We start from the raw sequence: 53465 nt of genomic DNA, 5'->3' as shown, positions 1-53465 counted from the left end.
TCTAATAATAATAATATAAATTAAAAAGACAAAGACATACTTACACATCACGATATTCTTAATAATTATGGACCACATTAGGAATGATCATGTAACTAAGGATCACATGCTAAAAATGAAATTGATCAAGTCATGTAGGTTATGGGAACATCACAAGTTTCATGTTTTAGGGCATTGAGATATGATGAGGGTATATAGGAACATAGGTGAACAAGAATTTATAGTGATTTATATTTCCTAGTTTTTCAAATGTATTTACTCTAGCAAAATGCGAAATCAATTTCATTCTTATTTGATTCACCTTGGTAAACAGGATTAGATAAATGAAGACATCTTTTGGTTAATTTTCCTTTTGTTAAAGGTATTTTTAAAATAAAATAAAAATTAGAGGGATTTGTGAAAGGACTTTGGCATGGCGCCATAGAATCATGTGTAAGATGCCAAACTTATGGGTTAGCCGAGAAGGATGGATAGCAGCGCAAGCCAACTGAATGAAAAGGTCCCAATCACGTGTGAAAGGGTCATGCAATAGAGGTTCTCTCAAAATCAGTTGCAATGAAGGAGGGAATTAGGCATTATTTGGTGCCATTCTCCAAGGAGGCTTGTCTTATACTCCTTATTGGCACAAAAAAACAACCTACGGAAAAAAGGAGAAACGGAAGAGGTAAAGAAAAAGGTTTTGCAGGCGAAAGTCAGTAAATAAGTCATTAGAAATAGTAAAGTAACGTGCTGAAGGTACCTAACAATTAAGGGGTGACCTTAATTAAGTTTTTCGATGCAAGAGAGGGAAAGGTCATGAAAAACACAAAAATGGTTGTGCAAGTCCATTAACTCCATTCCTATGTCTAATTAAATTGGCAACCCCTCTTTAGAGTGTAGTTGGCAACAATTATATTTACTAAATATCACATTTTTCTATTGTACTTTTTTCTTCCTGTTAATGCATGTTGTTGCATGATCTATTCTACCTCCTCCAGTCCTCCCTACATGATTGAAAAACTTCCATGTGTTATCTCTTAATATAGGTAAAATGGTTGAGGGACGTATCTACTATATTTAACCATATAAATGCAGCATTTATGAAAGATTGGGATGGTACATAATGACTTAAATCTACTATCTATTCTAATAAATTCCTGTGTTAGGTGAATTTAATTATTACATGTTACTATTCAGTCCATGAAGCGCATCCTATTATATATCTGTGACTATACTACCTAAGTGAACTAGGAGAAAAATCAAGTAAAGTTAGGACAAAAAATAAATGTTATGGCACAAGCACAATGTTACCCTTTTTCTGCTTTTCCAAGAGATAAAATAAAGGAGAAGATACGTTTTTCCACAAGAGATGGATATCGATTGATAGATAACATGGTATCTGGCTATGGATCGACCTAGGTGCATGCTTATGTAATTCAATTGCATAACAACTGTATAACCACGATATGTATCTATCAAATTCCTCAACAACTCTTAATGGTTAATTAATTTAAAATTCTTGTTCTCCTTTACTGTTTTGTGTATAAATTATGTATCTTAATACCTGTATATTGTGATAAGAGTGCATCATTTTCTAAATAAATAAAATTGAATTATTAATTATAAAATAAAGAAAACATATACTAACATTTTTGTTATTGAGTTTATCGCTATTGGTTTAGAGTTTGTCTAATATATAAAAATTAAACTATCAATATGAACATTAAGTTTGTGCCTTAATAATTTATGTATATAATTTATGTGGCTTTCTGGTGATGTTTACGTTTGGCTGTTAAAGGGGGTGTTTTTAATATCCCTTCTTCGTTTTGCAGTTATGCAGCTTGGGTTCTTTTCATGTTTACTTTAGTCAGGTGGTATTTGTGCAGGGATTAACGTTGGGTTTCTGATGTAAATCTTCATTAGTTTGCTAATTTGTTCACAGCATGAGTCAAATTACAAACTGCACATATATAATAATAATTCTTTTTGCTGCGAAAAAAAAACAAGTAATTTTGTTGGTAAAGAAAATTGATATATCAATACATCATACTACTAAAATATTTTTTTATTAAATTTATAATATCTATAGTATCAATACACACACAGAGGCCACGTTCCTTGAATAATACACCAAGTTTTCTTTCGCTTTCACGAATTGGTGAGTATTGGAAATTAATGCATACATATATATATATATATATATATATATATATGATAAGGAAGAAAATTGATAAACGGTATAACTTTTTATTAGAAAAGTGAACACATTGCATAAGTACAAAATATATAACATAGTGTACAAATATTCTGCATAGAGGGATTAATTGTGAATTATTTGCAGATTAAGAGGTTTTAAATATAGACAAAGTTTCCTAAATATGTTCAGCTAGAATCTGATTTATTTATTAGATTGATTTATGCCCCTTAAAAAAAATTAATCCTCAAACAACTCTCCATTGTTGGTGACAAGATCATAGGGATTTGTTTTCAACAGGTCTTTGTTTCCTTTTTATGCAAAATTAACATAATTGCCATCTATGGACATTTGATTACCGTTAATACCCTCCCCCAAACGAGGCTGAGGTTGAAGGCAAAATTTGGTCCAAAGATGTATGAGAGTATACTGCTTTGAACATAGGCTTAGTAAATAGATCAACAACTTGATCAAGAGCAATTCGTTCATGAACATAGTGATAATTCAATTCAATGTGCTTGTTGTGGGCATGGAAAACTGGATTGATGATCATGTGAAGAACATTGATATTGTCAGCATATAATAGTGGAGGGGAGGCAAGTGAAATGCACAACTTCCATGCTAGAGCGAGAAATTGTTGGTTGTTTCTTAGCACACCATGAGATAAGATTTCCACCTAGATAGATACAATAGCTGGTGGTAAAGCATCGAGTGGTAGGACAACTTACCCAATCTGCATCAGAAAAAGCAAAAAGATCAATTGTGGTATTTGAAGTTAAGTGGAATTCTACATCAATAGTTCGTTTGACATATCGTAATATATGATGGGTGATAATTGTTAAATATGAGTTATTATTTATAATAAAAATTTAATGGAAATAACCTTAAAAATATTTATTTAGCATTTATTTATGCTTAATTGTTAAGAATTAATATTTTTCCTATTCATGGCTTGCAGATATTAAAAGGAGGGATTAAAAGGCAAAAAGATACAAAAAATAACAAAAATATGAAAAAAAGTCCAGTCCAAGACACGCTCAGTGCGAAAACATGCACCATCACTAAGCGAGAAGAGGCGTGCTCGACGCGAAGGCACGCATTGGCGCTAAGCGAAAGGATGCGCGCTAACTGCGAATACAAGTAACTGTGCTAAGCGAGCAGTGTCGGCTTAGCGCGAGTACGCAAGTTCAAGTCCACTCCAGCAACTATAAAAAGAGAGTCAAGGCAAGGAGAAAAGACACACCGAGTCTCAGAGCATTCTAATACACACCTAAAGCTTGAGAACTCTCCCTTTGAGAATTCTTTCTTCTCCCCCATCAATTTCTGTTCCCTTTTTCTATTCTTTCTCTTCCGTCAGTTTCTAAATCCCTTCTCAAGTATAAGGTCCTTATGGTTATGAGAGGCTAAACCCTTAGTTAGGGCTCGATAGGCCTAAAAAGCCAAAAAATATATTGTATGCTTCATATCTATCAATGCAAACAGGTGTTTTCTTTCATATTATTCTCTCTTATTTTAATTTCATATATCATTCATTCTTGCATCATTTTTGGGGATTAGGTACTCGACAGATGATAATCCTTAATAGAAATACAAGGAAAGTCTTATATGCATCAGTTTTAGGGATTAGTCACTCGACAAAGATAATTTCTAATAGAACTAAAAGGAAGAGATATCTTAATAAAATCATTGCTAGACATAGAGTGATTGCATTATGTCCATGCCTCAAAGCAAACATCTAGAATTAAAACTTCAAGCATTTTATCTATTGAGTCTTTGCAAAGACATTTGGAAAATAGATATGTAAGATAGGTTTATCATCATGAGACATTAGGGGAAGTATTCTAATAGATATGGATAGAAAAAATTCACCTGATTGTTAGAGAAAATATAAAATAATACATCTTAGGCAAATAAGACATGTTAGGTCCTAACATTCCTATCCCATTGAATTTCCTTTTATTTCTTTTGTCTTCTATTTATATCTATTATTTTGGTTATTATTCTTTTAACTCATCTTTTACCTCATCTCATCTTTTCCTCTTATAAATTGGAAATTATCCAACGCAAGTACAAAACAAAGTCTCTGTGGAAATCAACACTCGAACTTTCAAGTCTTTACTATTTGAATATTTTGGTATACTTGCCAAACGATTAACAATGGGTCATTTCTAAATGCATAATGGTAGGAGAATGCATACATTGAAACACATAATTAACACTGTATGAAATATCAAGGCGAGTAAGGGTGGGGTATTGTAAAGATCCAACAAGCCCACGAAAGTAACTTGAATCATCAAGGGGAGTGTTATTAGATGTCATCTTGGTCTTAGCTTCAAGTAGTGTGCTCTTTGGCTTATAATCAATCATGTTAGCTCGTTCAAGGACGGTAAGAGCATAGTGTGACTAGAATAGATGAAAGCCATCAGTTGTCGAGAGGATCTCAATGCCAAGAAAGTGATGAAGAAGGCCCAAGTCCTTTATGAAAAATTTAGATTGTAAAAGTTGAATGAAGTCAGAACTAGAGTGGTAGTGAATCTCATGAGAAGTATATCATCTACATAAAGAAGAAGAATTAATGATTCAATATTTAAGTGTCAAATAAATAAAGAAAATTAATAATAACTTTTGATTAGAAACGTGAACACATTGAGACAAATACAAGAGAGACAGAAGAAATATATAGTAGTGTATAAATATTCTCTATAGAGGGATTAATTGTGAATTATTTACATATTAAAAGATTCTAAGTATAGACTAAATTTCCTAAATATGTTTAGCTAGAATCTAGTTTATTTGCTAGATTGATTTGTGTTACTTAAAGAAAATTAATCCTCCAATAATTTTTCATTGTTGATGGCAGGATCAAAGGGATTTATTTTGAACAGGTCTTTATTTCCTTTTTCTGCATGATTAAACATAATTGTCATCCATGGACATCTCACTACCGTTAATAAACGAACATATAATATAGTATGCTATAATATAGTCTTTAATCTGGTACTCAGAATTAAGAATAAAATGTTTACACGAATCCAAATTTAAGTCTATCTGTACGCACATAACTTCTATTAAAGCAGTAGATTCTAGACATTTCTCAATTAAACATTGGTAAAATCATCACCTATACGATTATGAATAATTAATTGTACACAAATCCGAAAATTAGTTTGCAGACTAACATTGTTTTAGTCTTTATGCGATTATGCATGGTAGCTAACTATTTATACGTTTTATAGTGGCAGAGGATATTCCAAAAAAACAAAACGAAAAAGTAAACATCTTTTTCGTAAGAATATATATACTTATATGGTACCCTATTGTGCTCTTAATAAAGAGTGAAAGCTTTGTGGCTGTAGAAAATATATCCTATATGGATTAACAAAGTGACAAATACGATCTGATACATGCTGGAGAATCTTGGATGAAGATATCAGTGAGGCACACCTTTAAAATGGTATCAAGTCAATCATCGTCATCTTCTTAATTGGAACTTTTTCTTGTGGAATTATAAAAGTATTTGCTTCTTTTACTTTTGGAAAAATCTATTAAATATGTGTTTCCTAAAGTTAATTATTAATTATATTAAAAATAAGAGTTCTTTTCTTTTTGGTCCTAGAAAAATCAGAGTTCAAATTAAAGTACCTCTGCTGATCTTGAACTTACAATTATTATGAGACTGAGATGTGAATGCTGCTTACAACAGAAAAAAAAATAAATTAAGATGGCCTTACGGTTATAAGGATCTATCAAGCAAAAGCACATGCATGTACATCTTTCTTTTGAAAAATTAAAAACTCTCTTTTTCCCAACAATTATAGAAAAATTCCCAAAAAAAATGCTTTTTGCATAAATTATACATTAGTTAATATATATATATATATATATATATATATATATAATATCAAGAGTATACCAGTGAAGATTGAGTCTAATAGAAAGAATGAGATTTTTTTAAAATGGATTATCGCTTTTTAGTTTTCAAATTTTTTCTCAACACAATTATTAAAGCTTTTTTTAATATATATAGTTTTTTTAAAAAAATAAAATGGAACAAAATTTTGTTTATTAAAAAGTTTTAAAAAACAGAGTTTTTTAAAAAAATGTACACGAGACATCAATATTTGTAGTTACATGTTTTACGAGATCAAGAAATGTTTTATATATTATTATGAGAGAATACCATCAAGCTTAAAAAGAAAATAGGAAAGTGATTTTACTTTATTTTTGTTTTCTTGTTTCTATGATTTTATTTTTTTTTAAATAATTTTTAATACACATGTTGAAATAAATTACCCATATAATTTTTTTCTGGTCTTTTGTTTTTATAAAGTTAAAAATAACTTTAAAAACTATAATCAAATAAACCTTTATTTCTTGCAAAATGATAATTATACTCCTTCCATTTAAAAAATGACATTTAAATTCGAAAAAATCCATATTAAGTAATGATTTAGGTTTTAATGAAACATTAAATATTTTATTTCAATTATACTCCAAATAAATGATATATGATTGTTTTTGAATACTGCATATCTATTTTTCAACAACCAATAAGAAGAATTTAGTAGAATTGTTTACTTGTTTTTTCTTGTGAAGAAAACTTAAACAACACTGATTTTTAAAGTATTTATTGCTTAATCATATTTCGAGTAAACTTGCCTTTTGTGAAAAATAGTTGTGGGGGTGGAAATTGGAAAATATTAAAAACATTGTTCAGCGAGCTTATTATAAAATGATTCCATTATATAAGATCGCATATATTATATGTATATATACAATTTCCCTTTCTAATGCCAATATGAAGTGAGGTTGTGTCTTGTCTTGTCTTGTGTACATATATTCTTATTTATATTTTTCCCCAAAAAAAATCCTGAAAATTGAAAAAGAAGAGACAATATTAAAGAGAAAGGAGAAGTGCATGCATGATTATTTTTTGGATTCACATTACAGTCTAATCAGGGTTGTTGTAATCAACAGACATGAATTGTGTGGGATAGTTAGACAAACACCAATAGATGAATTAATTATGTTACACAATTACCACAACAATCCCCATACACAATATATATAGCACGTGTTTAGCTGTGACAAACCTTATGATACAACAACATATTATTACTTTTCAAAATTTACAATAATAACATGGTATATTTTGCTCCAAATTAATTTTTAACGGTATATAGTCTAGGGCAAGATATAAAAGGACGACTTGAGCTATGTTAACATGTTATGAGACAAGTAGCTAGAGCTAGGGTATTTTCAACTTAATATTGGTGGCAGGTGAATGGTGATGGACTGTAGCAAGTGACTTACAAGTGGGACCCTCAGGTCGGTCGTGGAATTAGCATTTGGACCCCACCCATCATTGAAGCCTCTATCTATCGGTGTCGATTGGATCATTTGGTCATTGTATTGTAGGCAATATAATGGCTATTTTATTTTTTTTGTCTTCATGCTATCTTCTTAATTGGCTATCAGCTATGTACATCAACTTCACTCTTCACTCGCCTTAGTCAAAGACATGATAGGAATTGGAAATCCAAGTGTTAAAATATCAACCTTGTGCTCCTCCCCTCTCTTTAGTATCAAAATGTTGCATATTCTAACAAATTAAATTAGGTAGTGCTTCTCTAATATTTTGACTACATATAATTGCAAAATCATTACAATATGGAACAGAACTCGAAACATTTGGATTCTTAATCAATCTTTAATTGAAATATAACTATAATTTTTAGTAGATTCTCTCCTAATCACTTTATTATTATTATTATTTCTAAGAGAGTTGAATTCAAGATTTGTTTAAGAGATTCCAACTCCGGTATACCTAAATTAACCAACGTAATGTTAGTCGTTGAAGACATTTTGGCAAAAGTAAAAATAAAAATAAAATAAAACTTTAAACACATTTGTGAATAAGATTTTCTTGAATCCTGCTTTCCTTGATCAAACAGTTTTTCTTCCTTCAATTTTTACAACTCCTATAATTAATTAAGCAATTAATGGAATTTCTAATTATATACATTGAATTTCAGACCCACAATCTCTTGTGATTACAGTTAATCAGTATCACCATGTTGAATGTTGTAATAGAAGTTAAATGGTTCATCTCTAATATCTTAAAAATTAATTATTGACTAGCAATAAAGAACACTGATTTTTTATTATGTACAAATTAATATATACATACTTTTCCATTTTTCTTAGAATGTGCTAAATTTTGATCAATATGATTTTTTTTTTGGGTACAATTGATCATTAATATGATTAGAATTCCAATCTTAAATAAAAAAAATGAAAATATAATAAATTAAACTAGTATTTCCTTTTTAGCTCAAGCCACTTTAGTGCTAATAGTAAGGAGTGTTTAATTAGTATAAATGGAATATATATACTTTTTTTATAGTGATATATAAAGTGTAGCCTATTAGAGACGAAAATCACAGAAAACAATTTATTTTGTGTGTCGAAACCAAGTTGGTATGTATTAATTGAATCTCCCTCAACATCTTAATTTGTTTGTCACAATAAAAAAGTATAGATTAGGATAATTCTAATTTAGTTGTTCCATCTCAGAAAGAAGTATATATTTCAGATCAGCGCATGGTTTCCATTTACAACGAGTCTCATGTAAGAATTTTGACTAAAATATATTTTGAGCTTAAAAATTTAAGTGACATTAGTTTTAAGGTATATTACATTTTAAAGAATGGCATTACGAGTATTATAATCATTAATGTTATTTATGAATAGATTTAAAAATATATTTAGTTAGATTTAATATTTCTAGAAATACTTTTAAAATTCAAAATGATTAGGATTAAAAATAAGAGTTTATAATTAAATGAAAATCATAACAGAGTTAGAAAATGAATTTTTAGTATGTATTTGTTTTATACAATAAATTATGCATCTCAAGATACATTTGACGTAATTTCTCTCAAAAGTTTTATCGTTCAGCGTGATTGATTGTCAAATCAAACGCAACCTAATATTAACATAAGAATATATAAATTTCTCGTCCTTCACGTTGAGAACAAAAAAAACAAAATACTGTTTATACTTTGGATATAAACTTTTCAAAGCAAACGTGAAAAGATTATATTTCCAAGTTTAAATTCTTGAAAATAAACTTTTAAATCTTGAAATAAATATACTCTAAATGCGTGTTTGAATATTTATTGAGTCAAATATAATTCGCACAAAAGAAAAATAAAATACTATTTATAATTGTATGTATTTTTTATTACATAATTTTATGATTTAACATATATATAAAATATATATTTAAATACACACTAATTTAATAAAAAACTTCCTACCCCATTCGAACTCATAACCAACAAGTCACCAAGGCACAACTTTATCGCTGCACCGGGACTCGCCCTCATACACACTAATTTAATATGATTAAAAAAATATATACTAATTCAGTCACAATTTATGAGTATGTCCTCAATTTATTATTATTATTATTATTGGTAAGTATTTATTATATAATATAATCTTTAATATAGTATTAAAGATATTATTTGACTTAAATAAAATTATTTTATGCCAAAGAAACATGAACTTAAAAAATATTACTATCTCTTAACATTGAATTGAAGTGACTTCCCTTTATTTATTTATTTTCCATTAACAAGAATATAAAAATACAAACACAAGACACTATCTTGATGATAAGCCATGTCATGACTAACAATGATGTATTGTTACCATTGACATGGTTGAAACTTGAAAGTGGGATTATGGCATGGACCCCACATGATTAGCATGGTAATTTTCTTGTTACACATGGATTGGTAGCTCCATCCTCTCCCAACAAAAGCAAGAGACTAAAATCTTATCTTCACCTCACACTTATCATTTCATTGTACCCTTTTTCTTCCACAACACATACTACAATTAAAAATCACTATCAGTGAAAAAACCCACACAACGAAATTAAAAAAAGAAATAGCACAGTCCCCCTTGGCTCTCACACACGTGTCAACTTCTCCACAACTTGGAATCCCACGTGTCAACCTCTCAACGGCCAGAATTCCAGTTCACGTCATCATCATACACCCACCCCGTTCTTCCATACACCCGCCGCCACCTCACTCCACAGGGAAAATCCCTCCCACCCAAAAAGACCAAACTAACCCTGACCCTGCAACATGTCGCGTTACCATTGGATGTTGAGATAAACCCTCCCACATACGATCACTCCCCACTCCCGTACCGGTATAAAACATGGGCCTCACTCTTAATATGTGGGGAAACAAAAACAAAACATTTCGTCCGAAACTAATATAACGTGTTCCTCCTTGGAAGAAGCCATAGCCATAACATAGCCACCAGAAAACAAAACCCACCTTAGTTATTAAAAGAAAAGAAAACTACATAAAATTAAGCTTTGTTCGGTGGTGACCATGGGGAGCACCGACTCATCAAGCGGTTCACAACAACCGAACCTGCCACCTGGGTTTCGGTTCCACCCCACCGATGAAGAGCTTGTGGTTCACTACCTCAAGAAAAAAACAGCTTCTGCTCCTCTTCCGGTAGCCATAATCGCCGAGGTTGATCTCTACAAGTTCGATCCATGGGAGCTACCCGGTATGTTCTTCAATTAATTTCATCCAACGAATCAAAAGATTCAAACTTCACGTTCAAAACTCAAATGGGTCTGCTTTGTTTTTTTTATTTATTATTATTATGATTTTTCTTTATATTTTGTTTGTGGTTAACAGCTAAGGCCGCGTTTGGGGAGCAGGAGTGGTATTTCTTTACACCGAGGGACAGGAAGTATCCGAACGGCGCGAGGCCAAACAGGGCGGCCACATCAGGGTATTGGAAGGCTACTGGGACTGATAAGCCTGTGTTGACCTCTGGTGGGACCCAAAAGGTTGGGGTGAAGAAGGCTTTGGTTTTCTATGGAGGGAAGCCCCCAAGAGGGATCAAAACCAATTGGATCATGCATGAGTATAGGCTTGCTGATAACAAGCCTAACAATAGGCCTCCTCCTGGTTGTGACTTGGGCAACAAGAAAAACACTCTAAGGGTAATTCATTATAATTTGATTTTGTATACATGTCAAATGTTCATTAGATTTTTTATCATTTTCCCACATTATCTTATTTGTTAATGCGATAAAACGTTCTGGTATATAATGAATAGTTTCTTTTGAATTTTCGTGTAAAATTATTTTACAGTCATACAGTATCTTAATCAGAATTGAAGTCCAATTTTGATAGGAACTCTATCTAAGTTTTGTCCATGAATTAAATATTACGCTTTATATATCTATCCATCCCTTTGGGTAATTTCTGAATTTGGTGGTGCTTTTGAATTTTGTGTTGGTGTGTGTCTAGCTTGATGATTGGGTGCTGTGCCGAATCTACAAGAAGAGCAACACGCATAGGTCACCCATGGAGCATGAAAGGGAAGATTCAATGGATGACATGATTGGAGGGATTCCTCCATCCATCAACGTGGGCCACATGAGTGCGAGGTTTCATCATCTTTCAAAGATGACCACAGCCTACAACAGCGGTGCAATGTTGGAAAATGAACACAACTTGTTGGAAGGGATGATGATAGGTAATAACAACGGAGGGATGAACACAACTACTACTGCTACTACTACGCCTGGTGCCATGTCATCTCACTTAGGGGGATCCAAGGCAGAGCTTTCTTTTGTGCCAACCATGACTCACTCTTCAAACACTTCTAAGAGAACACTCTCATCACTGTATTGGAACGATGAGGATGTGACAGGAACATCATCTTCGAACAGAAGGTTCAATTTGGAAAGTGGGGACAATAATAATCATGGAAGTGTTGTGAGGGCTGATCAAGAGAATGGCACTGCTTCCTCTATTGCCACTCTGCTTAATCAACTCCCTCAAACCCCTTCATTGCACCAACAATCAATGTTGGGGTCAATAGGCGATGGACTTCTAAGAACAACATACCAAATACCAGGAATGAATTGGTATGCTTAGAACAATTTCAGGTTTTTATTTATTGATGAACAAGGAGATATTGAATTACTATAAGAAGGCTATACGATATGATTCTCAGCTGGTGGAAACTTACACTATTAGATTGTAAAGATTTTAATGGGATATTGAGATTTTGGTTGTTAGGAATTTGGAAGCAGTTGTTAGACTTTGATCAATTAGATGGGCCTCATCACCCAATGAAGTTCTTCAACCATTGGAGGTAGCTGCAAGCAATAACAACACCAAAGGTGAGGGTGAAGCCGTGGGATATTTTTAGTTAAACTTTAATATAGCTTTATACGTATATATAGATATTTGCTTGTTTTTATTGGTATGTAAATAATAAAAAAATGGTGGTGTGCTCTTAATGTATTCAAATATTTAAAAGAGAAAAGCTATTTCGACTCAGCTGTTATATGCATACCTTGATCAATTAGGATACAAATGAGCTTTGTGTGGATCATATACTGTAGAAGAACGATCTATTGATATTTTAATTAAAGCCAAATTGGTGACTATGGTTTGTCACTGTATTGTGTATATTGTTCTCTCAAGAGCTTGATATAAGGACTTAATTTTCATTGGTTTTATCTATGCGCCACGAAGGTTAAGTTAGCACAATAGTAACGAGATTTTCGTTTGTTCAAGTATAATATATGGTAACGAATTCTCGATCACGTCTCTGCATGTAACCTAGCCAGAAGGTTATTAGTCTCACTCACATCTTTATCCTCTTGCCTAGAATTATTCCAGACGAATCTAATTGAGTTGGAACATTTGGTATCAGTAAATAAACACATAAAGTATGCCATATTATTTTGTTTGTTATGAAATAATTTTCGCCACGTCCTATGGGATGTAGGAAGATCTACATGTGCAACTTAATTATTAGCTAGGGACTTTTCTGATTTTATACGCACCAATTCAGTTTATGAATTTTGCTCCTACTCATCTCGTTCTCAACATTTGAAAACGAAAATTTTCCCATAACAAATGATGATATTTGTCTTATTTTATATTAATTAAAATATAGCTAGTAGTAATTATAAATAAAAAAAATCAATTGTCAATAAGTTAATTATTATAATTCATTGTTTTCATGTTTTGACACATAAAGACAATAAATATGCTAATCATATCCCTTCACATAGTATTATTTAATATATAAGATGTTATTATTACTGGAGCAAATGCCATCTTGGGAGCTATGATCCTAACAAGTCCTAGTGGATGTTGATGCACTGCCTATAGAAGATCGAGTTAATTAATTAAGCTTATCACATTATCTTAAATCTCAATGTTATTAAAGAATTTGTGGCTTGTGATGCTCTGATTCCATGATTATCCGGGGCTAGTTTTTTCATGCTGTCAATTTTTTTCCCCTATTTTCTCCCTTCTAAAAATGTCATTGACTCGTACAGCCCATATCTTAGGATAAGTTACTCTTTTTCTTTTTTTCTTTCTACAAATCCAGTACAAATAAATTCACACAGATAATCCAAGTATCTCTCATCTGCAGAAACTCTGACACTTCACCCTACCTAATCATAGTCAATTCGACATGCGCACATCAAAGTTCTAGATGACGTGTCTGTGTATAGTCTGAAAATATCAAATTAATTTGCGATAATTAATTCAGGAGTCACAACCAGATGTAGTTTATAATACAAATTTTAAACTGTAATTATTAGTATATGATAATACACGTCAAGAGAAAGAGATGATAGAATATATGTGAGAAATTAAGTGATAAAAAATTATTTTTAACCAACTAATTTTTATATAACACATAATTAAATATTATTAATTGTTTTAAAAAAATTATAAATATATGTTATATCAAAATTGGGTAAGATTGAAATATTTGATATTTTAAGATTACTTATTATCTAATAGTTTTTTGCGACATACACGGGCTAATATCATCACTTTAACGAATGATTCAAGCTGCAAAACAAACAATTTCACATCATGCAAACCAATCACTACACACTTGTTTGGATACATCTCTTTCATGACAGACACCCAGATAACAACAATAACAAATTTTTCAAACATGCACTTCAATGCAGGAGTGTAAATAAGCTATGGTCAATAATAGGCCATGACTATTGAGGGGAAAGAATATTAAAAATTATATACACGAGTAGAGACAAAGGGGAATTATATATTAGTTGGTTGAGCTGATTCCTAAGTTATTATAAATTTTGTATACTTGTTTTTCATTTCTACGAATAAAAGAAAAAAGAAAAAGTATATACAAAAAGAATGAAGTGATGGAGAGAATAATATAGTAGCATATATTTAAGTAGTATATAAATAAGTTGAATATCGTTATTATTATTATTCTTTTATTTATTAGCTTTATATATATATAGTTAATTAGCAGCTAGGGCAGGTTTGTTTGAATCTGAAAAGGGCATGGAAGATATTTGAGCATGGTTGTCATTATCTTTGGTGGGAGTGATAAGACGTAGTTAACTATATTCCACCACCCAGAGGTCACGCAAATAGACAACAATAGCAGCTAGCCTTTCTTTCTGGCTTGACTCTAAGGGACCATTCTTGCTATCATCTAAAGGAATCATTATCCTAATACCACACAAATTTAATACCCCTTTTAATTGCATTCCCTTCTCAGGAAAGAATACAAATCAACTTTATAAAATTTAGCATAATTTGTCCTTCGTTTTGGAATAGATATCATAACGATATATTGCACTATTATTGCTGCTGTTGGTATGCCTCAGTTGTGCATGATGCTTTCACACTGCCTAAATGTATCCATATGCGAAAATTCATAAAAAGAAAAAGATAGACAGAGAAAATAAATCCCCTATGATTTTCAAGTTTGAATTTTGTTAATTCTTCTATTTTTTATCCTTTCTAAAATTATAATAAATTACTTTACAGCTTCAAAAGAATTCAAACTACGTATCTGATTTGTATTCAATAAAAATTGGACACGTGGAACTTTGTTTTCTCTCCTTCTCCTCCTAACACGCTTTTAGATCTCCCACCGCGGAAGCCAGAACCCTCTGCCGAGCCTTCCTTCAAGCCAACCAACTTCTCCGGCAAAATAACCGCCGCGGAAACCGCGGAGGAGCAAGCCTTCGATCCCGAACCTCACGGCGGCGAGTCGTCCGGTCTCAAACTCCTCGCTCTTCTCCTCCAATGTACGGAGTGTGTCGCCATGGATAACCTCGACTTCGCCAACGAGCTCCTCCCGGAGATCGTGGACGCGTACTTCGCGCAGGCGCTGCACTTCACCGCTGGTGAAGTTCTGGCACTCGCACATCATCGGTGAACCAGGCCCTAGACGACGAGGATCTTACACGCACTCGCACATCAACGTTTTGTGTTTGGTGGTTTGATGGTGGCGCTAGGGTGGTGTTTGGTGGTTTTGATGGTGGCCCTGTGGCTCTTATGGGTTTGGGAGAAAGGGGCTCTCTGCAAATTTTTTTCCTACAATTTGCCATAGTTTTTAACTCCCACTGTGGTTTATTATTCTATTTTTTCTGCAATTTTTTATGTTTTTTTTTTAATCTCTACATTTAAAAATGTCCGATGAGTTTGGATTTGTCTAAATTTAGATCTGGATAAAAATTATATATTTTAATTTTATGAAGATGAAAAATAAATAAATATTTTTAGAAAGATTAAAGACGAACTTTAGGTGTTTTGTAGAAAAAATATATATATTTTATCTCAAATTATAAAATCCTGCTCTTTAACTTGTCAATTTAATATTATTTTTTATCAACTTTTGCATATTAGAATTAAGTATATCTACATTTCACTCTTAGAGCACAGATGACTTTTAAGATCTATTTTCAGTTTTCAATGGGTCGCGTATCTCATAATTTATTTTGTTGCACTTGTCTAATATTTTTTAATTCCTATTATTTGAATTTTAAATTCTTACACACCATATTAAATTTATAAACATAAAACAATGTAGCTTGATTTAAATAATTTCTTTTTACAATTTGTTTCTCTTATATGAAAAGTCTTTATATCTTTAGTGAATTCCTATTTAATTTTTTTTCAGAGTTTACTCCTATTCAATAAAATATAATCTTCAGAATTTGATAGTGATCACTTACGTGATAAAATGATATCGGAGTCAATTTTTTATATAAAATCACTTAATAACCTTTAAAAGAATATGAAATTAACCTATCCAACCGTTAAATTACAAGTTTTTACAAAGTAGGTTTGGTTTATAAAATTTCATGAAAATATAAAAATAATTCATAATTCATAGCAATACTTTATTTTGATAGATAATAATTTAAAAAGATAAAGTATATTTTTTATTTCTCTATAATATGTAAAGTTTGATTTTAGTATCTCTAAAAATTTATATACTTTTGTCCTTCTAATTTTGAAACTTTTGGTCGTCCAAGTACTATCATAAGTCTAAACCGTACCACTCGTAGGGATCAAAACTGATACATTTTATAATTTAATTAGGAGAAAAAAAACAAACAATAAATTTTAGATGAACTAAAAATAAATATTATATATTATATAAGGACTAAAATTATATTTTAGTCTTATTTAACATATAAGTAAATATCTATTGCTAGAGAACAAAACAACAAGTTAATGTCAAAATTAATTAAGTGAAATTTGATATACGTGATTAGAAAATTAATAACAAATTATTCAAATATTAATTAGATTGGTTCATTTTGTATTTTACATATTAAGTAGTTTAACTTTAAAATTTTAACATAATTGATCTTATCCCTTTTTTATAATAAAGACATCTTATAGCATGTATTTTCTTAAAATATGTGAGCTCATCAATGTGATTATTTTACAATTACTTTTATTTTTATTTTTAAATTTTTACATAAATATTTTAAAAATACCCATACAATGGGGAAAAAAACTTACTAATTTTTAACTAAATGTGAGTAAATCCTCATTTTAATTTTCTGAATATAAAAGTGTCATCTGTTTTCTTTAAAATACTTTGACATTTATTTAGTTCCTTAATTAATCATATGAAGGGGCATCATCAAAATTGTCTTTTTTACATAAGTAGACCGAAAAACTAAAGTGGTGTGGTTTTTCATGATTAAGAAATTAATATCAAATTTATATGATTAATAAACTAAATTAATGTCTTTTTTATGACTTGGAAACTAAATGGGTGTTACTTTTTTAAAATGATTAAATTAATATAGCCTTATATATATATTGAAAAGGCTATTTTGATATTCTTTTTCTCCGGAGAATAAAAATAGATGTTCGCTTTAAAACCAATTTGTACGGTCTTTATAACCAAGTTGTATGGTCTAGCACTATATATTTCACCGTAAAACAAGAGAACATTTTGGAAAAAAGTTTGGGAGGTGGAGTGATTTTGATGATCAGGGGAAAGATCTATCTAGTTTTTGACTTCTCGTATTGTATTTTAAGTTAATAATTGAGGGTATCATCAATGTGTTCCTTTTCATGGATGGAACTTGCCGAAAATAAAAGAATATATGGAAGATGGTATTTGAATCTTGATTGTGACAATTTTAGTGGTAGATTAAAATTGAAGATCTATCTAGTTTTTTTATGGACTTTTTTTTTTAATCGTGGATCTTAGTTTGAGATCTTAAATAATAAGTCTTACATAAATTTATATTTCACTCTGAAAATTTCTGTTATATCTTTATTATAAATTTATACAAAATCAGGTCTTAAACTTAAAATCTTTAATTAACATATGACACTAAAGTTAGATTGATATGTTGTTATATCCAACTAACTACAAATACCATCCAAATGATATATAATAATATGTGGGAAAACAGTCAATTAGCATCTAGTCAAATTTGGCACAGCCCCACCACCACAGGGCACGTAGGTAGGTTAAATCCCTCCCTCTCTTTCTCTCCCCCACATATAAAAACACTACTTTGTGTTGGGCCTCTCGTGTCTTTGGCAACATGTTACACTGAATCAATTGGGAGAAAAGGAAAAGAAAAACGAAAGCCAGATAATTAGAACCCACTTTGGGGTATATATGATAGAGTGTGGCAATCATAAAAGTTGTACCATGCCTTCCAATTATTTGCGGAAAATCTTAGATGGAGATATTATAAAAGAACCAGATAAGCCAGGATGTCCTAATTTTATTTTATTTTTTTGCAATAATATGGCCTTTTTTATGCGTAGTCATAGACACAAGTTCAAGAAATAAAAAAGTAAAGAAAAGATTTATTTATATTAAAAGTATAAAACTAACATATCATTTATTTAAGTAGAATTGACCTCAAATTCTTTTAATAATATATCGGATTCAAGCATTCTGACTGAAAAAATATAACAAAAAAAAAACCACTAAAAAAATGGTTTGACATGAACTTTATTGATTGGGCTTTAAAAGTCTATGTTTAACTCAAACTCAAAATTTAGAGTCTAAATCATATATTTTAATATAAGATTTAGGTCAATTCGATTAACATGATTAATTTTACCATCTCTTATTCAAGTACATCAAAAAATTACTTAGAGCAAAATTAGAAATATTAATATTCTAGTTCATTAATTTGGATAAATTCATAACTGAAAAATTACCAACTCACCTGTTTAATAGTTAAACAAGCTAACTTAATAAACTAAACTCATTGAATCATTTCTAACCATACGTATGAAAAAAAAGTATTGTTAAAAAAGATATTATGTACATACGGAAAGTAATATACCCTTGATTAAATAATCAAGGAACACTCTTAATGCGGGAAAAAAAAAATTCAACATCATAATGAAGAGAAGAGCAAGTGGGTGGCATGGGTTGGAACTTGGAGTTGGATCCGAAAAAGAGAAGAGTACAGTGAGAAAAATGAGGTCTTGGTTTTCCCAAGCAAGACCCAATGTGCCCAACAAATAGCCAACTAAGCACTTGTGATGGGATTTAGCTGTATGGCGCATTTTGTGATCAAAAATTGGTGTGCTATAACCATAGGTAGGCAAAAGATACCATATGTGGAGGCTGATTCTCCTCCATTATAAAGCATCCCTCCCCTCTCCCCATGTGGCCTCCATCAATGTCAAGTGGCCTTTGGTGGCCCAGTGCCAGTTATGAACAAGCCTTCTTTTTTCTGAACCTTCTCACTGCCTCCAGCTCCAATGCGTGAGAAACAAGTACTAGACTAGTAGCCAATTAGACAATTAGTTTTTGTTTTTTTTTTCCTACTCCAAACGTTCCAATTTCAAATTTGTGTGTGTCAAGCACTAGCAAATTGACCAAATTCCAAGTTCACACACGCCAAATAAGTATTGGTCAAATCAAACATTTTGGTCACTCACTCCTTCCTACTCGCCCTCATTTATTTATTCACTCCTCCAATCCCAACGATTCCATTACCAAGTCTTCTTCAAACTGGTCAATCATTCCAAAATCCAAACCCAAACACAAAACACCAAATTTCTTGAACCTTCCCCTTCAATATAAAATCCCTAGTTTCAAAATCTCTCCCAAACTAAACCAAATCAAATTTCCAAAACCATACACACAATTTCCAAATCCTCCTTCAAAAGGGAGTTCAAAACCTCTTCCTAACCAAAACCACACTCAAAGTTTCCACTTTCCAAATCCTCCTTCATAAGGGTGGCTCAAAACATCTTCCAAACCTAACAAAATCCACAACTTAAAAAAAAACCACACACACACAATTTCTAAATTTCTCCTTGAGAAGGGAAAATGCAAAATACCCTGCAGCAACAAACCGAAGAAAGTTCACAACTTCCACCGAAGGTGTCCTTTTCCGGGCACAAGATGGGTGATTTGAGTGATGGGCAACACCATGGTGGGTATTTGGCCGTGGTTCCCCGGTCCAGACCAGCCTGCACGTGCTCGAACCGGCCCGGTTCGGTTCGGTGCGCGCGTCACGGGTACGTGGTGCCAGGGGAGAAGAAGAGGCGCGTGGCGAGCAAAGAGATCCTGAGAAGAGCACTCACACCACCACCAAAACGTTTGGGCCTTAGATGGTTGAATTTCAGACCAACCCCAAGTAGACTTTCTAACATGTCCATGGCCTAATTTTTTTTCCTTTGGATGTTTGTACAATCGAGTTTGACAATCCAATGAAATTAGACTATTCTATATTCTTTATCAAGCTTCAGTCTTTTTGCTATTGGGTGATCTAGTTTCAGATCCTTGTCTTTTGAATGCTGAAAAATTGGGTACATAACAAAAAAAAAAATTGATGTTTGAGTTAGTTAGATAAAAACTTAAACTAGTGATTTATGTGTGCATTATTATTCCTTTGCCTGTTGATAGTGATAACAATTATTTGCTGTCTGTCTCATAATTATAGGAATTGGAAATATTCTTGCAATAAAGTTTTGCACTTTTGCTTTGTTACCCATTTGGTGTGGCAAATTGAGATGCTATGCTATTAGGATGTATGGTGTATTCATCTCATGGTTGTTCTTATTTTATTGAAATTGGACCGCAGGGTATTTTTCTTTATTCACTTTGTCAGGATCTGTTGTGGTAGCAAATTCTTAATAATACTATAATGTTGTTACACATAGAACTATATCAGTAGTTTTTAGAGGATGTGATTTTTGGATTTGTTCTTTATTCTTAGCTTAATCTTGTGATTTATAAACAAGAGAAAGGTGAGAAAAGGGTAGGAGATGAGAATCTTTAGATTAATGGTATCATCCTGTAGCAATTTCACTTGAATCAGCATTTGAGGTTAATAAGCCTCATATGACAGAAAGACAACACATAACACAAGATCTTCTGAGGGACAATCGAACATGTTCAAAATATAAATACACCTAAAAAATGAAGAATCTAATGGTAGATATCTAAGATAGTGAGATTTGTATGTGCATCATACATTCTTGGAATCTTAGATGATCTGTAAGGTGTGTATAGGAAATGAAGGTGAATTTAGATATAGCATATGCTTTAGATTTTAGCTTTTGCTACAACATGCCATATGCTTAAATTTTAGCTCTTGCTAATCATTGCGCCCTACAACATCATACCATGTGTTAGAGTTGGTGACAAAAGAACCAAATGCTTTTAGATGTGTGCAAAAGGAAAAATACAGGTGAAAATTGATGAAAAAAGAATAGATTTTAAGAGTTGTTTAATATGAAGAAATATGGATAAAAATGAATATTATCTTTTAAATGAGTAAACAATAATATTCTTGTGATGTGAAGTTCTACATCGTGTACGAATAAGAAAGTTGGACATCATATAAGTGAAGGAAAAATTTATAAACTTGAGTTTTAAGGTTTTAAGGTAAGGTGTGATATCAAATTTATTTATATGATTGTCCATAATCTATTCTTGTAAATTTCCTTAATTGCACCATTTTCTCTCTTTCTCTCTCTCTGTTTTTTTTTTTTACTTTCTTTCGTGGCGGTGACAAGAGAAAGAAGATAGTTTGATGTTATTTTCTTTCTCATTTTTATGTTGAACCAAATGTCACGTTCGCAACATTAATCTTGTCGACAACGAGTTGAAAATGTGAAATCATGAATGCTGTGAAATGATATTTGTGATGACTAGTGAGTCGTAAATCTAAGGAATTCAATTCTTAACATATATACTGTATGTTTTTGACGCGGCTCTCTTAAAGTAAATTAGAAGAAAAAATAAAATATTTTAAGACTAGATTCTAATAATTTTAACTATTCTTATATAATCCAAAAAAATTGTTATATTTTATCTTGTTTACCAAACTTGTTGATTGACTCATCTGGTTGGCTCATCCAATTCCAATGGCTTCCTTTTGTTGGCAGCTACCGCGTCAAAAAATATCTCCATTATTCCAACTGAGCATTTAGTAGATTTCGAAAATATTATAGTTAGTAGTATATATGGACGAAATAGTCGTTAGAATAACCTTTTATGTTAATACCTCAAAATGCTTTAACTTTGAAAATTTCTTTTCCAATATATGTACACACCGTCCAATTTTTAAAATAAATACCCAATTCTACTCCTACAAGAAATAGTCATCTAATTTAATTTTTGAAAACAAAATAGTTGGAATGTAAGCCAGTTGCAATTGATCAACCAACACAATCATCCCAATTCAACTACATTTCAAGTTTGGCCAAGTCATTGGGTTGAATTGAGTTTATTTAAATTGATCCAATTCTAATTAAGTTTTGACATTGGGTTCATAAATTTCAACCCGATAAATTCATCCGAACCCGATATAATATTTTTGCTGAAAAAAAACCTATATAATGATATTAGTACATGTAATAATAAAATAACATTGATTCTAATTCTATGTCATCTTCAATCATTTGTTACAGATGAGAGATTCTAATATTTTTATGAATATCTTGAATCATTTTAATGAAAAGGAAGAACAAATTTAAGACATTTTAGTTCTTTACCTATTTTAGTTAATATTTTTAAGGGGTAATTTGGGTTGCTAATATGTTTTTAGAGATTAAAAATGTCAAGAATGAATTCAGTGAAGGAAGATCCATCAGATTTTAGATGAAAAAATTCAAACACTCAGAAAACTGACACCGAGGGCAACAAAACAAGGTTTACCAAAGAAAACATTGAATTTACTTCAATAACAAGTGTACATCACCCAACAATACATTATAAAACGGATATTTTTAGATAGGAAAACTCTGCAGAACTATCCTATTAGTTCACTTGGTTGTGGAGTCATCAACAGGATGCCAGTATCTGTTGAAAAACCACATAGAGTCAGCTGTAACAGCATATTCATCTTCATTTCGGTGCCAGCTATAGTGAGCATGTGTTCTGTTCTTTATTTCCAAAATGGCATGCCCAAAACTTGCTTCCCTGTATGCAGAATACTCGGGCTGTGGATTTGTCATGCTGCAGTGCAAAGAAAAAACACAAATCAGTGATCAAATTAAACTTGTTATAGAAGAGACATTAGACAAGCCATTAATATAAGGAAGAAAAAATTTATAGAGCTTACTTGCTTGCCAAGCCTTCAATGTTCCCTCCATCACCAATGTTTATGTATACAGGAGCTGACTGGTCCTTCAAAGGCCTGCATCGACCATTGGTAATGTTGTATCCAGTGTTGGAGATTCGTTCCTGATATGGGGTGCACATAATTATAAATTATCAAGTACGATAAGATTGTTTATATTTAAGATGATTTATAATTGATTGACAGTATAAAAAAATTTATAGCATTGTTGTGGTTTTATCATTCTCTCCAGCAATGTTAGATTCATGACACCTAATGAAATGGAGCACTTTTTAGCACTTACACTTCGTTCATAGGCATGGACGTGACCAGCAAACACAACATCAACCTTGTACTTCACAAACCAAGGCTCAAACATTACCCTCATGGTTTCCCCTTCCATGTAATGATAGTTGTAACTATTATACCATGGAGAATGCACAAGAACAATCAACCAAGGGGTCTTGGTTCTATCAACCTTTGGTAGCTCTGCCTCAAGCCATTCATATTGGGGAGTATATTTGCCTGAACAAGGAAAATGATGTTTAGTGCAAAAAAGGTGTATATATGAAAAATATAAGGAAGCGATTCAGCTTTGAATTATGAACAATAATCTTTTCAGCAAAACTTTAAGATTATAAGGTAATGTTAAGAGAAAAAATGGTGCATCTAATATTACCATAAGCTGAATATGAAGCCAAAACTATGATGTGTGCCGAAGCTATCTTGACAGAATACCAAAAGGGTTCAGTACTTCCGGATGCTTTGTAAGGCACATAGTAACGGTGGCGGAAAGGCTTGAAAGGTTCTGTTTCATCCTGAAAAGTATCATCAATTTTGGTCTTTAGAATTTACTTATGTACTAAAATTTGCATTTAGTAGAAGAATCATGAATCATAATTTCAAGTTTGAGGAATTACATTGAGAATAATATCAAACTCATACAAATAATTCGAACAAATAAGTGTATGTTTAGATTAAAGTTTGCAAAAGCAACCGTGCATGTTTGGTTTATTAGTGCAAATGTAAGTTGGCAGCAAAATGAAATTTGCAAAAGCATCCCCACCCTTGCTTTTGGGTTCAATTTTCGTTGGACCATTGGATTTTGTCTTAGAATTCATGCCCTTCAAGTTGGATGAAAAACCAAACATGCACCAAGTCTTGCAAACACACTTTTGAGGGTAACCAAACATGTTACCTAAATGAGTTTACTCTCTAGAAGTACATTCAACACCCAAAATTCCTTTTTCAACTGATAACCAAACATGCTCTAACTCTCTAAGGTCAGACTCGTGGTAGAGACTTAGCTAGTGGCATGAAGTCTTAGGTTCTAACCTTATTATAGTTCATTGTATATCAAAAAACTAATCTCAGCAAATCAAGTGGACAACTTACAATTTCAGGAGCATAGTCAAGTTCATGGTTCCCTGTAGTCCATATCCAAGGTTGATAAGCAGTACTTCTTTCTACGAATCTTCCCCACGTATCCCACCTAACGTTATCATGATTTGGGTGATTATCTGCATAAGAGAGGTCTCCAACATACAACACAGCTTGTCCTTTGTGAGGGTTTGATTCATAGTGAACAAGGGTCTTGTTTGAATCAAAAGTTTGACCCAGATCACCTGCAAAGAAAGCCCAATCATCTAAAAATTAAATTTGGCATTCTTAAACCTCAAGGTCAATAGTATTGGGTTTACAAAAAGTAAGTGTAAAGCAACCAAACATTGTAGTTTTGAGAGAATATAAACTTGCCAATGAGACCAAATGTATAAGGCGCATCAGGGTGAACTTCAGGAGGAGTCACAAACCAAAATTGCCTAGTAGTATGCCCAATTCCAACTTCATAATAATATTTTGTGTTAAACTGCCAGAATGAAAAACTTGAGTTAACAACCTTACTAATGTGTGATAAAATAAAGGGTTTTATGAATCGGTGCCCTAATAAAAGGAGTAAGTATTTATTGTAGAAATCATAAGAGCATAAAAAAAGATTATAAGTAACATAATTTTATGCATCCTAATAAAAACCTTTATAAAATTCCTTAATCAGTGTTCTCACCATTTGCCTAAAATAAAATAGACAAGAGTTAGGTGTTGCAGTAATTATATGCCCTCTTACCTCTAAATCTGTAAGGGTGCAGTGATGTATAAAACCAGAAGAATAATTGAAGTATCTATATGTGACATGATTTCCCTTGGCCACTCTCTTGTGCTGGCTGGCGTCACTCCAGTAATGCACTAGACTCTTTCCTGGTTCGTCCACAGTCACCCATGACACGATCATGGCCCTTCCCACTTGGTCACCTTGTGTTATATGAACCTACAAAACAAATACAAAAACATGTTAATTTGTCACCAATAAAAGACATTAATTAATGTCGTGAAATAATGGAGATCTCAATTATACTGATATAGCTAAAATAAAGTATACAAGTAGAATGCAACTCTTGCTAGATAAATTAATTTTTCGGGTTGAATTAGGCTAAAATCTAAAATCTAAAATTGTATCATAGATTATCCTAATAGTTGTTGTTGAGTCTATCAGACCACCTATTATTGGCTTGTTATCAGATCATCCAAAGATGTTTAGTCATGTAAACTTAAGGGATGTTTTGAAAATCCTACATTGACCAGTAATGTGACAAAAATAATATATACAAAAGGTAATGTCACACCCAAATTCTACGATGTTTATAGGAGGAAAAAGAGGTACCTGCTGAGGAGCATTATAGCCAGAAGGGGCAACAAATACATCACTATGAAGGGGCATGTCCTCAGTTTTCTCAACCTTCCTAATGAATGTGCTTGTCTTGCCTCCATTGCAAACCACAGCCACATTCAGAAGTAGCAAAACCAAGGCCACAGCTATTACTGCAAAACAAGAGTAACTCTTTGCTCCCCCCATATGTCGATTTCTAATCTTTATTAAGAGATGTTGAAGTGTTCAACACTTTGTTCTTCTCGACTTATTTATAGCACAATAATAATAATAACTTAATAACAGAGACGGTGGCAAGGCTTTGACAAGTGGCAAAGAGTTTCTAATCTTTTCTTATCTATTAAAAAATAGAAAATTAGAAAGACTCAATTGATAAGATTATGCCTATGATGCAATGCACAACACCGGAAATTTGCACAACCAATTACATGATAACTAGAGATAACAAGAATCCGTAGTAACTGACTATCCAAAATTTAAATTTAGGTGTAAATATGTTGTAAATTAAATCTCTATAAACTTGACTTCATTTAATCTTTATCTTTAATCTTTTTATTTGTTTTAGTCTTCGTAAATTTATCTTTTTAAAATAATTCTTATATTTACTTAATTGTGACCTATCATACCTTTAACTATATAACTTTTTTTATAGATAATTTAACTATATAACGTTAATAATTAAAAGATAACATATAATGTAACATGTCTGATGTATATCATGTTATTATTAAATAATCATAAGATTTAAAACTAAAAAACAATCTTCTAATTTTTCTTTAAAAAAAGATAAAGCTATATTTATAGGAATTGAAAACATATTTTTTCATAGAATTTAGATTTTTTTTTCAGTATATCTCACACATATCAACTCAAAGATATAAATTTAAATTCAAATTTATTTCATACTTCATACAGTAATTTATTCCTACTAAAACACACATTTTCAAAACTGTTATATTTTTTTTTGGGTTTTAGTGTATCGTATTTAATAAGATGATTTTATATCATTTTATTCAACTCTCTTTTTTATATTACCATTTATTAAATATTTTGATTAAAAAAATTATATGTCAAATAAGAAAATGACATTTTTTTTATAAAGAAAATTTGTTTACACAAAACAAACTAAATAGATGAAAAACAATGTTTAATGGCTATTTGCATCATTGGAGCAGCACCATATGAAATCAGAATTACAGGAGCAGCACTAGCATCCCCCCTTGTTCAATTCAAAGACCAGCACAAAGAACCAAACTCATTTTTCTCACCAAAAAATAATTGCAAAGCATGGCTATATCAATATCGAACCACAAAATTAAACCAGTACCACGAAAAGAGCATCATAGTGGCACCGTTGCTTTCCCCAAAAGAAAATGTCTATCAATTTGGTGAATGAAGTCTTTAGTAGATGATTACGAGTACTGAAAGTAGAGGATCCAGTCTATTATCTCTGATTATTTTAGAAAAAGTAAAAAAGCTTGTAAATTGAAGTTTTGGATAAAATAAATTAAAATAACTCCTAATAGCTAGTAATCAGTAACAGTAAAAATAAATTGTATTTTCGGGCAAATTTGATCAATAGTATTAATTATTAAAGGCTAAAGGCTTGAATCCTACAATCATTACTATTATAAAAAGAAATTTACTTAATCATTATTTTCAATTTGAACTAGAAAGATAGTGTCATGACTCTTGACTATACCATAAGAAATAAATAATAAATTACAATAACCATTAACGATTTGACATAATTTAGAGTTTGACAATTTTTGGTGCATATATGATTTGATTTAGGCCAATAGGGTAATGCTCCTCCTTTGAATTTTGTTTTTTTTTTTTTTAAGTACATTGTCAGCGGTGGAGATTAAAAGTTCATAAATGGAATGTCAATACTAGTACACAATATGATAAAATATTATAATCCTCTAAAAAAATATTATAACTATTTAGTTAAATGGAAATTAACAAAAGTTTTTCAAATCATCTTTACATATGATTAAAAAAGTTATTCAAATTAAATATACTCAAAAAGACCAAATATACCTTATCAGTTTTTGAAGACCAAGTATGCCTTAAGTTCTCAAAAAGATATTCAAATTATACTCAAAAAGACCAATTATACCTAAAAATTAAAATATGTTAAGATTAAGTGTGTGAGCGTGACGTGATTTATTAAATGTGACAAAATTATTAAGAAATGATTATTTTTATTATCAGTTTTTAAAGTTTACGATAAGATAAGATATATTATATAAATTGATAAGAATAAGATTAGGCAACAATATGATAAATTTTTATGCTGTTTAATCAGTAATAAATAATATATATATATATATATATATATATATTAGTTTATCTTATATTTTTTAAGAATAAGATAAAATATTTTTATATTGTCGATCAATAAAAAAATTATTATTAATATAATTTTTAAAATAATTATTATAAAAATTAACAAATTTATTATATATAATAATTTGTAATTAAATAATTATATAAATTTATTTTATATTATCGGTGCACAGTCTCTTTTCTTACTGATAATATTAAAATATGATATAAATTATAATGATTTATTATTAGTTAGTTAAGTAACTATTTAGATAGCCATGCACCATCGAAAAAATAATTTACTCAATTAAATTAATGGTATAACTAGGGATTATAATAAAGAAAACAATTTATTTAAAGTTCTATTTGAGAGCAAATACTAATAGTGATTGGAGCAAGTAGAATAGTAGTAGCACTTCCTGGCTTCCTACGGGGGCATTTCTCTTTTCCCTCATCACCTTTCTTTCATCCTTTTTTCTAACATTTCAATTTCTCTCTATTTGTATAATGCGCCATCTCTCTCTCTTTACTTCCTTTCTATCACATTTCTCCTTTTTAATTCAACTTTTCAGAATATTATTTTTACAAATATTATTAATTTTTTTGTTAAGAAAAGATTTAAAATAAGTAATTTTTCCTCCTATTCATTTTTCCTTTCCACTAAATCAATCTTATATCTCCCTTATTAAAGTCACCTATTAAAACTATGCCCAATCCACTAGTTACATAAGGCAACACTGTTCCAATCATATCTATTACCTTTTTATGAGTTTTATCATACAATACTTAAATTCGTTTGAGTTCTTTTTCTGTCTTGTTAATTTAGGATATTGAAATCCAAATCAATAATTATTAAAAAAATCAAAGTAAATTGATTATTTTTTTTAATTTTATTGTATTGTTTTTTTTAAATTGATTGATTTAGTTCAATTTTTTGTTGATATCTCCGCAACCGACCAAATCGATAATATTAATACTAATGTCAGCCATGTGCATTACATGCATACGAGGATGCATTTTATTTTATATACGCATGTTATACTACGATTATTTTTGTACTTTGAAAATGGAAATCCTCTTACGAGTAACTAAATTCTAATTTTTAAACATGTACTTGTTGATAATTAAGATTTAAGACTTAAGAGTGCATGTTTAATTTAGAAAATAGCAATTTCTTATGTGTACAATGCATGCTGCATATATAATTCAATACTTGGATCTAAACGCATTTAATAATTAAAATTAGAAATTTAAAATGTAGGTAAGGATGTATTGTTAAAAAATCAAAAAATTCAACTCAAACCAAATCACATTTTTTTTATTGGATTGGATAGATTTTTTTTCATCAACAATTCAAATCGAATCAAACGGCATAATACTTTTGGATTAGATGATTCTTTTTCTCAAAATTAATCTGCAAACACCCGGTCTTAGTTATTTTTAGACATGTGTTAATCCGTAAGAAATTACAAAGAAAAATAATAATAATAAAGAATAATTCATGTCTCTATGAAGGTTTCTTTGGAACAAGAGGATGTGAACACCATAAATTTATTGTGTTTATAGTTTCAGGATTGCAAATCTATTTAGTTTTGAGTATGCATGCATGATTAATGTTTTCTTTTCATATGTTGTACAATGATATAATACTCTTCTAACATTATGCTATTCTTTTCTCACATCTTATACTTTTGTGAGTGTCATTGAACACTAATCCTTCAAAAGATACAAATATTTTACTATTTAAACTCTTCTTGGTCTCCAGAACTAGCTTATCTTAAATTCATATTTCTATCAACTTTTATCAATTCATGTGAATAAATAGAGGATCAATGATAAGTGATATGATTAACAGATAATGAGATAGCAATAGCAAAAGTGAAAGGTCAACATGCTGTAGGCGGCCAAAGTATCACAAGGGGGTAATTTTTTTTAAAAAAATTTATCAAACGGGGAAAATTTTTGAATTAATATAAAAATATGGTGGGTAAGTCGTTGGGTGACTCATTACTTCTGATAATGAAGTGGGAAAAAGATGGAAGACTTTTGTGTTTTTTAACTGAAGTTGTAAAAAGTGAACAACTCCTCTTTTTTTAACTTTTTTTATTTGAAGTCGTAAAATAATTAAAACTTCAAAGTTGTTTAATTTTTTAATTAATTATTTGAAGTTGTAAAAGATTATACCACTTCAAAGTTGTCCAAAAGTCATCCAAAAAAAATTATTTTTAAATTAATTTTTAAACACTTAGTTTTAATTTTTAATTTCTAGCATTATGTTATTAGTATTTTTGTTACTAATATCAAAAAATAATATTAACTTAAAATTCATCAAATAATATTAATTTTTTTAAATATCTTTTAATTAATTTTTACACTTAATAAATTAATAGTTTCGTACAATATTATTAATTAATTTTGAACACTACTTCAAAGTAATTAAAGCCCTCCACGACTTTGAATTGATTTTAAAAAAAAATGTTATAAATAAATTATAACTTATAACATTTATCAACAAATAATAATAATAATTAAAACCCTAAAATATTTCTATTATTTACAATTATAACTTACAACATTTTCAAATAAATAATAATAACAATAATAATAATAATTAAAACCCTAGTCACGACTTTAAATGGTGCCCTATCTCCCGACTTTAAATTCGTTCCCTATCTCACGATTTAATATAATTGAAATGCTTTAGGGCTTTAATTATTATTATTATTTATTGATAAATGTTATAAGTTATAATTTATTTATAACAAAAATTCTTTAAATCAATTCAGAGTCATGGAACGCTTTAATTACTTTGAAGTCATGCTAAAAATTAATTAATAATACTGTATTAAATTATTAATTTATTTAATAATAAGTGAAAAAATAATTAAAATATATTTTAAATTTTTTTAATATTATTTGATAAATTTTAAGTTAACATTATCTGTTAAAATTAATAACAAAAATATTAAAAGCATAACACTAGAAATTAAGAACTAAAACTCATTTAAAGTGATTGAAAATTAATTTAAAAATAAAAAAAAATTAGAGGACTTTAAAATCGTATAACCTTTTACGACTTCAAATAATTAATTAAAAAAATTAAATGACTTTGAAATCATTAATTGTTTTATGACTTTAAGTAAAAAAACAGTTATTTACTTTTTACAATTTTAGTTAAAAAAATCAAAGTCATTCATCTTCTTATGATTTTATCATCAAAAATGGTAAATCACTTATTCCTATTTAGATATTAATTCAAAATTTACTCTCATTTGATAAATTAAAAAAAGATATACTCCCTTTTGTTACTTCCGTCGCTGTAGGCTACCAGCCACATTACACAAATCTAAATAAATCCAGTTCTTCAATCAGGCCTGGATCAAGATATAACTTTTTTCTATGTATTCATGAATCAGCCAGGTCCACACATCACATACAATATATCCGTGTATGCATGGCAACGGGGTCCGAATCTGTGGGGCCCGCCCTGGACCCGTCCCGATTTTGACGGGAAAAATCCAAGTTGACCGAGGTTGCGGTCGGGGTCGGATTTTCCCCGATAGTCAAATTCAGGTTCGGGATCGGGGATGAAATTCTCAATACCCGTCCCGAACCTATACCCGAACCCGCCCCGCTAATTATTAATATATATAACACATTGAAATATGAAACTATTAGATTAAATTTTATGTTAGTGTTGAATTGAATTTTATGTTTTATTTAAAATTATATTTTTTATTTTATGAAAAATTATATTTTCTAATAAAAGTTTATAAAAATGTCGGGGACAGGACGAAGCAAACCCGAACCCCGTCGGGGACGGGGATGGGATGTAAATATACACCTCCGTCGGTTTCGGGGGCGGAGGCGGGGTGGGAAATGGGGAGTCGGGGCCAGGATAAACAAAACCCGACCCCGACCCGTCCTGTTGCCAGCCTATATCTGTGCACTCTAGCCACACATGAACTGAAAAATCCCCACTAATGGTACACCTATGAGCTGAGTCACACATCAAATATCTTCATTATTCGTATAGAGAAATTACCGTTATTTATGGGAAGTCATTTGTATCGGGAAACAAAAGAATTCACATCTTTTATCATGTACATGTTTCGAACATGACATGTTTGATGGAGTAATTGTTTTTTATCGAGAAATATTAATTGTTAGATATTAGTTGGTTAGTTTTTTATCCACGTACAATTATAATTATAGGAAGGTAAGTTTGAACATAAATTATTTACTCGTTAAATTTAACAGCAATTACATTATGTGTAATGTTTTCAGGAAAATTGATGTTACCTAACATACATGAATTTCCGCGGGATGCAACATATCAACGTATATAATTAGCTTTTTCACATTCCGCATCATAAATCTATATGTCCATCCATATCAAGGATAAAAATCTGATTGAGCAAAGCCATTTTTCTCCCAGTACTGCTTCTGGTCATATCTCCACTCGTTACTCCTGATACACATAGGAAAAAAAATGTCCAAAAGCCATATAAATATTTTTTTTACGAAATTTATAAATATGCTCATAATAATTATTAATTTATCATGTACCTCAGGAGGATAAACAGATGTGGATTTCACTTCTGAAGGCACCATAGACTGAGAGTTTCTTGCTTCTGATTTTTCATTTGAAAATCTATTGATCACAAAAGCTAACGTTAGTACCAATACCAAATTTTCACACGAATAATAATGCAGGAAAAGCTGGAAATGTTTTATTGATTTAGACTGCTAAGTGCTAAAATTAAAATTAATCAACCTCGGCATTCCCTGAACAAGCATTGACAGAACCAGGTGAATTTGCTAATTAACAGTAATACAAAATCTCCCCATTTCCCTTCCTCCAGAAAGAAAAACAAGAATAAACTAAAATATTCTCAAAACAACGTAAGGTAGAGTCATCTTATGTATTTTCTAGGAGAACAATGTGCAGCAGGCAGGTTTTGCTCTTCATTATGCAAAATTTCTACTAGAGGGAAACTTCTATATAGAGTTCATCTCTCAAAAGCAAACGGAAAAGACAAAATGAAATGTAAAGGCCAATCTTAATATGATCAAATTGCATCCCAATTCGCAACAACATCAGATGGAGATTCAAGAAGCATAGTATGAACTATGAAGTTTTTAATGTTCAAATTCTCATATGTAGCATTTTAAAATAAATCCAGATAGACATACGTGGAAAGTATGGTCACCCAAATAAGCTCTATGGTATCCACCCAGAGAAGTCTTTGCTCAACCGGTATCACACCATAAGTAATGAGATGGGCAAATGGCCATAGCTTCCATCCTGCCTGTGTAAGAAAATATAAGAAATCATTAAAATTGGAAACAGCCACATCCATTCCAGGTCTAAGCCAAATAAATAAACTGGACATCTTATGATGCTTGTCAGACACACGAAGTCAGTATGTGGTACACAGCACCAAAATGGTGTGTCCATGTTTTAATTTGTTCTCAAAGAAAAAGAACTATTTCAATGAAATAAATATGAAAAGCCAGAAGGCTTTCTTACCGTTAGCATGGGAAAAAACGTCGCCTTCAATTCATTTAAAATACTCATAGGAGGATCACGACGCAGTAGTGCAACAACCGTATAATATATGCTGTTCCAAAGTGCTGACCATGCAGTTTGATCGAAGGCAACTTTGGCAGGAACTACCCACCATTCTTTGTAAGGAAATAGCTCCTGGTTAAATGAAAAGAAGCTTAGTACATCAACTCAAAGAAATTTCAAGAACCAAATGGAACGAGAAAAGAGCATTAGCATTACACTCTACCTCGCAAAACTGATAATAGAAATGAGAAAGAGAACCATGAAGAGTAAAACCAACAAGCCCCGATCTGAACATCCGTGCACGGTCAAACTCAAACAGAGGTTTTCCTTCAAAGCACTGCAAAACCATGAGTAATTAAACCACAATGCATTATAAACCTTGCTTTTGTAGCTAAATTGAAGTCAACTGCTAATAAATTACAGAGAAACTCACCTGTGCAATCCAGTCCCCTATAGAGTAAACAATCCCACTAATCATCATCTTGGCAAGAACTGGATTTGTCTTAAGAGCTTCCTCATAAGCAGACCAGTTGTGCTGAGGCGCATATCTTAGTATCTCGTATAGCGTCCATCCCTATAATCACAAACGATTAATCATCTTGGCAACTACTGCGTGTTCATATCAAGAATAAATATTTCTGATTGAAATTAAAAACGATTAATTATGATTTCTGAGAATAATACAAATTCAGTTGAAGATAAGCTAAGCATTGATCTTTGTTGAGCGTTGTGACTTACATGCCAGTAATCGCTATCAATCGTGAGAAGTTTGGTGACGGCGAAAGTGCCAGCGGCGAGCACAATCGTAGCATTGATAGTTCTATCAATTAGCTTCTCCATGTCCTCCTCGCTCTCATTCCCGACCAGAGACGAAGACGACGACGAAGATGAAGAAAACCCTTCCAACGACAGCAAGCCCTCGTTGGCTCCGAATCCGCTCACCTGCGTCGCCAATTCGCAGTCTCCGCCTTCCATCTCGACGCGGCTCACCACCACGCCCTCCTGCTGGTCGGTGATGTCGTCGCTCTGCACCGATATCACGTCGAACTCCTCCGCAGCCGAGTTCGCCGCCACCGCGCGTTTGTTTCCGGAGAGAATGAGGTTGCGCGACAGTCTCCGAAAGTTGTGCGCGCCGCCGGCGACGAACTTTGCGGCGTGAAGAGGAGCTCTCGGCTTGGGAATTGACGGCAGGAAGGTACGGGGAGCGACGGTGCTGTGGACCGACGCCATCGCCGCGCGTGCCCGAGTTGCGAGTGACGAATCGACGACGCTGCGTTTGCTTCTCCGAGTTCGTGAGGTGCGAAACGCGCGTGGTTGTTGTTGTCGTTTGGTGATACGGTGTGTCGTCGCGGGTGCGTGTGGTTTTAATTTGGTGTGCTTCGGAGACAATGCGAGAAGGGGTTGTTAAGTGGAGTGGAATGAATGTGAGGTATGTAAGTTGGTTCTAGTGATTCACATGAAAGACAAGGATCTATTGGATATCACAAAATACAAAATTAATTAATTAAATAAAGTCCGCAAAATTAATATCTTTGCCATTATCTAGAAAAGAAAAATATTTCTAGGAAAAAACAAAGTAAAGAAAACATTTTTGTGGTTGGCATAAATCAAAGACATAAAAGTTATATTAACAACAAATTATAATTAAACGATCATTTGTAAAAATATTTTGTACTTTAAACGTATGACCATTAAATTCTAAATAATCAAATTACTCCTTGGAGGAATCATAAATTTAAGTGTGACTAAATTTTTGAATAAAAAATTATTATCATAGTTGATCAAAAGATCAAAACTTGTATAAATACTTGAATTCTAATCTGAAGTTAAAAATTATAATTAAGGTGATTATAAAAAAATCAAATTTGGTAAAAACAACCATTAAGAAATTTTCATATTTTAAATGCATAAATTTTCATAAAGAATAATTAAAAAATACTGGTTTAATTAATAAAAAACACATCAATAACTTGTTATTAAAATATAATTTTAATGATACATTGTGAATATTTCGTTTTCCTATATAGTTAGACATTAATTAAAAAGTGAAAATAAAAATAAAATGAATAACTATTTACATAATAATAAATTTAATTCCATGTAAAAGTTCAAAACATATATTACAAGACATGGAGGCACACATTTTTTTTTACAATACTTACTTATAACTCATTCAGTCATTCGTTTTCTTCATCTCTTTCCATGATATTACGTATTTATAGAATAATTTTCTCTTTTATTCTTATTTTTATTAATTGCGAAAATAAATTATACAAAAAGTTCACAAGAAAATATTTCTCTTTTTTTTTTTGTTGAAGTGCAATTTCTCATATTATAAATAAGAAAAATTGACGATATATATTAACCATCAATGCATAATTGGATTTACAGGACATATAATTTTTATTTTTTGGATAAAAAAAATGTCTAAACTTTTGAGGCTGTAAACTTATATTCTTTTGTGTTTTTGTCTTTATGCTAGTAGAATCTGTCTAGTCCAGGATCGCATTTTTCATGGACCAGAAACAACTGAGAGTCAGTGACTCTTCCAGATCCACAAGCTTGACTTGCTTAGTGATTAATAGTTAATTAATATACATGCACAACCAAACAAATGATGATGATCATGGATCATGGATAACTGGTTTTAACACATTTTGTTGACCAACTTTAATACAAACCACTCAAAATGTTTAAGGTTTAGCTAAATGTGCAATATAGATATTTTTGTTCTGTATTTAAAAATACTTTATTATTTTTGTGACAAAATTAAACCAACAAATAATTGCAAGTTGTTAGTTGTAGTTTTCATCCACTCCAAAGGAAAAGTGGAGCACTAGAGTTTTCTGCAAGAGATATTCATGTAGAACCACTTATTCCGATTAATAGTAGCATATTTGAGAGAGCATGTGATCTCAAAAATTGTATTGAAAAGTGGGGATTTTCTTGCGGAATTTTTTCTGCTGAAAATTCCTTCGTGTATAATCAACACTTGCGGTTTTCAAAATCCGCATTACTAATTAATTTTAATTTGTTATTTTTTTTAAATAATATTTTTATTTAATTGATGAAATATCAATAAAATTATAAATATTATATAATTGATATAAATAATTAATTTTTTATTCATTATTATATATAATAAAGTAATAGTATGTTTTTGTGTGAGTGCTTCAAAGTTATATAGATAACCGTGAGGTAGTCAAATAAGAAAATGAAAAGTTGTTTAACGCTGGAAAAAAAAAACGTGATGAAAGAGAAATAGTGAGGATAGATTAACGAGAGATGGAAATATTAGAAAAGTGAGATAATAAATAGAAATTAATTAAGCATTAAATCAGAAAATTGAGAGAGAGACATTTGTGACTTTTTATTAATTATGTTTAATTTATAAGCAATTTGATGCATATATAAACTATACTTCAATCATTAAAAAATACTTTATTATCTTGTTTTTGTAAAACTTGTAAGTTAACAACAATAATAGCCCAAAATAGCAAAATCACAAGGTTTAGTTGATAATTTTTTATGCTATTAGAGAAATTTTCCTTATGAAAAATAATTAGGAAGTGACAATGCGGGACATACGTATAGGTTCATTTTGGTCCATTCCGTTTAATCCGAGCGTCACATGCGTATAGGTTTGTCTCTATTTTTTCTTTTAAAAAAATTGATATATGTATATATTATACTCTTTATCTTCATTGCTATTATAATTAGTTGTTAAATGAACTGACAACTTAAAATTAGCAACTAAGTTCTAATTTCTATGGTAAAATAACTAAAATAATTTATCAATTATATATGTCCTTTTTGTTGTTCTAATTTTTTTCTATGAACAATATAATCATTCAATTTACAAATATGAGAATCTTAGTTTTTTTATTATAAAATTTGTTACTCATCTAATATTTTATTCAAGTCATAGAGTACTTTACTTTTGTATAACAAAATTGCCAAAGCACACAATTATATTGTATTCAAGTGATTGTATTGGAACTATATTAATATTAATATAGCATGAATTTTCCTTTTTTACCTTGGGTTAATATTAACGTTAACTATAATTATATGTTCAAACTTACCTTCCAATAATTATAATTATATATTGATCAATAACTAACAACTTATATTTATCAATAAAAAATATTAGCCCATCAAACATGTCATGTTTCACATGTTTGAAACATGTACATGAGAAAAGATGTGAATTCTTTTGTTTCCCGGTACAGATGACTTCCCATAAATAAAGATGGGAATTTTTCTGTGTAATTTTTTCTGCAAAAAATTCCTTCGTGGATAATCAGTAGGATTTAATTGATGAAATATCAATAAAATTATAAATACTATATATAGTTAATTTTTTATTCATTATTATATATAATCAAGTAATAGTATGTTTTTGTGTGAGTGCTTCAAAGTTGTGTATATAATCGTAAGGTATGTCAAATAAGAAAATGAAAAGTTGTTTAACGCTGGAAAAAAATAAACGTGATGAAATAGAAATTGTGAGGATAGATTAATGAGAGATTTAAATATTAGAAAAGTGAGATAATAAAAAGAAATTAATTAAGCATTAAATCAGAAAAGTGAGAGATATGTGTGACTTTTTATTAATTATGTTTAATTTATAAGCAATTTGATGCATATATAAACTATAATTCAATCATAAAAAAAACACTATTATTTTTTTTTTTATAAAACTTGTAAGTTAACAACAATAATAATATCCCAAAATAGCAAAATCAAAGGGTTCACTGGCTAATGCATGATCAGGCATTTTAGTTGACAATTTTTTGTGCTATGAGAGAAATTTCCCTAATGAAAAAATAACTAGAAAGTAAAGGCAAAACAGGTTGAAGGCGAGGAAAGATGTTCAAAATGATTAAAGAAAACAAGAAGATGTTCACATTGATTAAAGAAAACATGATAATCATCCTTTGTCTATAACCACAAAGTGGTTAAATGAAAGGGAAAAAAAATGGTATCAGTTCCCCTCCACAAATAAAGCCTGGAATATCGGTGCAAGTGCCCTGTGATATACTTTTCTACAATACATCAAAGGATTTGGGAAGAAAGATCAACAAGTTATCTCATGCTTGAAGAGAACTCTTTGACTTTGTCATTGGATGATAGGAAAGTTGACAAAACTTTGGCACCTGGCCGTTTACAATTTAGTAATTTACAACACAAACTGCATGGCAACAAAATCAAGCTGATACCATATCCACACAACATATATATAGCAAAGAATGAAATATTATTTCTGGAGGAATATATACTTGTTGGAATGTGAAGTGCAGCTCCAATAGCAGAGTGTGGACTTGCTTTGGATATATATCATCCAAAATAGTCAAATAACTTAGTCTTAACCCCTCCTCTATGCTTTATACTCTTGTTTTTATTTGCTTGATGAGACACTATAATTTTTCAACGAATCCTTATGTGAGGCTTAATGAATCATAAGCCATGGTACTCATCAGTATAAAGACAATCATACACCATATTAAGGCTTCTTTTAAATACTATATTTTCAAAAACAATATAAGATACCATATACATTGTTCAGTACATTAAATCACTAAATTATATATATATATATATATATATATATATATATATATAATATTTATAATTTCTTGCCAATACAAGTCCTACATAATAGTTCATAGTTCAGAAAAAAATATCAACCGCAAAACATAAATAGTAATGAAACTATTTGGAGAATGTTTTTTTTCCTAAATTGATCAGTACATATACAGTACCTTATGTAACCATAAGTTCAAAATTACAAAACAATGAACTTGGTCCTACATTTAAATTGCATATTCAAATCACTTGACTCTTCTTCTTTTTCCTGCAACGTGTCATTCATAGTATTCATGTGATCACGTATTCACGTCTACTATCTAATTTTCTCCCAAACACATTAACTATTTAAATGGTGTCTCCTTAATTAAACACTTTTTCATACTTGTCAAATTCTTATTAACTTAATCAAGATACCTCGCCTTATGTTCATGCCTCAAACGCACCTACAAAAATGTCTATAAACAAACACAACAATGATTTACAGTAATAAAAAATGTAAAACAAATCAATTATACAACATTTACCTTTCTAGGCTTTGAATAATCATGACCTAACATTTCATTTAGGCACCGTCTGGTTCAAGCGACTGAAAGAGAGAGAGATGCTGCAATGCACTGAAATGGAGGAAAGAGAGAACGAGAGGTTGTTTGTTATGAGTGAAAGTTAACAAAAAAAAAATTATGGGACCACGTGGTTAAACTTTTATTCTAAATCGAGAAGAAAAGAAGTAAAAGTAGAGAGAAGGAAACATAAACATGGCATAATAGAGAAATAATGGAGTCTCACAATTTTGCATAATTTGTTATTCTTATTTTAATTTAATTTTTTTATCTCTATTATACTCTTTTAATCTTAATCAAACAATCTAATTTAATATTTTATTTTATTCTTTTTCATTCCTCCCTATCAAACTAGTAAATTGAATAACTATATATAAAAAACAAATAAAATAACTAAATAACTACGCAGTTAACAAGTTGAATTATAAAATATGTAGAACATAGGTCCAGTGCAAAAATGCACCCTTATTAACAAAAAACAGAAAGTATAAAAGGAGGGAGAGTAAAAAATGAAAAAAAAAAATCATTACCATAGAGTCGACACCTCACAACGGCCGAACAGATTTAATATATCTATTCATGATTGAAAAAAATTGCAGAATATTAACCCTGATTATATTCTCAGAAGCAAAGTGCAGTTAACATTTTTTCTGAAAAAAAAGAGAGAAGATATATATATATATATATATATATATATATATATATATAAAGAGACTGACACACATGACGGCTGAGGCAACGGTCTGATGAAATGTGCGAAACGGTGATCGTGTACACCGCGAAGCACTCGATCTGCGGGCCGTGTCCCCTCTCTCTGTCCCTGAACTCAACACTCTCACTCACCCACTGCACCACCGCACTTTCTTCTCTCTACGATTTCATTTCCATGGATCTTTGTTGATTCTTCAGATCCAGCATGGCCAACTTCCTCGCTCAGTTCCAGACTATTAAGAACACCTCCGATCGCCTTGTCATTTCAGGTATTTCATTGCTATTTTCATCTCTTCGCTCTCTACCCGAAGATCCAATCTCGTTCATTCCTTCCAAGCATTGTCCGAATTCACAATCACGTACATCTGCTCCGTTTCGTTCCGCTTTTTTTTTAGCTACGAATTTTAAATCTCAGTGTAGGGTTTTAGTTGTGTTTCACTGCAAATTATTCTTCTGGCTTGTGATATTGGTGTTGCCAATAGTTGTTGATGTTAATCATCAAAATGAAATGAAATTCTAACATTTAAGCTTAGTAACAATTCAATTGCAATGTATTCTGGTGATCGTTTTAAGGCAAAGGTAAAGAGAGGTCCATTGGCAACTGCAAAAATAGTCTCAATTGTTCTCACTTTTGTGACCGAGTAGAAACAGTAATATATAATAGATTAGGCTATCATTGATCTAGATGTGTATCTGTGTGTGTGAGACCTTATGTTGATGTTTCTACAAAATGATTCTCAGTGGAGGATGTGAGTGACTTGTGGCCAACTGTCAAGCCTGCTTTTGAGGCGCGTTTGCCGTTCAAAAGGGCGACTTTGAATAACAAGACGCGGAACCCTGTCTTTGTTGACACATTGCCGGCAGAGTTCATATTAACTACCGATTCAAGACTCCGTAGCCGGTTCCCTCAGGAGCAATTTTTATTTTGGTTCCGAGAGCCGTATGCGACTGTTGTACTTGTCACCTGTGAGGTAATGTGATTTCTTGTTGATTACAATTCTCAGAATCTACCAGAAAGTTGTAATGTTTTAAGAGGGAGACCCACTATATTTTTACCACAGTTCGTAGCTTTCTGTTACATTGTGATTCATTTACTTCATATGGATGTTTTTTATATAACTTAGGGAGTGTTTGGAAGAGTTTTTACAGAGCTTGTTTGGTCTTATTAAAATAGCTTATGACCTTTTATTTCAATAAGCTCTTTTTAGCTCATTGCAATAAACATCATAAGAAAGCTTGTGAATAAGCTCTCATATGACAAACTCTTATTGTATTAGTGCTTAACAAGCCATTTACTCAAACATTTTCTTAGTGAGGCTACATTTTGTGCAACTGAATGGGAGATAAAAAAAACATAAGCAACATGTAAATAACATGCAAAGCATATTCATTCAATTGTTAGCAAGTGGAAAGAAAGGTTTTTATTGGGTCAGTGAATTACATATTATTGGAGTACATTTAATAAAATTGATTACATAGTTTGTTGCTTTTACTTTTTTACTTTTCATTGGAAGAATTTCAGTCTTGTCCCTTTCCAGTTAGGAAAAAATATATCTATCATCAAATATAATAGTGTCTGTTTTAGACACATTTTTCGGGCTTGCACTCAACTTTTCAGCTTTTAGGATGACTGGTTTCTTACATGGTAATGGTGTGTGTATGCTTTGTATGCTTCAATTCCAATGAGCTTCAATATGAAGTACCTTATTAGGGAAAAACCTCATTTTTGGATTTGCACCTGACAACTCTAGCTTTCATGATTACTAGTTCCATGACATCCTATTTGTTTTTTTTATTATTTAAAATTTTCAGTCTTCAGAGCCATGATAGTTGCAATCATGAATCCATTTATCTCATTGGGTTGACTTGATTTGTTTCCGCATGCTTTTCTCACTCACTATTTGTAATTTTTGTTGGCATGAAGATTGCATTTTAAATGCTATTGGTTATGTTAAATTGGACTGATGTGTGGCTAGTTTCCTTACCTGCTTTTGGGAGTTTTTCAAATGCTGGAGTTGATCAATTATAAATTATAAGGAGCTTTATTTCACGGAGTTAATCAATTATTGGTGTATAATCCTTTCACTTTTGGATTCACTTGTGGGATCTATTGTGTAGTTTAACTCTTATTTTTTTCTCCCCAGGATCTGGATGAGTTTAAAACCATCCTTAAACCACGCTTGAAATTAATTGTCCAAAATGATGAAAAGGAGTGGTTTGTTGTATTTGTGTCTAAAGCTCATCCAGCTAATGATCAGGCAAGCAAAATGGCAAAGAAAGTATATGCTAAACTTGAAGTTGAGTTTAACACCAAAAAAAGAGAAAGGTAAACTTGAAAAATTGGACTTTTGCAACAAGTGCACCCTCCTATGCCCCAACAAAAGTTTGAATGACTTGTTGGCTGATAGTTTGCTAAAAAAATTTTCAAGTCAATGTTTTGTCAACTTTTTCATAGATATTACAGCTTATGGTTAACATTTAGGAATCTTAACAACTATTTAATTGCATACTGGTTTGCTTATTATGAACTTGATGTGACAATATAAAAAGCAAAAATGGTGCTCGGAAATTTAGCTTCAAGGGTAAATCGTATACTTGCTTTCAATAGAGGATTATTTGTCCAATGTGTATTTTTTCTTCCATAAATAAATATTATGGAATCAACTGTTTACGTTACACGTGTAAGTGGTTGAGTTAGAAAAATCCCAGTGATAGTTACCAAACAGAAATAATAACCATTTGTGAGCGAAATAAAAGATTGTTTATTCAAGTTTAGGTTCTTTAATGTTTAGTTTAATTGCATTAATGACAACTTCATTTCTTTCACTTTTGATGCTTTTAACACTGCTTCTTCCTCATCTAGATGCTGCAAGTATGATATGCATTTCCCTGAAGCAAAATTTTGGGAGGATCTAGAATCAAAGATAATGGAATGCATCAGAAATACTCTGGATAGGCGTGTACAATTTTATGAGGATGAGATACGAAAGCTCAGTGAACAGCGCCTCATGCCAGTCTGGAACTTCTGCAACTTTTTCATTCTGAAGGTTAATCCTATAACTTATTGTGATGAATTATACTTAAAAAGTGCAATAAATAGTTCTGAAAGACAGTCCAACCTTTATTGGTCTTTATAATTTTTTTCCTTTCTGCATATTCTAGGATCTTTTGGAGCCATAACATATTTGTATTCTGTGCTCAGGAAAGCTTGGCTTTTATGTTTGAAATGGCTCACCTTCATGAAGATGCCTTACGGGAATATGACGAACTAGAACTCTGCTATCTTGAAACAGGTGCATGATGCTTAGTTTCCTTCTCTGTTGCTTTTGTAGTCAAGTAAAGTTGATATTTAGATTGGCAGTATTGTGCTTTAGACCACCTTTATGGAACATTACTTGGATCTGACAGAAACTCTCCCGTGAACAATGAAAAATGATTCAAATATAACTGGAATTAATGCAGTCAACATGACTGGAAAGCAGAGAGACTTTGGAGGGGCAGATCATGGTGACGATCAAGCAGCATTTCTTAATCCAGGAAATAAAGCATTGACACAGATTGTTCAAGAGGACTCATTTCGGGAGTTTGAATTCAGACAGTATCTGTTTGCCTGTCAATCAAAGGTGTGCCCTGCCTGGAGCACTTGTATAACACAAAACACGTTACGTATATTTGCAGCTTAATTCTAAAGAAAATTTAGATTGATTTTGTATTTTGTGTCGTCTTAGCTGTTTATAAGCTAGGCTGCTTCTTTACTTGTATTATTTATGATATGATTTAAATAGAAGAAAAAACATTAACTTTCTTATATCACAAGAGTTCTTTCTTGTAACAAAAACATTTAATGATTAAAGTTTTGTTCCAATTTTAGTTCCTAAAGTTTTATATATTTGGCCTTGGTTACTGATTTAGAAATGTTTTTACTTTGAAAATTGTAATGTCTTAAGCCATTTTGACAACTGTCTGTTTGTGTTCTCATTGACATTTTGGGTTCAAGCACTATTATTGCCAGGATCCATCCTTTTAACTGAATTCCTAATTTAACTTTCTATGGCTTACTACTTTTCTGTCATTTTGCAGCTCTTGTTCAAGCTAAATCGTCCCATTGAGGCTGCATCACGAGGCTATTCATTCATAATAAGCTTCTCCAAATCCTTGGCATTGCATGAGGTATTGGATTTTCTGTTATTCATATGCTGTCTTCACATGTATATTACTATATTATTCCAGTTTGAGTTGTATACTTTTTTTAATTTCTCCCATTTTGACTTCAATATGATGTTTCTTCTCAGCGTATTCTGCCATTTTGTATGCGTGAAGTCTGGGTAACAACTGCTTGCTTGGCTTTAATTAAAGCAACCACTTCTAATTATAATGATGGACATGTGGCACCTGACATAGAGAAGGAGTTCTTTCGCCTTCTGGGTGACCTATATTCTCTAGCTAGAGTTAAGGTAGGATTCTCATGAAGTTGGTAAATAGACTGGACTACTGGATATCTATTTTTGTTTGATGCACTCTTTAAATGAGATAACTCCAATGACCAAAATACACCATTTGGAAATGGAGTTGAATCAGTCGCCTCTTTTTCCTCCTCAGTTTTCTCTGTAATGTTGATTACCAACTACATTGATATTGTCTGCTATACCATTGCTAACTAGGATTGCTTTCTGAATTATATATATCTTGGCAGTTCATGAGGCTTGCCTATTTAATTGGGTATGGAACTGATATAGAAAGAAGTCCTGTCAACAGGTACAATTTTTGTAATTAGAAGGCCAATAATTTTTTGCATTTTCTTAATCTAATCATTTTGTATTCCATTAATTAATCATGTAATGCAAGATTAGTTACATCACAGTTGGTATCATTCTCCAAGTTTAATGCAGTTCCTGTCCTTTTGAGCAGCGCTTCCCTTAGCTTGCTACCTTGGCCTAAGCCAGCTGTCTGGCCTTCAGTTCCTGTTGATGCATCAACAGAGGTGCTTGAGAAAGAAAAGGTATTGTAGTCATAATTATGAGTATGACATCACAGAATATTGTGACCCAACACAATTACACAACAGACATTTTAATTTTTAACAAAAAAATTGCCCATCCCTTATGTCACTATGATAGCATATGGTTCAGATGAAGTACGAATTCATCTCCCTTGACCCAGCACCAGGGTGATGGCAGAGTAGGGGAAAACATAAATGAACACAATACACTGTCACTGGTATTTGAGAGACCAATACTCTCTCCAACAATTCCCTCATACAATTTTCGATGCCTCTCTCTTCTCCTTTTCAGACTATTTAACATTCTTTTACACCCTATTCTATAACTAACTGCTGTTAGTCTGTTGCATGGTTATGATCTATTCTAAGGGAATGATCCTCTGTTGTGCCTCTATTCCTCCTCAAATAAACTTTCTTAATAGGGTGTCGTGGGCTATCACACTATAATGCTTTTTCACACCTGTTAAAGTTCTGTTGAATGTCAAAAATAGTTACTCACAATGGAAGATGTAGTTATTTCAAGCCTGGTTCCAAGCCTATAAAAAAGAGGAGGATTGTGTGAGGCAGCCAATAGCCTACATCAAATTTTGTAGAATCTTCACATCAAAGATGATGTGAATTATATAATGTAATTTATAATAGTCATGGTATTTTTAAGGCTTAAATATGTTTTTGATCCTTAATAAATACCAGATTTGTGTTTTTCTCCCTAATAAATTTTTTATTTGCGTTGAGTCTCTAATAAAACAACACTTTTGTTTTTGGTCGTTGATATTTTGTTTTAATCCCTGATAAATTAGCGAATTTTATGTTTTTCTCCCTAAGAAATTAGCGAATTTTGTTTTAGTGTCCCGACTAATAACAAATAGACAAAAATTATCTTGGAACCAACACAAAATTCGTTAATTTATCATGGACTAAAAATAAGTGCCAAGGGCAAAATTTTTTTTTTTTTGTTTTATTAGAGACTCAACGTAAAGCAAAAATTTAATGGGAAGCAAACACAAAAATCAGATATTTATTAGGGATAAAAACATATTTAACCATATTTTTTATTAATTGGTCTGTCTGACATTCATCACTGAACAAAGTAATTTTAACTACAGATCTGTTTAAGATCATGTGCGGGGAATATATCATAATTCGCAGGTTATTGGAATTGAAAGATTTTCCCATAGCAGCCCACATATTTTGCACCAGCCAAAGGCACCATAGAACAGCATATGGTTATGTTTTCATGTAACTGTTTCAATTCCACTTTTTTTCACTTAATTCTTGGTTAAAGATGGTTTGTCATTTTCTTTATTCCCGTGTATTATAAATTAGAAATATTTTTCTAAATTAGAAGTGGAAAAAATGCTTATGTTTCGGATAGGAACTGAAAATATTTGGATAATTTGCTGAAAATCAGAAACTGAAAATGAAAGAAAACAAACCAGATCAGGAAAACTTCTCTGCCCTGTGGCAATAGACACTCACAACTACCCAAATGATTACCTACCTTCTCATTTCCCCTCTCTTCCCTTATATCCCACATACGATAGACGATGCTTCCCACACTTGTTGCCACATATGCAGGCTTGTTGTAGTCTATAATCCCCGTTATGCCCTTACCCATATTGGAGCATCCTAACATTTTTCTTTAATAGAATTAGAATTTCACTTAAAATAGTAAGAAGAAAAATTGACATATGAAATGGGTTGAGCACATGTATGTTTTAATATTATTATTTGTTTCTGGAGATTTTTACCTTAAATAATGTTATTATATCTCTGCAGCTGATTCTACAAACAACTTCTAGAACCAAGCACTTTGGTATCCAGAGGAAACCCCTCCCTCTTGAACCTACTGTTCTTCTACGAGAGGCCAACAGGCGGAGGGCTTCACTTTCAGCTGGAAATGTGCCTGAAATGTTTGACAGTCGCCAGGGTCCAATGGATGGGTAATGAAATGCTATATATTGTTACAGATGGATTCATTTTTAGTGAACTGTTCAGAAATCCCATATTTTGTTACAATTTGGGTTTTACCAATCTGATTTGTATGCTGACAGATCAGGTTTCGATGCATCCACAAGAATGTCACCACAAAAAGCACTTGCAAGTACCATGTCACGTACAAATTCTTCGCCAGGAAACTTTGATAGCTCAATTGACCAACCGATGAGGCTTGCTGAGATTTTTATTGCTGCTGAGCATGCTTTGAAGCAAACAATTTCTCATACAGAGCTGTGGAAATCATTATCATCATCTGAGGAGTTTGAGGTATCATCTTGGCCTGATAGATAGCAAAATATCATTGGAATGATTTTCCAGAATCCCTCAATCTCTGATTGTGTTTTACATTTCCCCCCTAATGAATACATCTCAAATACTTGTAAATATGTTTGTTAGCATTTTAGTGCTATTTAACTTGATTAATTTCATTACTTGTTTATCTCTTGTGGGCAGCAAAAATATTTAGAGCTAACTAAAGGTGCCGCTGACAATTATCATGGTTCCTGGTGGAAAAGACATGGTGTTGTTCTTGATGGTGAGATAGCAGCTGTGGCTTTTAAGCATGGACATTTTGATCAAGCTGCAAAGTCATATGAGAAGGTTTGTGCACTGTATGCTGGTGAAGGATGGCAGGATTTGTTGGCTGAGGTCCTTCCCAATTTAGCTGAGTGTCAGAAGAGTCTTAATGATCAAGCTGGCTACTTATTATCTTGTGTGAGGTTACTTTCTCTTGATGAAGGATTATTTTTGACCAAGGAGCGTCAGGCCTTTCAGTCAGAAGTTGTTCGTCTTGCTCATAGCGAAATGAAGGACCCTGTACCTCTTGATGTATCATCATTAATTACATTTTCTGGAAATCCTGGGCCTCCATTGGAGTTATGTGATAGGGATCCTGGTATCCTTTCTGTAACTGTATGGAGTGGTTTTCCAGATGATATAACTCTCGATTCAATGAGTCTTACATTAAACGCAACATATAATACCGATGAAGGTGTAAAGGTATTTGTTGTTAGGTGTTATTTTACATTTTTAACTACAGTATGAAAAGTTTATAGTTTTTAATTATTTCCTCTTTGAATAACTCGGTTATTTAAATTGCTTTAGGCGTTGAAGAGTTCTACAGCCATTGTGTTACACCCTGGTCGGAATACTATTACCTTGGATCTACCACCTCAGAAACCAGGATCTTATGTTCTTGGAGTTCTTACTGGGCAGATTGGGCAGTTGAGGTTCAGATCTCATAGTTTTTCAAAAGTTGGTCCTGAAGATAGTGATGATTTTATGAGTTATGAAAAGCCAGCTAAACCCATTCTGAAGGTAGGCTTTTAACAAGATGAAAAAAAAAATGGAATATGACAATTCAATAGAAGATAGGGATTTTTTATTTATATAATTTTCCTTCCTTCCTTTGTTGTTTTCCTCTTGATCATTACATAATTTGAACTTAAATTGATTTTATATATTTTTCTGATAATTATAATCTGCCATTTATTTGCAGTAGTACTGTTAATCTTTTTAGTGACAAAACAAAAAATTTATAGTTAATTATCTAATAATGTCATTTATCATTTTTTAGGTTTTCAAACCTAGAGCCCTTGTTGATCTTGATGCTGCTGTTTCATCTGCTTTGTTGATAAATGAAGACCAATGGGTTGGTATTTTAGTTCGACCATTAAATTACTCCCTCAAAGCTGCTGTCTTGCATATTGATACTGGTCCAGGGTTGGAGATTAAAGAGTCGCACGTAATTGAGATGGAAACCGATGCTGATGTACAGAATGATGGTGCTCAGATAAGAACTCTAAATTCTGATAAAAAATTTGAACGTTTGACTCTTCATGATGGTAAAATCAAATTTCCAAATTGGGCAAGTGACACTCCTTCTATTCTTTGGGTTCTGGTTTGTGCCATCAGTGACACACTCAGCAGAGGATCTTCTTCAGGTTAAGATGGTGACACAAGTTTTGGTGGCTTCATACATGTACTTTTTAAATTTTACTATATGTACTTATTTTGGTTTCTCTTTTCAGCCACAACAAGGAGAGAAAGTATTGTAGATGGAATGAGAACAATAGCTCTGAAACTTGTATTTGGAGCATTCTACAATCAGATATTCGAAAGGTTTTCCATTTTCTGTCATTCTTATGTTTTAATCATCATAATATATATCATACAGCTTTGAATTAAGCGTGCCATGCATCTGGCTTTTGCATACTCTGCCACTAGTTACTTAATAATATCTTACCTTGATACCCAGGACACTAGCAGTGCATTTTACATATCCTTTCTATGTGAGGACACGTGTTACTGATAAATGCAATGATGGTACCCTGCTTCTGCAGGTATGGGTCTTTATTTTCATAATTATTTAATTACACTTGATTATGGACAATAGGCTGATAACTGTCATGAATTAAAAAACAAGGGAATCAAGGCATAAAATATAATCCCTTCCATTGCTTTTTGTGCTAAAATTGGAAATAATACATCCTTTTCCTTTTTTTCATTTGAAGTCACTTTGATTGCTACCTGAAGAGAGAAAAAATTGAAAGATTGGTTGAATTTGTAAATCTTAAAGGTGTTTTCATGTACTTAACCATCATAAAAAAATGTGCACTTTTAGCATTAAGTTTTGTTTACATCTTTTAGTATTGTTAAATGTTAATATAAAACCATACATGTGCCTTCACCTAACTGCTTAAGCTTTTAAGGAAGTTGGCTAATGACATCATATCCGAGCTTCTAAGGCCAAGTGATCTAGAATTTGATCATTGTCGTTCACATTCTTTTAATAAGTTGAATTTAAGCACATGGTAGGGGACCTGTGCATTTCCATACTTCAAGCCCAAAGGGCTCTTGCATGACATGCTATGTTAAATATCTTACTACAAAGCCATTCTTGTGCCTTTACTTAACAACTTTAGCTTTTGGGATGGTTGATTCATGACAAATATCATAGTCCAAAGGTCAGTGTTTTAACAAGATTACTGTTGCAGCTCGTTGTAAGATGCTTTAAAAATTAATCAGGCCATGGTATCAAAACCTCTATAACCATCCTGCATTCTTCTAAATAAAATTTCTAACACAAGGGAGTGTAGATTTGTGCATTGTCCATGTTTCAAGTCCAAAGGTTTTCTGCATGAGGGGACATGTTAAATATAAAACCATTCATATGGCTTCCCTAACAGCTTAAGCCTTTTGGTGGTTTATTTACGAAAACATTCAACTGGTAATAATAAATGAAAATCTAAGTTCATTCGAGCTTTCTACTTGTTTGAATATTTACACACACACACACAAAAAAAAATGTAACAATATTTTCTCAGACACATTTTTAACCACGAAAACTCTATGACTGCATCTTATTTTTCTTTGTTGATAAAGTACACAATGGTTCATGTGACTTCTAGGTAATACTTCACTCTGAAGTTAAGGCTACACTGGCCATTTATGATGCCTGGCTTGATCTTCAAGATGGATTTGTTCATACTGGACAAACTGAGGGTAGACCTAATTCAAGTTTCTTCCCACTAATCATATCTCCCACTTCCAAAGCAGGAATATTGTTTAGTATCTGCCTAGACAAGTCAAATGCAGAAGGTAATTTCATTTTGCTGGAGATCAGTAAAATGATGTTATTCTTGCTCTTAATATGTTCACACCAAATAATTTTATAAATGCCCTAAATATAAGGTTACTATATAATCAATGCAGAATTTGGGAGCTGTAATTCTATCCATTGTCAGAGGTTTCTGATTGGTTGGCTTATTCTTTTTCAAGTTCAATAATTTGTAGCCAATTGCAGCAGTCAATAACTCTACTAATTTCTTTTTTTTTCTTCTGAATTTCAACATTGATCTTTCTGAATAGCCAAGAAAAACGTTTGTTCTTTTTATCTTTTACCTGTAGTCTATGTCAAACAAAAATGGTGTGGTTTCCAGTGTTTATTTGTTTCAGAGGAAGGTACAAATGGTTTGTGATTTTGATAATATTACCACCTTAGTGGTCACATTTTCATTTTATTTATCATGTTTTTTTACCTTAAGAGTTTTTTACACATTAAGCATGACGGGCATGTCAATAGAATGTTATACTGTGAATATATTAAAGCATTATGGCATTCTTTATTTTTCTGAGGTCTATACATGTTGCAAATTGACAAGCTGAGTGATATTCTGATTTGCCCGTGGTACACATTTTTGTCTCAATAGAAGTATTTACTCGTGGAAATTATAATAGCCTGATGTCTGCAATTAATAAGCTGATTTGATTTTTCAAAACAAAAATGCAGAAGCTAGGAAGCAACCCGAAAGCATAGTGAATATCAAATATGGAATTTCTGGCGATAGAACAATTGGAGCCCACCCTCCTGCCATGAATGAATCTACTGGAGTTGATGGTGCCAGACAGGAGTTAATCTTCAGGAGTGCAATTACTTTGCAAAGGCCTGTGCTTGATCCATGCCTAGCTGTTGGTTTTCTTCCTCTCCCTTCAGATGGACTAAGAGTTGGACAACTAGTTAAGATGCAATGGAGAGTGGAAAGGTTAAAGGATTTGAATGAGGAAGGAGTTTCTAAACAAAATGTAAGTCCAAATAAACAGAAAATGACGTCAACATGCTTCATGCCTCTGTCTCTGTATTTTCTTTGGAGAAACAGGAGAGGAAACTTGGTTAAATATATGGTGTCTGTGGAGTTGTTTCAATCCTGAATCCGGATCAATATTGTGTGATTCTCTTCAGCTCTTACTGTTTTCTGTTTGATGCCACAATTTTGCTTTTAATTTTGACAGTATGAGGTGCTATATGAGGTAAATGCAAATTCTGGAAATTGGATGATAGCCGGGAGGAAAAGAGGATATGCATCTCTGTCCACAAAACAAGGTACTTGGACATATTGACAGTTTGGAAAAATATTGTTTTCAGTAACTGAGAGGAACACATTTTAAGTATTAAATATGCCTTTTGATATTTGAATTTCGTTCTTATGACGATAGGCGCAAGAATAGTTATCTCGGTATTATGCATGCCACTGGTGGCTGGTTATGTTCACCCTCCCGTGCTTGGACTGCCAGATGTTGAAGAGGCAAATATAAGCTGCAAACCTGCTGGGCCACATTTGGTTTGTGTTTTGCCACCGCCTCTCAGCTCCTCCTTCTGCATTCCAGTTAATTCATGAGTTTTCACTGTGTCTTCCCCGAAGCTTGATTGAGTTTGTGTTCCATTGGATGTGTGAGAAATTTGTTGGTTTAAGTAGGAAAGTGTAACTTTCTGCCTGTTAATTTCATTGCATGAAAGATCTCTGTAGTTGGATTTGTGTTGCTTGTAACCTTCATGCAGTGTTCAAAGTATCAGCAGCAGCAAACCCTGGCGCATGTACAGTGGGAATTTTGTGCTCTTCCTTGTACGATAGACAGATACACGGACCCTAACATCTTTTGTCTCATAAAATTACAAAAGTTGGTAGGAACCACCATATACAATTTCATCATTTTGCTCTCAAACAATCGAATTAGATTTAGAGATACCAATCGTTGTGAACAAATTCGAATCTACTGTGGTAAATTATATTTGGGATGCTGCATTCAATTTGATCACAGCTTGGGCGAAGATTATAGACTTTATATCGTCCATTCCTTCAATGGAAATAACATTCGACTTTTGAGGTGCATGCTGCATGTTGAACGCTGACACGGCTGCATGTATGAAGCTTAAATTTCATTAAAATTAAAACCAATGTAATAACACATTTTAATACAATAAAAACAAACTAATAGTTCTGGGGGGAAATGTTAAAAAATAATATTGCATATGAATCTGATTCTTAGCATTATTTAAATTTTCTATATGAAGAAATGAAGTTGATGT

The 53465-nt window shown here is 31.8% G+C and overlaps 4 protein-coding genes across 4 annotated transcripts; 2 read left to right on the top strand and 2 right to left on the bottom strand.

Annotated features, from left to right (window-relative positions):
• Positions 1–10429: 10429 nt before the first annotated feature.
• LOC114378428 (NAC transcription factor 56-like) lies at positions 10430–12702 on the top strand. Its single transcript, XM_028337019.1, has 3 exons — positions 10430–10774; positions 10909–11219; positions 11530–12702. Exons 1-3 carry the CDS (start codon positions 10591–10593, stop codon positions 12160–12162), a joined length of 1128 nt encoding a protein of 375 aa, XP_028192820.1. The 5' UTR covers positions 10430–10590; the 3' UTR covers positions 12163–12702.
• A 9923-nt stretch (positions 12703–22625) lies between these two features.
• On the bottom strand, positions 22626–26063 carry LOC114379130 (purple acid phosphatase 2-like). Its single transcript, XM_028337720.1, has 8 exons — positions 25828–26063; positions 25234–25434; positions 24867–24978; positions 24507–24736; positions 23791–23929; positions 23416–23636; positions 23115–23236; positions 22626–23008 (listed from the first exon to the last, which is right to left on the bottom strand). The coding sequence occupies exons 1-8, from the start codon at positions 26017–26019 to the stop codon at positions 22816–22818; spliced, it is 1410 nt and encodes a 469-aa protein (XP_028193521.1). The 5' UTR covers positions 26020–26063; the 3' UTR covers positions 22626–22815.
• Positions 26064–32376: 6313 nt separating this feature from the next.
• On the bottom strand, positions 32377–35184 carry LOC114380404. The gene is made up of 7 exons (XM_028339437.1): positions 34478–35184; positions 34173–34313; positions 33963–34076; positions 33698–33871; positions 33361–33476; positions 32734–32818; positions 32377–32635 (listed from the first exon to the last, which is right to left on the bottom strand). The coding sequence occupies exons 1-7, from the start codon at positions 34967–34969 to the stop codon at positions 32630–32632; spliced, it is 1128 nt and encodes a 375-aa protein (XP_028195238.1). The 5' UTR covers positions 34970–35184; the 3' UTR covers positions 32377–32629.
• A 5412-nt stretch (positions 35185–40596) lies between these two features.
• Positions 40597–53207, top strand: LOC114378249 (trafficking protein particle complex II-specific subunit 130 homolog). Its single transcript, XM_028336811.1, has 21 exons — positions 40597–40871; positions 41344–41573; positions 42747–42928; positions 43466–43649; positions 43805–43895; positions 44065–44225; positions 44683–44772; positions 44895–45056; positions 45296–45357; positions 45511–45601; positions 47381–47544; positions 47656–47866; positions 48053–48598; positions 48704–48916; positions 49176–49542; positions 49630–49720; positions 49857–49941; positions 51010–51199; positions 51891–52183; positions 52391–52481; positions 52595–53207. The coding sequence occupies exons 1-21, from the start codon at positions 40808–40810 to the stop codon at positions 52774–52776; spliced, it is 3750 nt and encodes a 1249-aa protein (XP_028192612.1). The 5' UTR covers positions 40597–40807; the 3' UTR covers positions 52777–53207.
• Positions 53208–53465: the final 258 nt, after the last annotated feature.

The sequence above is a fragment of the Glycine soja genome, chromosome 12 (assembly GCF_004193775.1).
Source record: "Glycine soja cultivar W05 chromosome 12, ASM419377v2, whole genome shotgun sequence".
Lineage (NCBI taxonomy): Eukaryota > Viridiplantae > Streptophyta > Magnoliopsida > Fabales > Fabaceae > Glycine > Glycine soja.
Note: the sequence above shows the minus strand (reverse complement) of the source record. Positions and strands in the feature narration are given on the sequence as shown.

What these genes read in the sequence shown, in the direction of transcription:
- LOC114378428 (XM_028337019.1), top strand. Translation starts at nt 10,591, where the DNA reads ATGGGGAGCACCGACTCATCAAGCGGTTCACAACAACCGAACCTGCCA. An exon ending in CGATCCATGGGAGCTACCCG is followed by an intron (nt 10,775 to 10,908) that starts GTATGTTCTTCA and finishes TGTGGTTAACAG; the next exon opens with CTAAGGCCGCGTTTGGGGAG. An exon ending in ACAAGAAAAACACTCTAAGG is followed by an intron (nt 11,220 to 11,529) that starts GTAATTCATTAT and finishes GTGTGTGTCTAG; the next exon opens with CTTGATGATTGGGTGCTGTG.
- LOC114379130 (XM_028337720.1), bottom strand. Translation starts at nt 26,019, where the DNA reads ATGGGGGGAGCAAAGAGTTACTCTTGTTTTGCAGTAATAGCTGTGGCC. An exon ending in TCCATGCCTATGAACGAAGT is followed by an intron (nt 23,237 to 23,415) that starts GTAAGTGCTAAA and finishes ACCCCATATCAG; the next exon opens with GAACGAATCTCCAACACTGG. An exon ending in ATTGAAGGCTTGGCAAGCAA is followed by an intron (nt 23,009 to 23,114) that starts GTAAGCTCTATA and finishes TTTGCACTGCAG; the next exon opens with CATGACAAATCCACAGCCCG.
- LOC114380404 (XM_028339437.1), bottom strand. Translation starts at nt 34,969, where the DNA reads ATGGCGTCGGTCCACAGCACCGTCGCTCCCCGTACCTTCCTGCCGTCA. An exon ending in TAGGGGACTGGATTGCACAG is followed by an intron (nt 34,077 to 34,172) that starts GTGAGTTTCTCT and finishes ATGGTTTTGCAG; the next exon opens with TGCTTTGAAGGAAAACCTCT. An exon ending in CGTTTTTTCCCATGCTAACG is followed by an intron (nt 33,477 to 33,697) that starts GTAAGAAAGCCT and finishes TTTCTTACACAG; the next exon opens with GCAGGATGGAAGCTATGGCC.
- LOC114378249 (XM_028336811.1), top strand. Translation starts at nt 40,808, where the DNA reads ATGGCCAACTTCCTCGCTCAGTTCCAGACTATTAAGAACACCTCCGAT. An exon ending in AGGTGCTTGAGAAAGAAAAG is followed by an intron (nt 45,602 to 47,380) that starts GTATTGTAGTCA and finishes ATATCTCTGCAG; the next exon opens with CTGATTCTACAAACAACTTC. An exon ending in AGACAAGTCAAATGCAGAAG is followed by an intron (nt 51,200 to 51,890) that starts GTAATTTCATTT and finishes ACAAAAATGCAG; the next exon opens with AAGCTAGGAAGCAACCCGAA.